At 37.5% G+C, this 60,948-nt stretch overlaps 1 protein-coding gene and 1 pseudogene across 2 annotated transcripts; both read right to left on the bottom strand.

Moving 5' to 3' along the window:
* Positions 1-24,292: 24,292 nt before the first annotated feature.
* On the bottom strand, positions 24,293-30,792 carry LOC113105550 (E3 ubiquitin-protein ligase TRIM39-like; annotated as a pseudogene).
* Positions 30,793-34,750: 3,958 nt separating this feature from the next.
* On the bottom strand, positions 34,751-40,855 carry LOC113105551 (zinc finger protein RFP-like). 2 transcript variants are annotated; one of them, XM_026266672.1, is made up of 9 exons: positions 40,763-40,855; positions 38,112-38,187; positions 37,380-37,930; positions 37,159-37,254; positions 36,836-37,069; positions 36,614-36,752; positions 36,463-36,489; positions 35,908-36,348; positions 34,751-35,512 (listed from the first exon to the last, which is right to left on the bottom strand). In XM_026266672.1, exons 2-9 carry the CDS (start codon positions 38,164-38,166, stop codon positions 35,484-35,486), a joined length of 1,572 nt encoding a protein of 523 aa, XP_026122457.1. In that variant the 5' UTR covers positions 38,167-38,187; positions 40,763-40,855; the 3' UTR covers positions 34,751-35,483. The 2 variants fall into 2 exon arrangements, with proteins under 2 accessions (XP_026122457.1, XP_026122456.1); XM_026266671.1 differs by having other exon boundaries at positions 34,751-36,348.
* Positions 40,856-60,948: the final 20,093 nt, after the last annotated feature.

The raw sequence follows: 60,948 nt of genomic DNA, 5'->3' as shown, positions 1-60,948 counted from the left end.
ACTGTAGAATTAAGTGCTCACTTTCAGAAAGCCAGGAACAAATTTCCAGTGACAGAGGAGATAGAGCCATCAGTTTCAGCCACACTGTAGAATTCACTTCATTAGGCTGATGGTGTGAGAGCTGGAAGACCTGCAAACAGATCCAAACAGGATGACACGAGCTGCCAGCAGGACAACACTGCCACCCAGAGCCCTTGTGCATGTATTCAAAGTGAGGTTAAGCGACACAGTCTGTAAATCAACGTTGGAGTTGGAAATAAGAAATTTAAATCTGGTAAACTTTTTTTTTTTTTTGTAAAACAAATGCATATCAATTCTTTGCCAAATCAATTTTACCCATGAGCGAATCATGTTGGTGGTACTGGGGTGCTGCGTGTGGTGGTCATGTGGTGAGATCACCAAATGATCCTGAATTTGAGTTCAGTCACAAACAAAAACAGAGACATTTTTCCATATGCTACCCATTCAAAACCCAAGGGATAAACATTGACAAGAGAAAGACTGTGGAACGACCACAACACAAAAATAACTCCGATGGCGAAGCACGATGAAAGGTAGAGCCGCCAATACTGCTCTGGAAAATGCTCAAAGGTTCTGGTGGATAATGTTTTGTTTTTAAGGATAGATGTGTAGACCAGACGGACCTTGATCACTGAATATCCACAACTTTTCATTTGACATGGGTTTTCAATTTAGCAATTTAAAAAAAATATATATTTGACAGAAATTAGATCCTGATTTTCCATTTATGCCAGAGAATGATTCTTGAAACCATGCAATATGCTATGTAATTACTATGAGAAAGTCCTAAGATTTGAATGTGACTCTGAGTTAGACAAGAAAAACAAAAACATTTGAACATTAATATTAAAAAATGAATGAAATAATATTTTAATTAATTAATATTTAATTTTGCTATGTATCTTAATGCATTTTTCCAAGTACAGCAATATTCTCATGATTCATGTTGCATGCTTCAAGTAGTAAAGTATGGGGGTTATTAAAGATAAAACAGACATTTTGGGTATTATTTATTAGAAATTCATGTACTGTAAAAATATATATATATATATGTGTGTGTGTGTGTGTGTGTGTGTGTGTGTGTGTGTGTGTGTGTGTGCGCGATTGGTTACTGTATCACAATTTAAACTCAACATTAAAATAAGTAATAATATGTTGTTTCAACTTAAAGCAATTGTGAATGCTTGACTTAAAATTATAATTTTAGGTAACTTTCATTTAGTTAAGTTTTATAACTTAAGTCAGTAACAAAATTTGGATTATTTGGATTCGGATTATACTATTGACAGTTCCTTAATATTGGTAATAGTCACATGACATGCAGGTAAATTTTTTTTGTGTTTTTATATAGATTTTAGTCAACTCATGAACCTCCTGCAGTTTCCTCACAAACTCCAGTTTAGGAAACCCTTGTGAGGTTTGACACTGGGGCTCTTCTGTTATATTTAATCATGAAACCATTCATCTTTTTGAATATCAATTTTGAATCAGTTGATTTTGCTCCTTTGATAGCCCTTTACTTGTATTGTTCTGTGTGTGTGGCATCTCTCTCCATCAGCAAATAAACCAAGAAGAATTGTCAGTTCTGTCCACATCACAGGCTGTTCAGACCGTAGCCTGCTGTTAGCTGAGTGCTCTATCAGTCCTGAGTAAACATAGCTTGACTTCTCCAGGCCTGTTGTTATCCACACAGGGTGCCTTCAGTTCTGTATTTCAGAGATTGTTTGGCCCCTGATGACGCTCCATTACCAATGTGGAAATATCCAACATACTCTACTCTTACTGCATGTAAAGTTTCACCTGTACATGAAGCATTTATTCAGCTTCAAAACCAATAACCACAAAACAACTGTAATAAATGATAAATGCCCTTGACAGATCTTCTGGCTAGTTCTCAAAGAAAGGTATAACCCAACAAAACGAACAGGAAATCTTTCTTCTTAAGAAAATAACCCCAAAAATCCTCCTTCCTAGTTATCTTTTTTAAGTCACTCTCTTAAAATATAATGTCATTTTAAGTCACACTCGATTCAAATTGTTGTCTTTACTAAATAGTCCAACCCACATCAATTAGCCAATTCACGAGTTCACATCTACGTATATTAATACCGTAAGTTTATGCGTATTTGGCGTGCTGTCCGGGTGGAGGGCTCCGAGCTCGGGATGTGGCCCGAACCCAGAGTACTCCCCCCCGGTTGTGGTAAGAGTAGATGGATCTATAAGTGAGGAGAAATGGGGTGGAGGAGGGATGCTGAAAACCGTCAATGAACAGAGATAGGTTCTGCTGTTATTTATACCTTGTCATGAGTTGATTACTGATTGGTCTCCACTTGTGTTAGTCAGGTTAATGAACTGCGACTGTTCCTCCCGAACTTTGTTATAAAACAGCATTTAATTGTACAGCTCTGGTAGCACCAGAAGAACGTGAAAGACCAAAAATAGGAGAAAGGGAGTAGCAACCAAACTGAAATCAACCAATGTACAATTGTACAATGAATTACATTATTTGCTCACCAGTGGATCCTCTGCGGTGAATGGCTGCCGTCAGAATGAGAGTCCACACAATATTTTCAACTTCAAACCACTGCTTCTCGCTAAAATACAAGTCCTGTACTGTATATCCATAACATTTCCTCCCTCAGTGAAAATTGCCTCTTAACTGGATCAGGAGAGATATATGCACAGATAGACCAGTTTACAGATGAAAAGTCCAAAGATTACAAAACAGTTCTAAAAACAAATCTGCATTATTATATGGATTATGAACGTATAATTTGGTCAGAAGCGACGGTTTAAAGTTAAAATGCCATAATGGTGGAATTGTTTCTTACAAACATGCATTGCATTTCACAGTATGTTAATCAATGGACTGGAGTGCATTACTGTGACTCTCATTCTGACGGCACCCATTCACCGCAGAGGATGCACTGGTGATCAAGTGATGTAATGCTAAATTTCTCCAAATCTGTTCCGATGAATAACAGACTCATCTACATTTTGGCTGGCCTGAGGGTGAGAACATTTCAGCATATTTTAGTTTTTGGGCGAACTATTCATTTTAAAATAAATGAATCAAAATATCTGCCAATGGAATTAGTCAAATAAGCGTGTTTATAATTTTTATAAAACAAGACACAAAGAGAATACTACTTCATTTTGCTTTTTGCGGTGACAGAAAAGTCACAAAGACACAAATGGAAAGGTACACAGACTCTGTCATATTCCAGATGTATCAGGTCTTTAAAGTAACAGCGCTCTGTTAGCCTCTCATCCCTGACAGGGTAATGGAACAAACTCCAGTGACCACGGCTCATGACAACAAGCACCAGTTTCGTGCTCGGCTGCCCTCCGCGGCTACGTATTACAGCTGCGGCTAAAAGTCCTGTCATGGCCGCGATTTTGAAAAAAGCAGGAGAATGAGGATGACACGAGAGGGGATGTGCACCCTCTGTCCCCTGTCATTCTGTGTTATTGAGAACTTACCGGAAAAATCACCTGAGGGAATCAAAGTCCGTCTGGCTCCCGTCACAATCCACTTAACACAAGCTGATGGCTCCAACACTGAGGCCTCTGTCTGTTTCCTTCGTCCTATCAGTTCTACTGTATCCTTTTCTTTTTGTCTTATTTACCCACTTCTATATTATTTTTACACCCTCGAGAAAGGTTTTATAGTCTGATGTGACATGTGTTTGTTGAAAGAGCAAACAATGTATTTTGAGTGCAGTTCAGGTAAACCAAGAAATCGATACGCTGAAAACAAGAACTTTATAGCATGATATAGCAGCTCAGTAATTATATGGTGAAAATTTGATCCTGAAGAGAGCGAGAGAAAAAAAGAGAAAGAATCTCTTTAATTAATATCTCAGTTTTGTCTCTTATGAGAGAACAACTTGAAAACTCTTGGTTTATTTGTCTCAAAGTTCCCAGATGTTTCCTATGTTTCCAGCAAAGACAGTAATATTGAATTTAACTTAAAAACAGTTTTCTATTTCATTATAGTTAAAAATGTAATTTCTTCCTGTGATGCAAAGCTGAGTTTTCAGCATCATTACTCCAGTCTTCAGTGTTTTTGATGAACAGCCTTTATTTGAAGTAGAAATGCATGTCTTATAAATCAATTATAGGTATGAATATAAATAAATACAAGTTTAAATAACCGTATTTACTGTAACTTTTGACCAATTTAATGCATCCTTCCTGAATAAAAGCATTAATTATATTGCAAAATAGATAAATAAATAATCTGACCTCAAATTTCTAAACTGGTGCATTTTGTTTGGCAATAGTTTGCAAATTTTGCTTAGTTAATACTAATGTTATCCACATTCATTCATAGCTCTAAAATCTTACTCTATGTCAATTATCAGCTGATTTGTAAAAGAAATATCTGAGGGAAAGTTGACAAGCTCTCTGTTAGGTCTCTTGAGTTATGAAAGCAAATTTTAAACATTTGAATTCCCATGTGGGTGTTGCAGCAATTAACTATTGAAGGACCGCAGCAGTGACATATGACTATAGTGACAGTACAGTGTATATATACAGTGACTATTCTGTTGAGAATGTGATTAGAGAGACCAAATCAAGACATTTTCTGTCAGATCTCTTGTCTGTACCTGAGCTCTATAGACTCGGGTCTGGACTCGAAGGCAATGCCAGCAGGACTGAGCTGTAAATATGATTCAACTCTCTGGGGATTATTAATTAACATGACACTCAGAGCAGAGTGTGAGTGTGTGTGGTGTTTGAGAGCAGATGTTTGCTAGAGGGCATCCTTCATCTCATATCTACACATGAAATGCTGCATCGTCCAAGAGAGAAACAGAAAGTGCCATGTTGGATGAAATGTTGCCCTATTTTTCATAATGTATATTTAGTATTTAATTGTTATTCATGTTAAAACGATTGAATGTTTATGATGTTAACTGCTCTTATTAAAGCAAAATAATAGATAGGAGAAGCATCGTTTCGGGAGAAATATGCATCTAATTATTTTAGACTCAATATTAGAAATTAAAAATGCAAAGAAGAACATAATGAGCACGTAATGTTGTATTTTAATCTATTCCATAAAATCAATTAAATGAACCATAATATCGTGCATGAAAAAAAGAGAGAGATTTAATGACCTATATTTAATGAATTTACCTTGCCTAAATTTCTTTTTCCCATCTACGTCTACCTTGTTCTGTACACAGGAAGAGATTATTATTAATTATAATTTCTTTGGGATCTCAGAAAATGTCATATTCATTAAAAAGAGCCATTATGAAGCAGAATGTAACAGGAACTTTGATCAAGGTGACCATAGACATGGAAATAAAAATGACATTTTATTGTCAACCTTCCATAATGGCTTAATTAATGCATTGGGCTTACTAACTAGGAGAACACTAAAAAACAAAGTTTCATGATATAGCTTGTTTACTATGGTAAATAATAAAATAAACAACCTGTCAGTAACATCCTGACCACAACTGTAGCATAACGCCAGTAAGATTTGCATGCACAAGGATCACTCACATTTCAGAAAAATACATTTTTGTTAAATATTACTTGTAATATGTAAATATTATTTTAATATTTTTGAAATTATTTTGTTAAGTTTGGTATTTTTATACAAAACAAATATGTTGGATTTTTGGATTTTTATTTTTATTTTATTTTTTAATTTTTGGATTTTTTTATTAAAATATTATTATTTCAGTCCTAAAGCGATTGAAAAAGAGGAGAGTCCGTTTAATTAAAATATGTCCTAATTTGCCTTTATATAGTTTAGTATTTATTATTTGTTAGCTAATATTTTGTTTAATATTTTTTTGCAATAAAGGCAGCTTATAATTCTTGAGATAGTTTCTAATTAAAAAAAAAAAAAAATTAATTTGTGTGAAACTTGATCACTTTTTCTGTCAAAAAAAATAAATAAATAAAATATATATATATATATATATATATATATATATATATATATTTTTTTTTTTTTTTTTTTTTTTTCATGTAATGTATTATTCTGTGAAGTTAAATCTTTTTAGTTTGAGTCCTAATCTCTTCCACAGGCCTGAATATCATGTCTAATACCTGGAGAAGACAGCGTTTCCGTCATTTTCCGTACTGATGAGCAGAAATGGTTTGGTTGTGCTTTGCCGTCTGGGGCCGGATTAAAGTCAGGAGACGAGTGCATAATGCTATGAGGTATTCATAAAGTCTCTACAGGAAGGTCAAGAATAACTGGATTATCTTAAAACACCTGATGCCTGAGTAGATGTAATGATGTCAGTGGAAGTAATGTTACACAATCCAAATTTGATACCTTATTTAGACAAATTGCAGACTTCTCATAAAAAAATGTTTTTAAGAATCTTACTTCGTTTTTTTTTTTTTTTTTTTTTTGAAAGCATAGGAAACAACATATTCCTTAAACAAAGACCAGAGACATTTGCTCTTGTTCTTTTTTTCCGTACATACAAAAGCGATACAAACAGACACACACATGCAGGCAGGGGCCCGTCTGCCTTTTTCACAAGCCATTAGCTCCTGGAGCTACATCAGAAAGCTGGAGGAGACGAGCAAACATTTCAGCAAGACGCAGATGTCATGATCAAAAGTCAGAGAAGTTGTTCTGAGCTGCAGGGATGGTGTGTGTGTGTGTGTGTGTGTTTGTGTGTGTGCGTGTGTGTGCGTGCGTGTCAGATACAGAGACAGAAAAATAGCCATGTTTCAACACACAGCCTTCACAGTCAAAATATCCTCATGGTCTAAAACATGTTGGACAAACATCTTTGCGTGATTCTGGTGATGTGTAAATTCTGCTGTCTAAAAATTCTCTATGAAGCCAGGATGGAAATTTTGGAAGTAAAAATATCTGTTTGATTAAAAAAATGCATGTATATTTTTTTAGTCTTACAGGAAAATGTAATAAATTGCATTTGAATTCTTAAGCCATAATGTCTGAATTCATAAACAAATCTTTGTTTTTAAGCGGCCAATTTGAATGATTAATTTGAAATGATGCACTTTTCTTAAGTCAGTGAAGCATATTACACCCACTTTATGTGGACATGTATATACTGTTAAAAAACGGCTTCACTGAAGATGTTAATCTAAATGAAGAATCTTATGTTAACACACTAGCTTATCATTATACAACATCCTCTCTGTTATCCACTCTTTTGGATGAATCTTAGCATGCGACTCTTTTTCCACAATTTATTCATTCACTGAAACAAATACTAATACATTTTCATTGAATTTACAGTGTTTTTTTTAAATGGTAGAAATTTGTATTATAAATATTCTTAGGGCCAATATAGTTAACTAAAACTAAAACGTTACTTGAAATAATTGTAAATAAAATACACTAAAACAACACAAATAACTTATAAAAACACACATAAACATAAAGTATATAAATAAAAAATATAGCTAGTTACCCACTAAAATGAACAATTAATAAAATGTTATAAAATTAACTAAAATTTAAATAAAAACAAAGTTTACAAATAAAAACAAAAACATATTAATAAAATTCATAATTGTATTTCAGTGATACTAAAATATTAAATATTAAAATATATTCTAATATATTAAAATATAAAAAAATAAAATATACATTAGAAATTATTATGTCTTGCAGGAATATATGTCCATTTATTTTTGGATGATATTCATGACTGGAGAGGTGAACGGAATCAGCTGCTGCAAATTCCCTGTTTATTCCCACATAAAATCTGTAACACACACACACACACACACACACACAGAGAGAGAGAGAGAGAGAGAGAGAGAGAGAGAGAGAGAGAGAGCAGATGGTTCATTTGGAGCTTCCAGATTCTGCAAACAGGCGCAGAGCAAACTGGGTCATGCATGCACTCACTGAGAGGAAAAAATGGCACTATTTCTTTATTAAGACACACACACACACCATCCCTGCATTTCCCACTGCTGTCATGAGATATCTGCTATCTGTCATGCACTATAAGGTGTTGAATGCCCCTAAAATTAATTTGCCCCCCACAGAGCCTCTTGATTGTAGGGAAAGCTGAGGTCAAAATGATATTCAGATTCATTTTGTTGATAGGAAGAGGATGTAAACTGTCATGGAACACTGCGCCCTTAAAGATCACTCAAAATCAAGTGTCTCCTCGTAACTGATTTCTCAGGACGTGCAGAAAGAAATGGAGACCTTTGGGCTAAAGGGGCAATGCCTTGTTTTACCCTGACTCTTTTAACTGAAGAGGTTATCTGATAGTAGTCTATAGAAGCTTTGTTCATATCCAGCTAAATGTATCTCCTGCATGTTAACTATGAACATAGGAATTGACAAGGATTGTAACCTGCCGCTGGCAACTAGTCTCTTAGCTGTGCTTTAAATTTGTAATAGCTGGGTTGTGATCGTAGGTCAAGGGTCAAGGAATCATCAAGTTAAGTGGCTCGTAAAACTTTGATCCTATTGAAAATCAAAAGCACACCTTTTCTAACCAAACTGCATGATTTGAGGTATAATTCATGTCTATAATACAAATATAATCCCATTTAACCTTTAGAAACATGCATTTACTAGACAGAATCTGAGCCCTGGTTTGAAGTATAATAATCATTTTGTTGGAATAGCCTTTCATATTCATGGCAAATCCACTGAAGTCTCACTCTGTGTTGAGTCCAGTGGATGTCACCATCATAAATGTCCTCGTGACACTGACTTTAAGAGAAGTGACCCGCTCTCACAGCGAGTGGTGCCTGAACCGCTGGACCAGAAGAATCTGCAGTGAAAGTATTGGGCAACTTTAGCGTCCTCCCTGCTGGGCCCTGCCATTTCACCCACGGGGCCAGAGCCCCGACCGGTCAGGGGCACTTTATGTGGCTGCACTCATGGGGCTGTGGACAGGGAGTCATAGCAGGCACAACAAACAAAAGCAGAGGAAGGATTTCATGGGTTGTGAAGATGTCAGATGGGTGTCAGAGGTCTGAGGACTATAATAAACACAGCCACTAGAGAAAAAGACGTTTCATACCCACACCAACAAGCACCAGAGACATCCATTCTCACATTAGGCACACATTTACTATTGTTCTGCATAAAAATCTGCTGCAATTTTGGTAATTTGATACAAATTATAAATGGATAATTGTTTTTTGAATATCACACTGTGGCTCAAAGGAATAAAAAATAAATAATCACAAAAGAGATGCACAGAAAACAAGAAATTTCAATATGAACTCAAAAATTTATTGTAAATTCTTCAATTAACTTTTAAAAAAATTCTCAACTTATTTTAAAAGAAACATCTTAGACATAAAAGCATAGGTCAGAATGTCTCAAACTACAAAATCCCAGCTTATCATATAAAAAATTATTTTAAATATACCTTGCATCTCCCTAATGTATATTTGCGTTACACTAAAATATTTTGAGCCTATTAAAATGTTGTTTTTTCTTCTTTTTTTTGTCAGTAGAGAACGGCATGAATATTTAAGCAGAGCTATGAATGCACCTATATCCCTGCTGATTATAAATGAACTGTCTGGACTCTTGGTGTGTGCACTGAGGGGAACATTAAAATGCATGTTAATTAAATCAAGGCACGAGAGCAGAAATATTAGTGTGGGACAATATATCGAATCTGTTTTATTGCTCATTTATTTTAGTACATACAAAAGGTGGTACAGACTAATGTAATGATGTTACTGAAAGACAAAAAAAAAATCTTTATTTATTAATTCATCTATAATTTTCACAGGCTGCTGTCATTTTTCTCGTAGCACACAGTGAACAGTCCTCTAGCGCCTTCTAGTGACCAAAACTGTCATAGCAGCGTCACTATGCGCTCGACGCTCAGAGAATAAAAGAGCAATTTCAAGCATTTAAAAGAGAGAAATCACTGTTTTTCAGTCTTCATCCTTGATCTTGACTTTGAAACGAGAAGAAATCGCTCTTCTTGGTGCGTTTATGACAGAATTAGCAATATACGGGTTGTGAATGAATCGTTCGTGTGAGTCGGCTTCATTTGAGTGAATCGTACATGGTCGTGCGTCTAATAATATGATAGTACAAATAAAATAATATTGTTTTAAAATTTATAGCAGATGAGTCTTACAAAGCAAGTAAAATACGGTTTAAAATGGCTACAAAACTGCCAAGTTTCTCTCTTACATATGCTACCCCTTACGAAAAAATCAAGTTCAAATCCACATTCAGCCTCTCTCTGATCCAGTCTTGCTGTTTTGAGATGGAAACATGGTTCAGCGTGACCCATCTGTGACACTTGTCATGTATAGGATGGTTTGACTTCCCCTGCGTCTCTGATCCTGAGTGAAAGGAGCTGGAGAAGGGGGAATGTCTGCTCAGTCAGAAAATGTGTTGTGATAACACGGATCTAGTATCCTCTCTCTGATGTGTCCTAAAGACGCCTAACATTTCTTGCAGCAGATTGTTGACATTGAATTCACATGTCTGTGGTCTGTTTGAATAGTGTATAAAATAGAAAAGAATATCTATAAGAAGTAGCATTTAATATTAGAAATTAAAGGCATAGTCCTTCCAAAAATAACAATTATGTCATTATTAACTCACCTTCATGTCATTTCGAACCTGTATTACTGTCTTTATTCATAAAAGAAGATATTTTGAGTGATGTTGCCTATCAAACAGTTTCTGTTCCCACTGACTTTCATTATATGTACAAAAACACAATGAACATCAATGGGTTTCACAACAATCCTAAAGATATCCTTTTTTATGTTCTGCAGAAGCAGTATCTCTTTAAAATTGTTATTTCCTCCCCCCAAACCCCTTTGTAATAAAAAAAAAAAAGAAAAGCTAGTTTGGTTTTTGACATTTTTTCCTTTTAGTTTCCACAGGTTAGGAGTAACATACATGTGAGCAAGTTGTGTTTTTAAAAGGTTTACAGTTGTAAAACTGGTATTTTGACAGAAATTATGATTACTTCTGCATTTGTTTAGAGTTGCAATACCAGATTAGAACTGATACTGTACACAGGACCTCTAGGAAACACATCTCTGACTGGCAGGTTAGCATGGCAAATGCGATTAATGTTAATATCTCTGACTGATTACCCTCTCCGTGAACTGCGCTAACTCAGACTGTCCTTGTGCAATCAACAGCCAGCGTGAATGAAAGATCAGTCATTAGCATTAGCAGGCCGGGTGTGAAGCGTGATTACGGGACTTCTCTCAGCCCATTGAGTGGCCTAGTCTAGTGTAGTCGACTGTGTGAGATCAGGGCAAGACTCCTCACTGGTGCATATGCATGCGTTTAACGCTCCAACCTGCTTCCACATGGTGAGTTTACACATCTCCTGCAGTGAAGGTGCTGTGTGTCTGTGTGGGTATTGAATGTGTGTTTGATGATGTGTGTTCGGAGTTAATATCAGTAATCAGTCTAGTGCAAACAGTCAGGGTATAACTAGGCCTGACGTGTGGGACTGTGTTAGGTATACTCTGGTGCTGTTTTACCAGCTGGTTCTGTGGAAGTATCTGCTGATGTTTGGGGAGACGTTGATTCAAAACATGCAGCAGAAGTCTTCATGAAATCAGGTAAAAACTTTAAGAGACTTTATGCAACAATTTTCTTAGTAAGAATCAAAACGAGAGAAAAAAAGCATTCTGCATCTATGTAATTATGGATGCATATGAACATATGAATGCATACTTGTTTGAGCTTAAAAGTTAACACATCATTAAATATAGTTTAGTATAGTGTTGAGAAACTGTCCTCCTTAAAAAATGCATAATACTGTATTTGAACTGCTGGATATTATATTTCTTTCAAAATAGTTGTACTGTAAAATGTAACCTTTTTAAATGTTGAAGTGCAATGCTTAGTGTTAAGTTCATTACCTTTGACCTTGTCATCTGCATGAAAATTGAACTCAACACCGATAACGATGTGTGTTTGTGCTTTTGTGTGTGTGTGTGTGTGTGTGTGTGTGTGTGTCTTAATCCATACAGTGAAAGTCAATGGTAACAAACTATTGTGTAATTGACATTCTTCAAAATATCTTCTTTTGTGTTTGATAAAAAAAAGACAATCATACAGGTCCAGAATTACATGAAGGTGAATAAATTATTATATAAATTAATTAATTTATATTTATATAAATTAATAAGTTAATTTTTTATGTGAAATATCCCTTATTTGCTACTACTTTAAAAACTTTTTAAACTTTGCATCCTTAAACTTGTTTTTTTTTTCCAAAGAGGATCTGCCCCTGATCAACTCAAGTGCACACTTTTCCGTCTTTTTTCCATCTGTGCACAAAAGCGCATGTAAAAAGGCTCATTGGACTTATTGTATTACCCTTAGTGGACGAACAGACATACCACAGGGTTCAGATTACAGATTTTACAAAACCATGCACTGCTGTATTAATGCTGGATGAATTTTCATGCTCCTCTATCTGATTTTCACAGTAATTTGGACACGTAATGGCTGCACCTTAACTTCTTGCATGTTGAGCTCATATTGGTGGCCATTCCAGCGGTGCGTTCATCATTCACACATAACAACTGTGTCCTCATTACTGTCTATACACCGGAGAGCTGTGCCGCATGGAAATCCTAGGAAACATTCACACTTTGGTTGACTTTCAATTCCACCCACTGGATTTAGCTTTCAGCATCTGTGACAGGAAATCATTTGAACCCCGGCTTGTTCATTTATGTGAAGTTATTATCGAATCACTTTGCCATGTGATTTTCCTAATGTGACACAAATTATATTGCAGGAGATATAATTGACAGTTAGCGCTGCCAAGGCCCCGGTGCAGAAGGCGATCTTCAAATTGAGTTGCTTACAGTTTGAGGAGCATTTGCACAAGCCAAGTGTGAAATCCATAAACACTGCGCCTTGGAGACTGTACAACTCACACACACTGGGTGCGATATGAGCGCGCTTGTGTTCAGTCTTCTCGAGTGTGTTAATGCTCTTCCTGGCCAGTGCACGGCCTAAGGGTCCATAATCAAATCTGAGACTGTAACGCAAGAGGTGGATTATTCGTCTTGTTTGTGTCGAGTGGTAAATTTCCATAATATGATCCTCCACTGAACAAGACATGCTTGTTGGTTTTGGGTGGCTGAATGTGTGCTTGTTTGTTAATGGGAACTTTTATGGTTGTGCACAACAACTCCAAGCCCTAATCCAAGGCGTTATATTTGACAAGAGTTGAAGAATATAAAAAGATATGTGTGCATGGGGGCAAGAAGAAAAACGGAATGCCAAACTTATTGTGTATTCAATATTCTGTCAGTTAGTGTTTATGCATGAGGTTTGTGTATATTCTGTGAATATAAGACAAACTATGAAATCAGTAGTTGAAGTGTGACATTTCACTTTCTGAACAGGATTGGATTAAATTGATTCATTCATTATGACCTTCGTATTATCCTTATCCTGTTTATTTTTTTCTGCTTCGCTTCACTCACCCTTGCCTCGATCCTGAAGTTTCCTCATTGCCGCCCAAAACAGCCACCGCCCACTGTCTTTGACTTCCAGCAATGCAGAACATATAGATGCCACATTTGTTGTGACTGTGTATATTTACATGTATGTTCTAGGTTGCAAGTTCAAAAGGATTACCTCAGACTGTAATTTTGATTTGCAATTTGTAAAGTTTGTTGTAATTTTTTTATGCTTACAGCAGATAGATAGATAGATAGATAGATAGATATATTCAAGAGGTAAATATACTTTTCAATAAACTTTCCTATTTTTCTTTTCTCTACATACCAGTTGTCAATATAAAACTTTTTTTTTTTGTTAATTTATTAATTTATTTAGCAACCTAAGGAACAACAACAGCAAAAGTATTCAATAAAATTCTTACAATTATTTTCTATGGTAGTTTTTAATTTTTTCACTCAGAAACTGCTAGTAAATAATTGCAAAGAAATTGCAAGTAACACAATGAATCAAAGATGCAATTAAAAAGATTGAGATTAAAGATTGAATATTGTATTCATGACAATTCTGACAAAATTGAACACTTTTGTCAAGTAATGTAAATGCCAAATAAAAATCCACCAATATAAGACTCCCTCCCCTTCACACATTGAGTTGTCCTGGAAATGCTGAAGAGAAGAGCAGCTGTGCAAGTGTGTGTGTGAGAGTCTCATGATAAGACTGAGAGGCCAAACACACCCTAGGCTCCTGCTCTGAGGTTTGTCGTTGACAGGAGAGAGTTATTGCTCAATGACATTAGATGTTTTCCTTCAGTTTCATGTTGGATTGATTTCTCGGATGTTTCTGAAATACCTCCAGAGCCCCTGAGCACTGTGACTGCCATTACTAAAACAAAACAGTGACAAGGACAGAAAGATGGGGGATGAAGATGACAGAACGGAGGGGAAGATAAGGTAACAGACATATAGAAGAATTTACAGTGCCTATAGCAATGCCCTGGCATCATTTACGTTCACATTTTCTTCAGAAAATGTAAAATTCTAGTACACAGTTTACCATAGTTCTTATAGTGCTCCATTTCTTGTTTATTTTTAAAAACTGAGCCCAACCGCTGTTTGCCGCTGTATTACTCAATTATCCTTTTGCATCTCCTGGCGTTTAATGCAATTTCACAATAACACTCACTCTACGACTCATTAACAGCTCGTGTTAAATCACAAGGTTCAAGTTGCAATGTGACACAAAGTCCCAGATTCCAACCTCTTACTCCAGATGTGCTCCAGAATAATCGCTTAACAATGTGCATTGTGTGAATGCACACCTTGACTAACACACCCTGTTCTCAGATCAGAAATGTATTCTGCACAGCTGAAGCAAATCACGTTGAGTTTAATCGGAGGATCTCGGCCTGATTTGCATGCTCTGCTTGTAATGTGTTGTGGCGTGAAAGTAAAAAAAAATAAACAACAAACAATTAATTTATGTGAGAGCAAACAATACATGAGCTCTGAGACAAAGATAAATTTACAAGTGCTTAAAAAAAAAAAAAAAAAACTGTTTGCATTCTTGATGTTGTTTTGGGTATTAATGTCAAATAAATGGGGTATGCGTTTTTCCCCTATGGTTATTTTGTTCAGTAATTAATAATACCAATAAAACAAATTCAAATGGCTTTGTTTTAGCACTTTTATATAGAGTTTCTTCAACTAAAATAAATCCTAAGACACGTTTCACACTCACTAGTTTCTCTATTTGTCTACTAACAGTGTCCAACACATACGTGCATCACAGGATGTTTGAATTTCCACCACAGTGTCATTTGTGACAAATAATATAGTTGTTATTATGTCTGTAAAGGTGTTTAACAGCATTTTGTGGTGAAAATGACAGAGGTGGAAATAACTTTTTCTTGCAATTTATTAATGTATTTATTCATATAGTTCAATAAAATTATAAATAATGTGTAGATACATATAGAGAGATGCATCTAAAAAATAGTTTGTAACATCAATAGGTGAAACTTTCATATATTCTGGATTCTATAATCAAACATTTCAAAACTATTAATTTTGATGATTAGAGCTTACAGCTCAATAGTCAAAAATCCAGTATCTCAAAATATTAAAATATTTCCTAAGATCAATCAATCAAAAAAAAAATAAATAAATAAAACAAGGATTTGCAAACACAGAAACGTAAAAAAGCTCTTTAAAGTATGTTCACTGCACTCAGTACTTGGTAGGGGCTCCTTAAGCACAAACTCCAGCATCAGTGAGGTGTGTGGCATTGAAGCGATCAGTCTGTGGCACTGCTGAGGCACTAATGAGCCTTCAGCTCGTCTGTTTTGTTAAATCGACTGTTTCTCTTTCTCTTAAAAATATCCCATAGAATCCATTAGGGGTTCAGGTCAGCCATGTTGGCTGGCCAATCAAGTACAGTAATATCATGGACAGCAAACCTTGGAAGTGGTTTTGGCACTGTGGGCAGGTGCTGAGTCCTGCTGGAAAAGGAAATCAGCATCTAAATAAAGCTTTCCAGCAGACGGAAGGATAAAGTGCTCCAAAATCTCCTGGTAGATGGCTGCATTGACTTTCTGACTTGATAAAACACAATGGACCAACACCAGTAGATGCCACGGCACCCAAAATCATCATTGACTTCAGAAACTTCACAATGCACTTCAAGCAGTTTAAATCGGCTTTGTTTGACAGTATTCTCAAGATTTTGGTCATCCCTGTTGATAGGGACCTTTTCCTACCCAAATTCTTCCTTTCAGTCAACTTTGCATTTAATATGCTTTGATACAGCACTCTGTGAGCAGCCATCCCTTTCAGTAATGACCTTCTGTGACTTATTCTCTTTGTGGAGGGTGTCAATGATTGTTTTCAGTCTGCAGTCTTCCCCATTATTCTGGTTTCAAAGAACAAGAGAACCCCAGAATTTATACTGTAGGGATGGTCATTTAATGGCACTCAAATGTAGATATTCCAATATTTTGAGATAATGGATTTTTGACTTCCATGAGCTGTGATAATCCAAATTAAAACAAAATAATTAAATATATGAAAGTTTCACTCTTTGAAATGTTACCAAAAAAAATAATAAACTTTGTGTTATTGTGGTGGAAATGACAGAATGTGTAATTTAGTGCAGTACTCATACAATAAATATCCCAAAAAAGTTATAATTGAAATTTATATGTGATATGATTGACAGTCTGAGTTTACATAAAAACAATACAGAAAGAAAGAAAGAAAGCAGGACTGGACACCTCTGCTGTAATCTAAATATGGATCAAAACAGGTATATTAGATTGTTAAACAGGATATTAGATTGTTAACGTAAATCAGACTCAAAAAGGTTGAATTAGTTCTGAGTGTCTTGACTGTAGTTGTGTGTGTCACTGTGTTTTAGACATCTTTTGACATTTGTGATTGAAAACAGTTTGTGACAGTGATATTAGGAGGACAATATGTTGTTTTAATGCAGGCGGGTGACGGTCTTACAGTTAGGTGGGGTGTATGTGTGATGCCCTGGGGTGGCTCAGCCCAGCGGTGTGCAGTGACCTGGCTTGTCGTTCACTGACCTGTGAGACAGACATAATGAAGTGTGAGTGGCCGTCACCTTAACCGTCTGTGACAAGCCATCCCAGCCTGAAGCACATCTGTGTCAGTCAGCTCCGCCATCAGAGCCGGGCCTCACTGGCGACTCTGCATCCGTCCACACTGTGCTCCTGGGATGGCCCCAGCACCCCACTGCTGCAATATGGCCCTGTTATCCAGCGAGGTCACAGGGGAAGAAGGAGGCAGAGCCAAAGACCAGCTGTCACACACCAGAGCCAGAGGTCCAGATCATTGTTTTATATATATATATATATATATATATATATATATATATATATATATATTCATTTTTGACTACTTCTACTCAACTACTGTAACAACCTACACTTGTAAGCCACTTGTACACTCTTAAAAATAAATGTTTCAAATGGTGGATGATGCGATATATATAATGTACAAAAATATGTACAAATGAAAGCTATAATAAGATCAGGACTGATTAACTGATTCTGTGTTTAAAAAATACATTCTCTGAACCGATCTGTAGATTCCATATTCTCATACTTTTGGATTGCTTACAATGTCTGGAAAATATAAAATAAAAAATGATACATATATAAATGTAAAAACAATAGCGAGGGGAAAAAATCAAAAATTTTGACATTTTAGGCAATTTAGAAAACTTCAGCCAAAACATGTACAGGAAACCAGTATGTAGAGTTGCTCTACTGTGCCTACAATTATTGTGTGGTTTCATTTGGCTTTAAAAGGCTTGAATCAATGGTAATGGGAAGATGGAAGTGTTACTGTCACATGTGTACACTTAAGAATAGCATAAAGCGTTTTACAGCGATGAACAAAGACAAAAGTAGAGAAACACACACAGTTTTCCCTGTCCTCCCAGCAGTGAGTTGCCATGGAATTCAGCAAAACCAATGAAGCACATCACATGCTCAGTGGCATTTTCTCAAGTCAGAGCTTCTCTGGATGTCCACCTGCACGCCATTCATGTCGAGGCTTTGACCTCATGTACCTCAACACACAAAGAGATTAATCCACACTTCCACCTCATCTTTAATTGAAAATAAAGACAAGACAAGGTTGGCTGTTCTATTTATGTTCAGTCAGCATTGGATCTCTCTTCTTCACCAAATCTGTCTCTGGGTATGTTTGAAGGCACATTATCAAATTATTACTATAATTTACCCAAAGGATTTTTTTATTTATTATTACTACAGCCACATAAATTAGTACAAAGTAGAACAAAAGTCACAAAGTATTGTACCACTCAGATGAACACTCAATAAAACACTCAAAAAAATAATAATAATAATTTGGGTCAAAATGACCTGAGGAAATTATGAAGATTGAAGTTGGTTTAATAGATTTTTTTAGCATTACTTTTCAAAATAATTATATAAGTAAAATAACTGCACAGATATTAACTACTGTACATCTGAAAACGGAATAATTTGGAAAGCTGATATAAAATATTTTTCATTTTTCAATAAGTTCCAAGTTTCCAAGCCTATATGAATAAATATGTATTTTATATTTATAATTTAGCATTTAACATTCAAAAATAGTGATTTCAATACATGAAAGGTTTATGTCTAATGGTTTTCTATTTAGCATGCACACAGCTGTATAACAATAATTCTTGTGTCAGGAACAGTCTGTTAGAGATTTGTCTGTCTCTCTCACTCAGTGTCAGCATGGCTGGACCTTCTGTGTTGCCTACAGAGACAGAGCCTTCCTCTCCTGTCATAAGATATGTTGCTTTGTGGTGTCTGTGTGTGTGTGTTGGACAGGACCCTGGGGCAGGACAGCCTCATCTTTGTTTGTCAATAGCCCGAACGGAGAAGACACAGTGACAGAGGCTGAGATGAGTCAAGCTGATGGTGCTCTTAACCTGCACATAGATACTGTATTTAGGAAAAAAGGTTATATAGCAGTGAAGTGCCCACATTATAACCTACTTAGATATTACAGAACTGCATAGTGAAAGCTTAACATAGATTAAATTTTGAGATTCATAAAAAAATCTTAAACACATAAATTGACTTCACATAAGCATTAAGCAATCATTTAGGCAGCATCAGTAGTAAGCGCTTTTCTTAATGATTTCAGAAAGTGTTTGAAATAAGATCATCACGGCCGTAAGGCACATATACGTTAGTCCTTTAAGTGTTACTTTTTCCTTTTAATATTTATTAATGGAAAAATACCTTTTATGGATAATTTATTCCTAATTCAAAGACACATTTTTATTCTGCATTCAGTCTCCATATGGCAGAATTTCACCAAATTATCAAACAGATAATTAAACCTAAACATGTTTAAATATATATTTGCAATTCGAAACATTTTTTTTTAAATGTCCTGCTAAATTTGCCATTTGTAAGAATGCCTGATTTGCAAAAAAAAAAAAATTTTCAATATTCCAGACATGCTCTATGGGTGACATGTCCAGTGAGTATGCTGGCCATGCAAGAACAGGGATGTTTTCAGCTTCCAGAAACTGTGTACCAGTCCTTGCAACATGGGACATTATCATGCTGCAACATGAGGTGATTGTCCTGGATAAATGGCACAACTATGGGCCTCAGGATCTTGTCACGGTATCTCTGTGCATTCAAAATGTCATCAATAAAATGCCCCTGTGTTCGCTGTCCATATCATATGCCTGCCCATACCATAACCCCACTGCCACCATGGGCACTTAATCCACAACACTTGACATCAGCATACCGTTAACCCACACGACACCATACATGCTGTCTGCCATCTGCCCTTTACAGTAAAAACCAGGATTCATCCATGAAGAGAACACCTCTCCAAAGTGCCAGACACCATCGAATGTGAGCATTTGCCCACTCAAGTTGGTTACGATGATGAACTGCAGTCAGGTCGAGACCCTGATGAGGACGCAGAAATTCTTTGGTTATGCAAACCAATTTCAATTGGTTCAATTCAAGGGCAACAGCTCTGGTGGACACTCCTGCAGTCAGCATGCCAAATCCCTTAAAACTTGCATCTGTGGCATTGTGCTGAGTGATAAAACTACACATTTTAGAGTGGACTTTTATTGTGGCCAGCCTAAGGCACACCTGTGCAATAATCATGCTGTCTAATCAGCATCTTGATATGCCACACTTGTGAGGTGGATTGATTATCTCAGCAAAGGAGAAGTGCTCACTTACACAGATTTAGACAGATTTGTGAACAATATTTGAGAGAAATAAGCCTTTTGTGTACATAGAATAACTCTTAGATCTTTGAGCTCAGATCATGAAAAATGGGGGCAAAAACAAAAGTGTTGTGTTTATAATTTTTTTCAGTGTAAATAATATATACTCATAATGAAACAAACCAAAAGAGTATTTTTTCTCTAAAATAATTGTTATGATTACTGCTATTTACTTTATTAATTCATTTGGAAATGGACTTGAAGGTATGTTATCATTACTCTGTCTCCTTTATTATCTTTTTAAAGAAGTCTATTGTTTATTATTTTTAACATGACAGTAATTAGGAGTCTAAATCAACTAGCTATAGTCAAAAATAAATAAATAAAATAAAATAAATAAAATAGCAATAAACTGGTAGACCACCAACATCCTTGCAACCAAACAAATCACATACTTTTTCTAAAATTGACAATGAATTAAGCTTTAAATTGTTTTGCCCATCTCATTATAGTTAAACCCTGGTACAACCACAAGAATGAACTAGCATAGCTTTTGTAGCTGCTGAAGCTTCAATATTTAGAATGTTGTCTCCATCTTGTGGACAAAGATTTTCAATATATATAACATTGAAAATTATAAAGGTACTACTCTGTAACTTATCCAAAATAAAAGTACTTTATTTTATAATATATTATTAAATAAATTACCAAACCATCCTTGTTGCTAAGTCATGTGTTTAAGTTCAGCTGATATGATATATCCATCCATCCATCCATCATCTTCCGCTTATCCAGGGCCGGGTCGCGGGGGCAACAGTCTAAGCAGAGATGCCCAGACTTCCTTCTCCCTAGCCACTTCTTCCAGCTCTTCCGGGGGAACCTCGAGGCATTCTCAGGCCAGCCGGGAGAAATAGTCCCTCCAGCGTGTCCTAAGTCTTCCCCGGGGCCTTCTCCCGGTGAGACGTGCCTGGAACACCTCCCTGGGAAGGCGCCAGAAGGCATCCGAAATAGATGCCCGAGCCACCTCAGCTGGCTCCTCTCGATGTGGAGGAGCAACGGCTCTACTCTGAGCTCCTCCCGAGTGACCGGGCTTCTCACCCTATCTCTAAGGGAGCGCCCAGCCACCCTACGGAGAAAGCTCATTTCGGCCGCCTGTATCCGGGATCTTGTCCTTTCGGTCATGACCCACAGCTCATGACCATAGGTGAGAGTAGGAACGTAGATTGACCGGTAAATCGAGAGCTTTGCCTTACAGCTCAGCTCCTTCTTCATCACGACAGACTGGTAAAGAGACCGCATTACTGCAGAAGCTGCACCGATCCATCTGTCAATCTCCTGTTCCATCCTTCCCTCAGTCATGAACAAGACCCCAGAATACCTGAACTCCTCCACTTGAGGCAGGAACTCTCCACCAACCTGAAGTGGGCAATCCACCCTTTTCCGACTGAGAACCATGGCCTCGGACTATGTGATATTAGTGATAAGGCTATTCTGAAGAAATTTAAAGGACATTCTCAAACTGTGCAAATGTTTACATAATTAGATTTTATGCTGAACAAACAGAGGTGTTATACTAACATTTTTACATTTGCTTTTCAGATTCTATCTATAATGCTTCACATATCTGGGTTCTATATTCATTTATTGCATTTACCAGGTGAGATGATCAGCGGTGCTGAAATTTGACCACTATCATCAGGTAATGGATCAGGAGAAAAACAAAACTAGAGGTATTTCAAAACACACATACACACGTGTCTGATCATCTCTACAGAACAGCTCCAGAAGTCTCTCATGTTTCTGACATAATCTCAAAGTCCGAGTCCATAGATTTTTTTTTTTTTTTTTTCCGTTTTTTTTTTGAAACCAGGTTCTGATTAAATGTGTGTACAAAGTAGACAGTTACAGTCCCCATTCTTTTCCCCGTACTGGTTCAAGCAGCTCTTACAGAAGTTGTGTCCACATTGAACAACAGGTCTACGAAAAAGGGTGAAAAATGTATCACCTGCAGTTAATGTTTACAATTATTAAATAATTAAGCTATATAACATATAGTTATATAATATAGTATTGTTCTTCCGAATATCTGTCAGCCAAATCACAGCTGTGTGCATGACAATGAGTATGATATTGCTTTAATAGAACAGACAAATATACTGTAAATTAACAGTACCAGGAAATAAGTCGCATTTTAGATATAATATAGACAGTTAAATTATCTCTTTCGAATAGTTCTAAATAAAGTCACAGCAGAGGGCGCTCAAACAGAATGTGCTCATTTGACTACGCTGCTATTCCCTTTATTTTAAGCATGCGCCAGGAATTCGTTATCTCCGTTGTCTTGGTGATGTTGGTGAATATTCTGCCACTACTTCTACTCTTTATGTCTGCTCAAACGTCACAAAATGTTTAAAAGCATGAAATCTGTTCATCACTTTGTTGCCTAATAATTATTATTTATTTTTTTTAAACCAAGACAACGTAATATTTTAAAGCTGGATCAATTGAATGAAAGCCAAATTCGTGTATTTTGGTTCCAGACAGACTCCATATAACACGTATAAGAGTATTTAATTCACTGTGGATTAAGCCTGATAATAATCACATTTTAAATGTGAAAACTCTCGAATACAGCAGAGTTAAATGGTCTTATTAAATGTTTACACTAAAGTTAGTTTTGCAGCCCAACAGCACAACCATTTGATAAAATTCTGACATCTTTTTTAAATCTACACGACTGAACTAGCTGAGTGCTTAACTCATGCTTCAACCTGGTTTTAGCATAGTTTATTTTAGTTAGGTAGCAATCCACTCTGCTGAATGTGTTTAAAATAAATGTATCTGACATCGCGTAGGCTACATGTGAGTGCATCAGCTGTTTTCACATATGTCTTTGAATGTCTAAAGAATTAGGCTATGCTATATTATTTATTAAAAAGTCTAAAAGCTTTTAGATTATTGTGCATCAGTTTAGTTTCACTCAACTCTCCCTCACCTGCATTGCAGTCACACAGTAAGTAGCTCCTCCTATGTACAGCCAAATTTCACATTTATACATCCAGCTCATGCTTGAAAATTACCTTACCACATACACAAAACCTAAGCCAGAAGTGTTGCCATGCCATTTAATAGCTTGCTTACCAGTCTTGGATCTCTTTTATCGTGACATCGCAAACAAATTTGATGTCAGAAAAGCAACACAGCTGGTTGTGTAATGCAAACATTAACATGTTTACAAATCAGGCACTATGGAAAAAGTATTTATTTATTTACAAATATTTTGATGCTACCTGTAATTATAATTTGTAAAAAGTCTTTTTTTTTTTTTTTTTTTACTGCCACTAGCATTAATTTGAGTTGGAAAGTGTAGTGAATTGTATACATTTTGCCAATTATGTTACATAATTACACTAATATAGCTACAATATATATTATTATTTCAGTTTGAATCATTTTACTCAAGTGATCTGGTTCTTCCTGTCACAAACGAGACAGGAGGCAGACAGGATGGACCGTTTGAGAGTTTTATTAGCAGAATGCACCGAACCAGACGGGAATATCAGAGTGAGAGCGAGTATGGACCAATATCAATACAACTGAACGATCTCTGATCACAGTAAGTGGAAGTGGAATCACCGAAGGAGGACTGAAGGCAGAAGAAGACTGGCCGATCGTTGAGGGTTCTCAGAAGATTCGTGGATTCTCAGGCGAGTGTTGAGATAGAGTCTGTAAGCCATGTAATGACGAGATCAGACGGAGACTGAAGGTTGAGAGTGGGTATATAAGGGTGAGCAGTGATGAAGGATAGCAGGTGACGGTGATGAGGATGAAGAGATACAGGTGATGACAATTAATCAGGGGATGACGAGCGAGTGGGTGGAGGGAGTGATGATGATGGTGGTGGAATCCTGACACTTCCATGGGTATTCATATGATATTCTCAATCTGTGCAAATGTTTACATTTTATTTGATGTAAACTTGTACAGATTATGAATAATTAAGGCAAATTAAAATAAATATTAATTAATAAAATAAAATAAATTAATAAATTGACAGACAGCAGCTGCGTACAGTATATTTTACATACAGATGTCTTAAGATGATTCATTTTCAATGTTTATTTCATATCTGGGTTGCATATTCATTCATTGTATTTAACAGGTGAGATGATCATTGGTGCTGAATTTTTACCAGTATCCTTTGAAAAGGGGCAAAAATACGGATATAATCTATTAGTGAAAGACTGCCCAGTGAAAGAGTAGATATGAGATATGGACTCTACATCATAGAAGGAGACCACACCTTCCTCATAATCCACAAACACCCCCACCTTCTGTGGCTTCACTCTCAGAGACAGAAGGACATAGGAATCAGTACAAGCCCAATATTCATCACCATTCCATAGACCCACAGTCCAGAATCCATTCTCAGGACACACTCTGATCTTTCCCTTCCTGTTAATAGATTCTCTGGCCACTCCTAAATCCCACTTATTCTTTCCCTTCACCAGCACTTCAAAATAAAATCTTCCTGATAAGAATCCCTCTTTTGCCAGGACAGAGGCACACTTATCAAACCGCTCTGGGTAATCTGCGACTCCATGCTCAGCGTCTCCATGTCGCACTTGTTTCCCATCATTAGACAGAATGAGAATTGGATGAGCTGTATCAGGATCCAGAGTCACATCCACTGAGAGAGAAATCAGATAATAGGAATCACATTTTACCAATTCAAAGATTTGCACACGTTGACATGTTTGGTAAAATAAAAACACATTTTCAAATATATATATATATATATATATATATATATATATATATATATATATATATATATATATATATATATATATATATATATATATATATATATATTATGAGTGAAAAATCACAGATTGTACCTGCATACTGTTGCATCCTCCTCAACACTGCAAGTCAAACAATCATAAAACAAAAAATAATTTCTATATTTTTCATAAAAAAATAACGTATGTGCCACATAGTCCAATAATAACATATCATTTGATGTGCATGCTATATTTGATATTGACCTACCAGTTTGACTGAGTTTCTGGTCTAGAGTTTCCTGCAGCTCAGTCAGAGCTCTCCTCAGAGTCTCCACACTCACATCAGTGTTCATACTGATCTCAGGCCGGTTCCTGGTGTGTGGAGGACTGCACAGGGATGGATCAATCTACAGCAGGAGAGAGGAGAAATCCCTCAGCTTGAGGAGTGTGAGTGTTGTCCTGTGATGTGAGCAGACAGAGAGACACTGACCTGTAGGAGCTGGAGGTGATCCTCAGTGTGTAAGAGATGATCCAGCTCAGTGTTACTCAACGTGAGCTCAGTGATTTCCTGCTGCAGCTCTTGAATGAGCTCTTCATCTTGTTTCTCTGCTGCTTTCTTCTTCTCCTCCATCATCTCCAGCAGCTCAGTCTGACATCTCTCAATGGAGTCTATCAGATCACTGAAGAGCTCAACACTGGCTGCTTTTTCTCGCTCTGTGCTGTTCTGAAATATATATATATATATATATATATATATATATATAAATATAGTGAGGTTGTGCATCCGTGCGCTTGCGCGTGCCTCAAAAGAGGACTTAACAATGCAAAGATCTATATTGGATAAATCACTAAACAGGATTTATCCTATTAAACTTTATTGATACGAATTGATAGGTGGGCCTGTTGGTTAGAGATTCGGACTTGTAATCCAAAGGTTGCGAGTTCAAGTCTTGGCCTGGCAGGAATTGTAGGTGGGGGGAATGAATGCACAGTGCTCTCTGCACCCTCAATACCACGACTGAGGTGCCCTTGAGCACTGAAGGCACTGAACCCCCAACTGCTCCCCGGGCACCGCAGCATAAATGGCTACACACTGCTCCGGGTGTGTGTTCACGATGTGTGTGTGCTCACTGCTGTGTGTGCACTTTGGATGGGTTAAATGCAGCGCACAAATTCCGAGTATGGGTCTCTATACTTGGAAGTATTTCAAGTCATTTCACACTTTAGTATGTACACAAAAGGCCTATTTCTCTCAAATATTGTTCACAAATCTGTCTAAATCTGTGGTAGTGAGCACTTCTCCTTTGCTAAGATAATCCATCTACCTCACAGGTGTGGTATATCAAGATGCTGATTAGACAGCATGATTATTGCACAGGATTGACTTCGGCTGGCCACAATTAAAGGCCACTCTAAAATGTGCATTTTTACTGTACTGAGGGTCCAGGGGGTGGAGTTGTGGGGGGTCCAAAAACCAGTCAGTATCTGGTGTAACCACATACAGTGCATCACATCTCCTTCACATAGAGTTGACCAGGTTGTTGATTGTGACCTGTGGAATGTTGGTCCACTCCTCTTCAATGGCTGTGCTAAGTTGCTAGATATTGGCGTAAACGCCGATCCAGAGCATCCCAAACATGTTCAATGGTTGACATATCCGGTGAGTATGCTGGCCATGCAAGAACTGGGATGTTTTCAGCTTCCAGGAAGTGTGTACAGATCCTTGCAACATGGGGCCTTGCATTATCATAGTGCAACTTGAGGTGATTGTCATGGATGAATGGCAAAACAATGGACCTCAGGATCTCACCACAGTAGCTCTGTGCAATCAAAATGCCATCAATAAAATGCACCTGTGTTCGTTGTCCATACCATACGCCTGCCTATACCATAACCCCACCACCATCATGGGCCAATCGATCCACAATGTTGACATCAGCAAACCGTTCACCCACACAACACCATACACGCTGTCTGCCATCTGCTCTTTACAGTGAAAACCAGGATTTATCCATGAAGAGAACACCTCTCCAAAGTGCCAGATGCAATCGAATGTGATCATTTGCCCACTCAAGTTGGTTACGATGATAAACTGCAGTCAGATCGAGACCCCGATGAGGACGAAGAGCATGCAGATGAGCTTCCTTGAGACTGTTTCTGACAGTTTGTGCAGAAATTCTTTGGTTATGCAAACCAATTGTTGCAGAAGCTGTCTGTGTGGCTGGTCTCAGAAGATCTTGGAGGATGATGCTGAATGTGAAATTCCTGGGCTGGTGTTGTTACAATTTACAGGCAACAGCTCTGGTGGACATTCCTGCAGTCAACATGCAAATTGCACGCTCCTAATCAGCATCTTGATATGCCACACTTGTGAGGTGGATTGATTATCTCAGCAAAGGAGAAGTGCTCACTTACACAGATTTAGACAGATTTGTGAACAATATTTGAGAGAAACAGGCCTTTTGTGTACATAGAAGAAGTCAGCTCAGCTCATGAAAAAATGGGGGCAAAAACAAAAGTGTTACGTTTATAATTTTGTTCAGTGTATATACAGAGTTCTGGCATGAAACACTGATGACGCGGTCCGATAGGTCTAACTCGATCTGATGTTATGACATCATTATCAGATGGCACAGCTGATTGGTTCTCTCCTCTACTGGTAGCCAATGAGCTCGCTGCTCAACATTCAAATATATGACTAGCGCTTGCCATAGTAGTACAGCTAGCTTCAGAAACCCTCCACCTTCCCCAGCTCCACCTGTATAGATCCGAGGTGATTCATTTATGCAATGGGGTTAATTCGTGTATGTTATATCTGCAACAGCAATATTTCAGACCCACTTTATATTAAGTGGCCTTAACTACTATGTACTTACATTTTAATTAATAATTTAGTACAATGTACTTATTTTGTACATACATGTTTTTACATTGTACTTACATTTAAAAAACAACAACATGTAATTACATCTGTATTTAATTTATGTAATTGCATTTATAATTACACTGTTGACCTATACTTTACACCTTAACCCACCCTTAAACTTACCCATACCTCCAACCCTCTCCCTAATCTTACCCCTTTCCCACCTCAATAGCAGCAAAAGTGTTTTACAATACAATATGAACATAATAAGTACATTGTACTTATTTTTCATGTAAATACATAGTAGTTAAGGCCACCTAATATAAAGTGGGACCAATATTTCTTACATGCTTACAGCAGCATGTTATGGATGTATTGGCATTAGCAAGTCTTGGTACTTGCTCTGCCGCAGCAGCATAGCAGATCTATTCTGCCAAGACAAATACATTAACATTGTCATGTACAATTCCTTTCGAGAATTGTCATGACAGAAATGTATGTATGATTAATTAAGTGATACCATCCATTTAAAAAGAAAAAACAGCTACAGATTCCCTTCCATGTGTACCCCTGCTAAGCTGCGGTTAATGTCTATCTGTGTCTATTCTTTATCTGTGTGCCAAATTTCATAGCTTAACCCACAAATAGTTCTATGAACAGCCATAGACTTCAAGAGAGGCGGAGGAAGAAGAAGATGATGATGATGATGAAGGTGGTGCTTGACCCCCTAATTAATTGACTTCATTTACAGTATCAAACAATATCATTAATGGATACTGTATTTATCAAACTCACTTTCCTGTGTTCTGTGAAATGCTTAATGTCTTGAATCTTCTTGTTTTTGTCCTGGATCATCTGCTGGACATCTTTCTGTATCTTCATTAGCTGACTCTACAGACAAGCAGGAACACACAAATACATTTTATCACTAAATTCCCCATGTTTTGACCAAATATGTAGTTGGAATATTTAAAAAGTAAAAGGTTATTAAAATATTTTTTTTATATATTGTTAGGAACTCATACCTTCTTCTCTTTACTCTCCTCCTCTAGAGGAACAGTGTTGTGAGTCTTGTGGTCTCCGTCAGTGCAAAACACACACACACGTGTCTGATCGTCTCTACAGAACAGCTCCAGAGGTCTCTCATGTTTTTGGCATATATAGTCCTTCATATTCTCCACAGGGTCCATCAGTTTGTGTTTCTTTAAGCTCGGGACTTAAGCTTTAGGCTCCAGGTGAGTTTCACAGTAAGAGGTCTGACACACTAGACAGGACTTCAGGGCTTTCAGCTTTCTTTCATCACAGATGTCACAGAGAACTTCAGATTTACTCAAACTAAACTTTTTCTGAAAGAGCTGCACAACCTCTCGAAGTGCAGTGTTGATATTGATGTCAGGTCTTTTACTGAATGTTTCTTTACAGAATGGACAGTAGCAGTTCTGACTGTTCTCCCAGCACTGGTTCAAACAGCTCTTACAGAAGTTGTGTCCACATGGAGTGCTGACTGGATCAGTAAACACATCCAGACACACTGAACATTTAAGCTCCTTAGCTAGAAGACCACTGGAGGTTGACATAGCTGATAAGAAGAGGAATAATTAAAATGTATCACCTATAGCTCATGTCTGCAAATATTGGATAATATACAGTACAAATAACATTTTTACTTGTACGGCAACCAAAACAGGAATTAATTATCATTGTAAGTGATGTCTAGATTGTACAGTTCTTAGTTACTTTATTCAATAATATTTTTAGTAGCTGACTTACATGGAGGGTTTTCCCTACTGCGTCTGGATTTTCGTGATCGAATTCGTTCTGCCATTGCTGCTCTTTTCTTTAAGCCTTGTCAGAAATAAAGTCACAGGACATATTTAATTTCATAACATTTTAGGGCTTTATAATTTCCACAATGTGAAACCCAGTCCTAAAAGTAAAATTTACTGTACATGGAGTGTCATAACATTTAGGATGAATAAATTAAAATCGGGGGTATCAAATCATGGAACAAACTAGTGTCTGTCAGTTTTTAATCATTTTTTTATATGAATAAATACATTCTAATAAAAATTTAATGATTTATAAATTTAATTAGACATGCATTTTCATTAATAAAAAAAATCATTTAAAAATGGAATTCAGAAAATGTAAACTATAAGCACTGAGTCTGGGAACAATACAGAAATCAAGAATAAATAAAAATTATTTCATTGAGCCCTAAAATTAAATTATTGTTAAACTTGTTAAATCAAGTTTTTTTGTATTACAATTTATTCTGAGAGAGAGAGAGAGAGAGAGAGAGAGAGAGAGGAACTAATTCCAGAAAATTAAAATGAAAGTTCCAGTGTCGGTAAAAATTATAAGAGGGTCCTTGGTAAATTGACCTTAAAAAGTTTGAGAGCCCCTGTAAAAATAAATAAACAATAAAATAAAACAAAACTATACTTAAAAAAATAATTAATAGCTTAGAGCCAAACAGATCAGTTTTTGATAATGTTTTAATGACAATCAGTATCACTGTACAATGCAAACATTCTATTTGTATCATTTGACTGTTAATATTGATAATGATGATACATACTAATTCCAGAACTTGAATTTGAAACGAATTGAATTTATGGATGTAAAACAGATCATAATCATTCTTGTATGCAGATCTAAACATATTAACAGAGAGCTGAGTATATGATTCCAAATAAGGTTTTGCATTTCGAAAAATCAGATCACATCTTCAAGACATTCAGTTAATGGATCTTTCTTATCTAACCCACAAAGTGTGGTTTTCAGTGTGTTCAGTTTGTCTAATGTATACTCAACAAACATTAGAAAAATTAAAAACATTTAATATATATCCATAACTTACCTGTGAGTGAATATCATGTATTAGAATGCTTCAATTAGGATTTTGTTGTTGTTGTTGTTTTGTAAAGTGAAAGTCGAAGTTTGCTCCCGTCAGACTTTGACCCTGTATCATGTGTCTTTGTGCACAGTTTTATAGAGTGTAGGCCTATTACATAAGGTGCACATACAACTTCAATGTCATTTATAAAGTACCTGAATTTTGACTGTTGCTATGGCATTAGCATTAAAACCTTTATTCAAAAAAGGTCACTCCAAATCTTCTTGTTGATATAAACAGCATTTCACTCAATTTGGAGCCCCACGACTCCCAAAAGGCTCCTTACACAATAGCTGGTGAAGCTCCGATGTTTAGTATGTTGTCAGTGAGGTGTTGCTAGCTAGATCACAATTCCACCTGAAATGTTCTTTATGACACGTTCACACTAGTTCAAATCTACTAACATTATATTTACTTTATTTCTTGTCTATTTACTGACATATCACATGATACTTAATGATATAAAACTAATTAATCTTTATTTGGATTACTACTTGTGCACGATGCACATTTCTCCATATTAAGCCAAAAATGTGTTTTAATGTCACTATAGATGTAATCTATAGATGACATGTTAAGTGTAAATTAAGTATACTTGCAATAGTGCCAATTTAGAACAATCATATGTACTTCAATATATCTTTAGTTAGTGGGAAAAAAAAGTGAAAGTCATGACATTTGCCAAGACTATGGTGCTCTGCATTTAACCCATCCAAGTGCACACACACAGCAGTGAGAAGTGAACACACCATGAACACACACCCGGAGCAGTGGGCAGCTGTATATCCAGCACCCGGGGAGCAACTGGACGTTCAGTGCCTTGCTCAAGGGCACTTCAGCCATGGGTATCGAGGGTGGAAGAGAGCGCTGTTCATTCACTCCCTCCCACCTACTGTACAACTCCTGCCAGCACCGAGACTCAAACCTGTGACCGTCGGGCCACAGATGCCCTAGTTAAAGAGCCAGTAAGATGACAATTCTAAGCTTCCTATCACTGTTTATAAGTCCTGTACATTAGGTTTAAATCCATCCAAGGTTAAAAAACATTGTCATTTTGTCAAAATATCATTTTAAAATTACCTCAATTCTCAGAGATCCCCAAACGGTTCGCGCGAAGCTGTTCAAAAGATTCAGTTTCCTTAAACCCCTCCTTTCGGTAGCATACTGTGTTCTGATTGGTCAACTAACATAGTCAGGTTTGATTGGTTGTTCCGCACACACCTCCACGGTAAACTATGCATTAGCATCTGTTTGGGGTGAATTATGTCTTATTCCTCTCATCGCAAACAGTAAAATAAAAAACTTGAACAGGCTCGCTGCTTTTTCTTCTGTGTGGGCGTATTCAAGCCGCGCACTTCAGTTTGAATCTGAATAGCGCGTTCAGCGCGGGGGCGTGGTCACATTAGAATGAAGGGAGACATGAAAAACAGACATCGCGTTGTTTTCATATGGATTACTTTATCACAGAATATCTGTTAGCAGCACTTGTTTAGTTTTAAAGTAGACATGTCAAGCTTTCTATAGATATCTCTCTCATGTCTCTTCGTTGAGTATTCACGGAGTTACACTTCATTTTAATGACGTGTTTGTACATGACGATCAGCGCAGACAGGCTGCAGACAGCACACATACTGATAAGACGCTCGGGAGAAAACAGACACATAACTTCATAATCATATTTCGCGTTGTGATTGTACATAGAGATGGGCAAAAGATTTGAAATCTATAATGACTCGTTTCAGCGATTCAGAGTCGACTCCTTACTTTAGAAGCCAATAACTTTATAAATCGTGTACTTTTTGGTTTAATTACTTTGCACATTGTTTACACTGATGGACAGCTACATCATACACTGTAATACAGGTCATTTTTGATTTCCCATCTGTGTGGCTCTTTAAGGAATCTTTAACTTCAGCTCTACTTCTGCACAATTAAAAGTGCATTAAGTGCAAAATTAGTTGTTACAATTTAGCAGACTTTGAGTATATCAGTTTAGTGATAGGTATGTATTTAGTGACATATATTTTCAAGTTGATGCAAAGGCTTTTTATATGATATTTTATTTCAATGTATTGTTATTTATTTTAAACTCATTAATTTCATGTTTTGTTGCTAGCAGATGCATCCATGTTTTTATACACCAAATAAAACTGAATAAAACGTCAAAAAGTTGCATACAACTTTTTAAAAATAATAATAATAAGGTCAAAATAGAGTTCAATACTGTCATCAATGTTTGCAATAATTTTTATTAAAGATTCAAATCAGTACAGAAAATCAGATGCGAAAATATTACTGATGATTGTGCCCGTGGCTGCTCCATCCTCCGCCCCAGTCAGGCCAACTGTGACAGAGATGAGATGCTGCCTCTTCTTCTTCTCTCTTCTTAGAACCACTTCCAATGAAGATGTAAACCAAAGTGAGCACATTTTAAAGGGGTCATCAGAGCTGAATTTACACATAGGCATTCTAGGCACTGTCACAATATACAGGAGCAAGAAGCAAGGAGACGCAAGAAACGCAGGAGATTTCTTCAACATGCAATTTTAATTACAATTAATGTGGAATTACATGGAGTACGGGGGAGATGACGTTTACAGCTGCCGACTGGTAACAGGGATCACTTTTAATACACAGAACAAGATAATGGGATAACGAGACACACATAGGACCAATGGAAACACATAGAAAACACCTGGAATCAAATTAATCAACATGAAGATGAAAACTGGGTCACAGGGAGAAAAACAAACACAACACACGGAACAGAGTCTGACACCACGCCCCCCTCTGGAAGGCGTGTCCTCACGCCATACAACATCCAACGGGGAGGGGGGGTGGGTGCTCTGGAGGTCCTTCAGGAAAGACACGGAACAGTGGCCTCTAGAGCGAAATGCGTTTGGGACACCATGGTGGATCAGGAGACTTTGGAGGCTATGGTGGAGCAGGGAGTTCGGGAAGCCATGGCAGAGCTGCCTCTGAGGCCCCAGCCCTACTACCCCCCACCAAAATAAAAATAAAAAATACTTGGAGGAACTTACGGGGCTTATCAGGGATCAGGAGCCCTCCCTGGGCTTAACGGGGAAACAGGAGCCCTTCATGGGATATACTACAGAACAGGAGCCCTTCCTGGTCTGAACTGAGGGTCAGGAGCCCTTCCTGGGCTTAACTCGGGATCAGGAGCCCTCCGTGGGCTAAACTAGGGAACAGGAGCACTTCCTGGGCTGAAATGGGGATCAGGATAGTGCTTTCGTGGTTCTGGCACTGGAGGGCACTCTGGAGGAGCAGGCAGAGCATGGCACTTTCAAGGAGCTGGCACTAGAGTGAATATTGGGGCTGGAACTGACTGACACTGGAGCGAGCTCTGGGGCTACAGCCGACACTAGATCGAGCTCGGGAGGAGCGGACACTTGAGGACACTCTGGAAGGCGCTTTCAAGGAGCAGGCACTGGAGTGAGCATTGGGGCTGGCAGGCTTGCCACATTAACGTCCTTTGGGCTTGCCACATTAACATCCCTTGGGCTTTTCACATTAACATCCTTTGGGCTTGCCACATTAATCTTCATTGGGTTTGCCATATGAATGGTTGGTGAACTAGAGAGGGCCTTGGACGGCAGCAGGCTTTGGTGAGCTGCCGACAGCAGTGGGCTGGTTCTGGCTCGGGACCAGACACTCCCCAGACACCAGAAGAAACCTTTCCTCCAACTTAGCCTAGTGGTGTCTGGGAGGTCCAAGGGGCGATGGTAGTGGGCCCCGAGCCAGAACAGCTGATTAAGGATGACATCATCCAACGCCATCACCGTGGCAAGCTTGCAGAATTCCCCTTCATTCTCATAGAAGGAGAGATCTTGACGGGATATGCTGTTTCTATGCTGCGGCGGAAAAACCAGGAAACAAAAATTGGGAAAAAGAAAAACGAGGAGAAGTAGGTTCTGGTTACTTTTTTCAGGATGGCTGTTCTGCCATGATACACAGGAGCGAGGAGCAAGAAGATGCAGGAGATTTCTTCAACATTATTATTTTTTTTAATTCGAAGATGGGGAATTACAAGGAGTATGGAGGAGATGACATTTACAACAGCCGACAGAGAACTGTGAACAGGGAACACTTTAAATACACATAAGAGGATAATGGGATAACGAGACACACATGGAATGGAAACACATAGAAAACACTTGGAATCAAATTAATCAACATGAGGAAGAAAACTGAGTCACAGGGAGAAAAACATACACAATACACGGGAAGTGTCTGACAGGCCAGTGCCTATGCTCGCTCGTCCAGGGTGGCCCAAACACAATAAAGAGATATATATTTTTGTTATTCTATGCGCTACCCACAACAGTAAAATTACATGCGCAAATTACATACAATTACATGCGCATAACTCGTACGTTGTTGTATTTCATCGTTAATGAAATACAACTACGTACGAATTATGCGCATGTAATTGTTCTGCCCTGCTTTTAATTATACACTCTGCTGTACCATAAAATTTTAAAATACATTTCTCTCACAAGTCTGTCACATAGGCATATGTTCACATACTGTGTGTCTTAAAAAGAGTCTCAGAAAAAAAATTGTTTATTAAAAAGTTAAAAAGCTTTCAGACTGTTGTTTATCAGTTCAGATTAACTTTCACAGAAAAACAGAAGCCCTCACCAGCAGTGCTCTCCAAGTGTGCCGCACAAGCACTGAAAGGGAAGCCACAACGATTGCCCCCAGGTGGCTGGACCCAGCAGGTCATATATCCCTAACCCTCTCCATGTAATCTAATGGGATGTGAGAAGAAAAAATATTATGGATATTATAGCCTATGTGTGAAAAGGATACAGGATGGTGTTTTACTGCCATTAACGTTAATTCGAGCTGTAAAGTGCAATTTTACAGATAACAATAATAACAGATTTTCAAAGTTAAAACATCAGATAGAAAATATTATGATATTAACATTTTATCATTTGACTAATAGCAGCTGCATACAACATATCCGACTTTCAGATAAAAATGTATTACATTTCTTTGTTTTCATTGTTTATTTCACTATCTCGGTTGTAAATTCATCCATTGTAATTGAAAGGTGAGATGATCATTGGTGCTGAATCTTTACCAGTATCGTCAGGAAAGGGGCAAAAATATGAACATAGTCGATTAGTGAAAGACTGACCAGTGAAAGAGTAGATATGAGATCTGGACTCTACATCACAGAAGGAGACAAGACCTTCCTCATAATCCACAAACACCCCCACCTTCTGTGGCTTTACTCTCAGAGACAGAAGGACATAGGAATCAGTACAAGCCCAATATTCATCACCATTCCTCAGAGCCACAGTCCAGAATCCATTCTCTGGACACACTCTGATCTTTCCCTTCCTGTTAATAGATTCTCTGGCTACTCCTAAATCCCACATATTCTTTCCCTTCACCTGCACTTCAAAATAAAATCTTCCTGACAAGAATCCCTCTTTTCCCAGGACAGAGGCACACTTATCAAACCGCTCTGGGTAATCTGGCAGTTTGTGCTCAATGTCTCCATGTCGCACTTGTTTTCCATCATTAGGCAGAATGAGTTTTGGATGAGCTGTGTCAGGATCCAGAGTCACATCCACTGAGAGAGAAATCAGATAATACATTTTAACAAAGATCTCCATAAGTGTTTGGCAGAATAAATGTTAATTATAACTACAATATTTATGTGAAGATGAAAAATCACACATGGTACCTGCATACTGCTGCATCTTCCTCAATACTGTGAAGTGAAAGAATCATATTTTCAAATTTTTGCATAAAGAACTATTGTTTGGTCTCAAAAGTAATTTTATACAGTAAATTAGCATCTAATGAAACGTGTTCTGTATTTGATATTGACCTACCAGTTTGACTGAGTTTCTGGTCTAGAGTTTCCTGCAGCTGAGTCAGAGCTCTCCTCAGAGTCTCCACACTCACATCAGTGTTCATACTGATCTCAGGCCGGTTCCTGGTGTGTGGAGGACTGCACAGGGATGGATCAATCTACAGCAGGAGAGAGGAGAAATCCCTCAGCTTGAGGAGTGTGAGTGTTGTCCTGTGATGTGAGCTGACAGAGAGACACTGACCTGTAGGAGCTGGAGGTGATTCTCAGTGTGTAAGAGATGATCCAGCTCAGTCTTTCTTAGCTTGAGCTCAGTGATTTCCTGCTGCAGCTCTTGAATGAGCTCTTCATCCTGTTTCTCTGCTGCTTTCTGCATCTCCTCCATCATCTCCAGCAGCTCAGTCTGAGATCTCTCAATGGAGTGTATCAGATCACTGAAGAGCTCAACACTGGCTGCTTTCTCTCGCTCTGTGCTTTTCTGAAATAGTTATATTTTTAAATAATTGGCTTCATTTACAGTATCAAACTAAAACATTATTCATTAAAGATTTAACATCTTTAGCTCACTTTTCTGAGTTTTGCAAAGTATTTAATCCCTTGAATCTTCTCGATTCTGTCCTGGATATTCTGCTGCGTGGCTTTCTGTGTCCTCATTAGCTGAGTCTATAGAGAGATAGAAACATAGAAACATTTGATCAAATCAGCATTTTCCATTTTCTGACAAAAGATCTAGCTGCATAATTTAAAATGAGGTTATTGGAATAAGTTTTGATGTTAGTAACTCTTGCCTTCTTCACTTTACACTCCTCCTCTAGAGGAACAGTGTTGTGAGTCTTGTGGTCTCCATCAGTGCAAAACACACACACACGTGTCTGATCGTCTCTACAGAACAGCTCCAGAGGTCTCTCGTGTTTCTGACATATATAGTCATTTATATTCTCCACAGGGTCCATCAGTTTGTGTTTCTTTAAATAGATTTTGTGATGAAACTCCAGGTGAGTTTCACAGTAAGATGCCTGACACAGCAGGCAGGATTTCAGGGCTTTCTTTTTTCTTTCATCACAGACGTCACAGAGAACTTCAGATTTACTCAAACTGGGCTTTTTTTGAAAGAGCTGTGCAACCTCCCTAAGAGCTGTGTTGATCTTGATGTCAGGTCTTTTACTGAATGTTTCTTTACACAATGGACATCTGCACTGTTGACTTTTCTCCCAGCACTGGTTCAAGCAGCTCTTACAGAAGTTGTGTCCACATGGAGTGCTGACTGGATCAGTAAACACATCCAGACACACTGAACACTGAAGCTCCTCAGCCAGAGAACCACTGGAGTATGAAATATCTTAAAAAAATAGAAATAATAAAAATATCTCACCTCAAGTGTCTACGCATGTTAGATCGTATTTAAATTATATTATTACTTGTACAGTTAAAAAAAAAAAAAAGAAGAAGAAGCTGTGATGCTAAGACAAGGTTTTTTTTTCGTTTGATTTATCCAATTAAACTTTTAGTGATTAACTTACTTGGAGGGATATCCATACTCTCTCTGAATTTTTGTGATTGAAAAAAATCTGCCATTGCTCTGCTTTTCTTTAGGCCCTGTCATGAAAAAAAAAAAAGTCAAAGCACATATTTCTTTTCACAGCATAGAACCCCCCCCCCCCCCCCCCCCCCCCCAAAAAAGAAAAGAAAAGTAAAATCCCCCTTTTTTTCCCCCATAGTCAATCATAGTACTAAGACTGCTTTCCTTGTAGTTACTAATGACCTGCTCTTATCATCTGATTATGGTTGACTGCCATCAGTTCCTAGCAGTGAATGAAGAGGTTTCATATCGATCACAAGTGCAGTATGGAGTACCTCAAGGCTCAGTACTAGTGCCATTACTCTTCACGCTTTACATATTACTTCGAAGATATCATCAGGAAACACGGTGTTAGCTTTCACTGTTATGCTGATGATACTCAGCTCTATATTTCTTTGTGGCCCATTGAAACATACCAGTTTGATAAACAAAATGCATAGTCGATATAAAAAACTGGATGACGAGTAATTTCTTACTGCTAAATTCTAAAAAAACAGAGGTGTTAATTATAGGACCTAAAAACTCTGCATTGTAATAACCTAGAACGCTGTCTAAGACTTGATGGCTGCTATGTCAATTCTTTGACATCAGTTAGGAACCTAGGTGTGCTATTTGATCGCAATCTTTCCTTAGAAAGCCACATTTCTAGCATTTGTAAAACTGCATTTTTCCATCTCTCTCAATGTCAAATACAGAAATGTTAACCCATGCGTTTAAGACCTCAAGGTTAGATTATTGTAATGCTTTATTGGGTGGTTGTTCTGCATGTTTAATAAACAAACTACAGCTAGTCCAAAATGCAGCAGCTAGAGCTCTTACTAGAACCAGAAAGTATGACCATATTAGCCCTGTTCTGTCAAAACTGCACTGGCTCCCTATCAAACATTGTATAGATTTTAAAATCTTGCTTATTAAGTATAAAGCCCTGAATGGTTTAACACTTCAGTATTTGAACGAGCTTGTTACATTATGATCCTCCACATCCGCTGCATTCTCAAATTTCAGGAAATTTCATAATACCTGGAATATCAAAATCAACTAATATTCCTAAACTCTGGAATATTCTACCTAACATTGTTCGGGAGGCAGACACACTCTTGAAGTTTAAATATAAATTAAAGACCTACAGGTATCTCTTTAACCTGGCTTACACATAACACACTAATACGCTTCTTATATCCAAATCCGTTGAAGGATTTTTAGGCTGCATTAATTAGGTAAACCAGAACCGGGAACACTTCCCATAACATCCGATGTACTTGCTACACCATTAGATGAATGGCATCTACGCTAATATTAGTCTGTTTTATTTCCGAAGTCAACGTAGCCACCAGATCCAGTATGTATCCAGATCAGAGGGTCACTGCAGTCACCCAGATCCATTACATATCCAGACCAGATGGTGGATCAGCACCTAGAACAGCTCTCTACAGCCCTGAAAGACAGCGGAGACCAGGATAACTAGAGCCCCAGATACAGATCTCCTGTAAAGACTTTGTTTCAGACGACCACCAGGACAAGGCCACAGGAAACAGTTGATTCTTCTGCACAATCTGATTTTGCTGCAACCTGAGAACTGGCCCCCCAACTGAGCCTGGTTTCTCCCAAGGTTTTTTTCTCCATTCTGTCACTGATGGAGTTTTGGTTCCTTGCTGCTGTCTCCTCTGGCTTTTTTAGTTGGGGAAACTTAATTTCCAGTGATATCGTTGACTTGATTTAAACTGAACTGAAATGATGACATCACTGAATTCAATGATGAACTGCCTTTAACTGTCATTTTGCATTATTGACACACTGTTTTCCTAATTAATGTTGTTCAGTTGCTTTGACACAATCTGTTTTCAACTGTATTTATTACCACTGTTCTTGCATTGCTAATTTTCATTATATACATATATAACCCTACATTGCACTCCTGTTTATAATCTGTACATACAGTACTCTGCTTAATATTGTTTATAGCAACTCCACTGTACATACTGCAAATCATAGCTTCACTTACTCTGCACTATGTATATAAAACACTGTATTTTTGCACTTCTGGTTAGATGCTAAGTGCATTTCGTCAGCTCTGTACTTGAACTCTGCATAATGACAATAAAGTTGGACCTAATCTAATCTAAACTAAACATGACTTGAAATGACCCCAGAGGAAGAAGTACAGCAATGTCAGTGAAGGTGATTTTTTATTTATTTTTTACAAGAGATACTAGTTTACTGGCAAGGTCAAGTTTCACAAAGTCTCAGTGTTACACTAAAACTCTATTTGTAACATTTCACTATTTTTTTTAAAGAAATGACATATTAATGCCAGCATTTCACAAATTAAATGCATGGATGCAAAAAAAAATTAAATTCACTCTTGTGTACAGCTCTTGCCTTTTATTAACATAAAGCTAAATTAAATGATTCCAAATAAGTGTTTTATTTTTTATAAGTCAGACGAATTCAAGACCACATCAAAATGCTATATTAATTGAATTTTCTCATCTAATGCACAAAGTGCAGTTTTCAATGTGTTCAGTCTGTCTAAACTAGACTCAGTAGTGAACATTAGAAAAATAAGACATTTCATATAATTCTGTAACTTACCTGTGAGTGAATATCGCATAAGTCTTAGAATGCTTCAATTAGGATTTTCTTTTTTAAGAGAGAGAGAGAGAAAAGTCTGTTGTCTATATATGCTACCATACTTTCTGAAGCAAATCAGACTTTGACCCTGTCATCATGTGTCTTTTATGGAGGTGTTTCCTTTTATTAATGAATGTAGTACATAAACTGTATACAACTCCAATGTCCAATGCTTCCACAGGACTTTGTTGAAACTGTGGTGCGTGGTCTATGATGCCTCTTGGCGGGGTCTGGGGGCATGCCCCCCCAGGAGAAAAACTTGAACATTTTAAAGTTAAAGGTTAAAAGAGCTGAGTCTGGCCAGTTGCATAAACTTAGCCACCATGTTAAGACTGTCTTAAGAACTAGTTTGACCAACTAACAGTTACCAAAGGGTAATCAGTCTTTTCTCATTCAAATAAGACCAATCTACCTTTTCATAACCGGCCCCTGGTGAATGTACTTGTTCTTGAAATTTAAAGTGGACTCAACCCTCTCTTGTGATAGTGTCTAAGACAGAACAGTGGAAGCCAAACAAATGTGAATAAAATAATAATAAAAAAATATATTTTATATTATCATTCCTATGACAGTAATAGCCATATATTGTACTGCACTGCACTGTGAAATAAATGCCAGTGGGTGGTGACTTGAGAAAATGTACCGGCCATAAATATTTTTCTTTGCCATGAAACAGTTTTTGCAAAAAAAGATGAGCAGTTGCTACTACTACAACAACTAAACATATTTGATTTAAAAAAAGCCATTTGAAATTAGAACAAACCACTGAATTTTGATACAAACAAAGATACAAAGATAAAACCTGCATGAAAAAAAAAACAGTCTGAATAAGAACACAAATTCACTCTGACAGCAGGTGGTGGTTATGGATCAGCTGTGATAAGAGGGGAAAATGCCATTGAAACTTTTGTGAAGTCAGATCCCTTCCGAAATACATTCATATAATAATGTCAGCTCCTCGGTTCTTGAATTGGATGCATCCAAGAGAAACGGTTCTCGGTTCAGTGTACTGCTGATCCGAAAACCGATGCAACGGATCTTGACTCGAGACCGAGTCAATCTTTCATTCGTCATCTGGCTTGGCTCCGTGTCCTTGTTCAGTTCTCTCTTCACAGCAGTTCAGTCAGTGTACTGTTTGAGTAAATGAATTACTCCGGGATATTGGTTTGTTTTAACTCAGAGGGAGTATCAGCCACATTAAAAAAGTTAACAGTGTAAGTCATTTGTGGATTAATGCGTATTGGAGACGTGAACCGTTTAAAACGGTTCAGCTCGATTTGGTGAACTGGTTCAAAAAGATCCGGTTACATCGAGTGATTCGTTCTAGAACCGGATATCACTAAACTGCAGTGTTGTGAACGCACTCGGAAGAGAAGACAATGGTGAATAAAGTCGTAAATTTTGCTATATTTGGACCAAAATGTATTTTCGATGCTTAAAAATATTCTAACTGACCCTCTGATGTCACATGGACTACTTTGATGATGTTTTTTCTCATCTTTCTGGACATGGACAGTAGACCGTTCACACGGCTTCAATGGAGGGACTGAGAGCTCTCGGACTAAATCTAAAATATCTTAAACTGTGTTCTGAAGATGAACGGATGCCTCGCAGATTTTTGGGTGAACTAACTTGGGTGGTTTCTCTACCTTCGGAAACGCTTAATTTTTTCAAAGCTCATTGTTCCGAAAAGCAGGTGTACTCTGATTGACCAGCTATCCAGTGTGTTGCGATTGGATGATTCCTTCAAACATGATGAAAATGTTACACCCCTTAACATTTTGTGATGACGTGTGTCCTGGCAAGACAAGACACAAACAATAAAACCCATTACAAACGAGGCATTTGTTGCATCCAGTAGGTACTTAAATACTGATTATAATGACGTCTTTTTGCCCATTGCTGTATAAACATAATATTGTATTTGTATACAATAATATCTGTATTTGTGATCTGCTTAAAACTCGTGTTTGAATCACTGTTGAATCGTGTTCATCATCAGTGACAAATCCTTTACAAATGTAAACATACATACTGTGAGTCAGAAGTGCCAGACTGTCCTTGTAAATATGGAACTGCCTCACTTTATAGAAACAGACTCAGGTTTAATGAGTTTGCCTTGCAGATAATAAAGCAAGAAGAATAGCATGCATATTTGGTGTGCTGTCCAGTGATAGGGCTCTGAGCTCGGCATTGGCCCAAACGCTGATTACACATTTTTTGTGGTTTGGCTACATTTGTTCTTTTAGGTACCTTCATGTTTCTTGATCTACCTGTAAAGACCTTTTATTGAGGGCCTGCAGTTCTTTCATCAGGCACACTATCTGACTGTCAGCATACCAGCTTAATGTCTTTTCTTGGGCCTGGCCAGAATAAATTATTAATGCCATTGCGATGCATGCAGTTGACCTGTATGTTTTCATCCTCTTCATTCATGATTATGCCAGAGAAGTGGTCATTATCATATTTCACCATACACCACCTGCCAACATGGTCGATGGTAATGACCTCTGGACGCCATGAAGTTGTTTGAACCTTTGATTTTAAATTCAATCCCACATAAACAATGGCATTCCTGTTATACAGTGATTTTTATGTCTCAATATTTTATTTACTCATATTTAAAGGAGTGATAACCCCAAACCCAGGCCATGTTTGGCCCACATGCTGTATGCCAGTGCTGGATGAATGCCAGCTTGGCCAGCTGCATGCCAAATCAGGGCCAAATTTGTTTTCTGACTAACACGGCTCTTCCCTTTGCATAAAGTGTTGTATAAATGTGTGTGCTGTCATTATAAAACTCTCCTTTCACTCAGCAACTGTAAAGTGGAGCAGGACAACTTCCCAGCAGTCCTTGTTCTGGATTCTCACCACAAGCAACCCGTTCTGGTTGTGGGAAGGGGAATTTTTTTGTGTGATAAATATGAGCAGCATGGCACAGCAGTCTATAGGCCTATGACATTTTCCATAAATGGCTAAATATTAATTCTGCTGTTAAAATAAAGAAACCATCTAGGAGAGTGGTTATTATGTGCAAACCATGAGAAACTCTATATGGCGGGCCGACTCACCGCCTAGTTAATGTGAAACACCGTATGTCATTGTATAAAGCATATGAATACTGATTGTTACTATAGGGCATTAGAATTAAAATGCTCAAAGTACAGTACATTAGGTATCTGCGTGTGGTTATGCGCATCACTTACAGTCACAGAACAATGTGGATGCCCATGTCTTTCCAGCACAGCATCCATGTACAGAAGCTGATCAAGTTTAGCATGTTGTCTCCATCTTGTGGACAAAGAATTTCAAATTACAAACTACACTACTGGTATTAATGAACAAAAGTGACTTTTATTTACTTCATTCAGTTATAAATTGTGAACAAATTGTATTATTATATAAAAAGTGAAAAGTGCATTTCAGACTTGTTGAAGTGATGTGTAGCCAAAACATTAAATCTACATCCCATACCATTTAAAAAATCAGGACCAAACCAGGATGTGTCATATTTACATGTGTTTGGTCTTCACACAAGGTGCTTCTTGCCTGATGATTACTGCACACTCATATGTGACACTGGACCACAAAACCAGTCATAAGTGTAAATGTTTTGAAATGTAGATGAACACATTTTCTGAAAGCTGCATAAATAAGCTTTCCATTGATGAATTAGGATAAGATTGGACAATATTGGGCCGAGATACAACTATTTGAAAGTCTAAATAAATTTACAAAATATCTTCATAGAACATCATCTTTACTTAATATCCTAGTGATTTTTGACACTAAAGAAAACATGTTTTATTTTTTTTTATTTTTTTTTTTGGCTACTGCTACAAATATACCCATGCTACTTATGACTGGTTTTGTGGTCTAGGGTCCCATATATGACTGGATATTTGAGAGCTTTGGCTAACCCAGAGTTTCACTGGTATTCATGTATTTATGGTGGAGCTAGAAACACTTGACATTAGGCAGTGTCCCACTTTAGGGTAATCTACCTACTCAGTGTTAAGATTGCACTGCTGAATGTGTATTTATTTTATATGAGCACACTCAGTCAGTTTATACCAACAACAACTGAATGGATCTAAAATATAAGGGCCGTTCACACCTACATAAATTAGTAAGGCACATTTATAAAGGCTTTGCTCTGAATAGTCTTGGTGAAATAAACTCATGCAGAGCAGTGGTAACAACATGATAGAAATGTTCAGAACAGCAGTTGGAAAGAGAAAAGGCAAGTCGTGAATAAAATGGATTTAAGTTGGATTTTTCCCAGTCCACTTTCTTTCCATCTCTGAATTTCTTTCTTTTCTTTTGTCAGTTTGAATGGCTCCTCAGAATGCACAATATCTGATTACTGAGGCAAAACATAACACATCACGTAATAAAGAAAATATCCTGAATTTTCTAACATTGGAATAATTGCGATAAACAACATATGAGCTCTAACCTTACCCATATAATTATATGATCGCATTACTGCTTAAAATCATTGTGTAGTGAAAACAGACTTTGTGAGAGGGGTTTCGGTTCCTCTGTTTGGAGGCAATACATGTTGCACATGCGCACCACACACTAATGATGGAAAATTAGAAATTGTATGGCCTAAGGAAGGATGATGGTGTAACTCAGTTTGCCCTCTACAGGTGTAATGATTCACCATGCTGCGGTTCCCACATAATCATCTATTAAATACCAATTTGCATCCACTTCAGTTCATGTAGACTAGTGACTAGGATCTCATGATAACTGCACAACTTCTGTGAACCTTTGTGAGTACTGAGATTTTTCTTTTGTTTTAGGTTTTAATGCTTTTAAAGCAGAAACTATTTGTAATAATTTCCATGCTACTAGAAACTAGAACAGACAGGCATATTGGATGACTTTGTGCTTGGCTTTTGACTTATGAGTATTGTACAATTAAGCCACTATATAAAATATAGTGCAACTACATCTTCGACAGCAGGTGGCGCTGAAGAATGTCTTTCATATAATGTATGCTGAACTGCAAACTGACTTTTAAAGTGAAAACAAGTCCTGTCTTACAGAAAAAGTAATTGCAGACATGTTTACATCTCTTTCACCCACATCATTGATTTTCTTTAATTTGTACTTTTAATTAACAAAATATCTAAGATAGAATGTGTGAAATTTAAATCTGTAATTTTTTTAAAATGCCATGCATTTCAGAGATGTGAGATGCTGTCAGTTGTGCTACTGCAGATATAAAAGCATTTTTATATTCATTGTAATCCTACATGAAAACATACTGTGTCACAGTTGATGCTCTTGTTATCTTGACAGTGTACGACTACATGGCCATTTCAAACATTCTCAGACAAGAATGTCTGCATTTGTGTCAGGGTATCAAGTGCTTCAATACTATTGGCTGTTTAATAATGCGGTGTTAAATATGTTGGCAGCATGTGCTTGTCTCTTGTCTCTGTAAGGCTCCAGTAAGCCTACTTCAAATGAAGAGCACTACGCTTAATTTACCTGAGAGTTCATCTACTATTAGAACTGAAAAACCCTGCAACAACACACTTGCACAAACAGCTATAGCAGCAGCTCACACACACGGATGCTCTTGAAGTGAATTAAAATAGTGAGGATGCAGCATTATGTAAATGCAGGCCCATTCCCCTCTCCAGCCCTCGGAAAATTGGATGATGTGTTACAATGATGCCAGAGTGAATGGAAGGGCACGGTCTCAGGTTCCCATCAGCAGCATTTCCCCATCTTCTGACATCACACTATCCTCGTTTCTCTTGCCCTGCCTATTAACTAATCTTAATAAAGTGAAAAAAAATACTGAGATTTCTCAGATGCTTTTTTACGTTTCACAGTACAGGGTTGCAATGATAGGAGGGTGAGTAAATTACTTTCAATTTTCATTTTGAGGTGAACTATTTTTATAAGAGGTGGGCTGTTACTCTAAGTGATCAAGTGACTTATTTTCACTTGGCAGATGATCAAACAGGTAAAAAATAAAATAGACTTAGGGTACAGACAACAATGTTATCAAAATGATCCCCGTTTACATGGATCTGTGACAAAATGCTATATTATGCATGCCAGTGTATAGATGGGGGTGTCAGTTTGTAAAGAAACTCCATGTGCATAAACATAGAAATTCACACTTTTGTAGATGATAATGGTATGTTTCAAAAACTTGCATTTGAGACCCGTTTTCAAAAAACCCGTTTTTGAGACCTTCGTTTGATGGAGTGTTTTGAGCTGTATCTAGTGACCAGATTATTGTGGGGACTTTGTGGTGGGATATGATTGCTTGGGCAAGTAAGCCTTTCTGCATCCTTCCAGAAGACCTGAGCAACCATCATCCAACTCCCTAAGAAGCACCCATAAACGTGTTGGCAGTGAGTATTGCATAGGGAAGCACCACTCAAATTTTCTTCAATTTCTCATTTCCTCAAATTCAATTTTTCTCTCATTTCTAGACCCTTTATTTCAAAGCCCCTTGAGTTCAGTACCGGCATCCCCCTTTGATCAGCCATTCAGATGCACTGAGAGCGAATGTGAGAGGAGAGTTTCTCCATGCGTGTGCCTCACAGCAAAATCCTATTGTTCCGAATTGGCCGCCTTGCTATCGCGCTACACTGGGAAGGCAGTGCAATGAAGTTATGAGAGTAAGTGAGGTCAAAATCCTGGCAATAAACAAGAACTTAATCCGGTTATCTATAAAGGGCAGGGTTAGAGAAAGAGTGGTAAAATATAGTAGAAAGGGAGCTGCTTACTTATATACAAACACACACATACACACACCTGGGCTTTGTTCTGCGGTGGCCGGTCATACATCTAACAGCCCCCAGTTTCCATTTACCTCCAGACTGCTGGCGACCGCTGACCCGGCGACCCCAATCCACAGAGGGCCCTGAGGAGGGCCCATCAATACTTGCAGCAGCTTGTTTTTGTCTGCCCTGTTGGATAAATGATGCCATTGGCTGGCACACACACTCACACACATCATCTCGACTCGCAGACTTGATAGAGTGGGGCCTTGTGGTAAAGAGGCCTTGCATTTGGGATGTCGGCCAATTTTGCAGACCTTGGTCGAGTGCGGCGAGATGCCACAGGGGGCTCTGGAGGACAAACCCCCTCCCTCTCTGCTTCTTTACATGCACCGTACCCTCTTCTCCCTCGGCCCTTCCTGTTACAGATGCTGCAGATTTAGTTAAGGGCGCCCTGGATCTCGAACTGTAGTGACCCAGGTCCCTCGTCGCTGTCAGAGTAATGTATTCATCTCATCCTCCGGCCGGCCCTTAGGTCGCAGCCTTATCTATCCAGCGTTTGTACCGCTGTCATCTTGCTGGCCGGAACCCATAAGTTCTCACTCCGCCAAGGGAAAGCAAGAAGATGTTGTTCATGTAAGCTCCACTAGAGGTCGATTTTTCTTAATACCAGGAATGATCTTGTTGAAGGTTAGGATATTATTTGATATATCCCACTAACATACCGGCCTTACTATTTCTGCAGTTCTACAAATGGTCCTTGTTTAGTGTCATGCACTAACTGACTTTTATTTTTGTTATTTTTGTTGTGAAGTCTTTCCCTTCAATTATGTGACTTACCTGTTCTAAAAAAATATATAACTTCAGTAAATAACCTTGCAGAGGTTTGATTGAAATAAGTGTCTTAATTTCTTCCGTTTTAGGATTAGGTCAGGGCTATTTTATTTAGACGTTGTTGTTGTTTTTTTGTTTTTTTAAGGAGTCACAATAATTGTTTTATCATTTAATTAATTATTTGCTTTTATCAGCTCACAGAGTTTGGGAAACTCTGGTTTAGAAAATCTCATTATATGAATTCAAGCAAAAATTTTAATTTGCTAAAAATGTATTTACCCTCAGGCCATCTAAGTTATAGATGAGTTTGTTTCTTCTTCGGAACAGATTTATTTAATTTTTTTATTTAACATTACATGACCTATGGATCATCTGAATGATTGCCATCAGATTGAGAGTCCGAAAAACTGATAAAAACATCACAATAATCCACAAGTAATCCACACCACTCCAATCCATCAATTGTCTTGTGAAATGATAAAGAGGTGTTTGTAATAAACAAATCCATCAAAACACGTTATTTTATCCTCAACCCGTTGCTCCCAGATAAAATGTGAGTCCTCTGTCCATAATATTGCTTTCCAAAGTAAAAAAAAAATAGTCTTGTCTGAATAAGGAAAGAAATATGCACAGAACAACAACGTTTAAAAGAGAAATCCATCCAAAACAGGATTTGATGTGAGAGGAGAACAGTGAATGGACTTTTTCACTGGACTAAGTGTTATTATGGATTTGTATTTTGGGCAGAAGCATTGGTTTAAAGTTAAATGGCCTGATGATGGATTTGTTTCTTACAAACATGCAGCTTTTCACTTCACAAGATGTTTATTGATGGACTGGAATGGTGTGGAATACTTGTTTTTCTATCAGCTGTTTGAACTCTCATTCTGACGGCACCCATTCACTGCAGAGGATCCATTGGTGAGCAAGTGATATAATGCTTCATTTCTCTGATGAACAAACAAACTCATCTACATCTTGGTTCATTTTCAGGTGACCTCTTTAAATTTCATCAACCTCTTTAAAGTTCTTACCCTTCTTTGGTAATGACCTCTTTTTTTACTACAGTGAGCACAAGATACCTAAAAGTGATTATTGTGTTTTGAATATGGATCATTTACAAAAAAGAAATGATTCGCCACAGGATTCACAACCCCCCCAAAGGGGGGATGGGCGGTTTTTATTTAACTTCTTTTGGCCTGATGCATGTAACACCCGCATTAAACAGCTTGAAAGATCCAAAACAATTTCACTCACACAAATCACTCCAGAAATGCAATATTTAACATTGTGATAACCATAGTAACTATGTAGCTGTAAACAAGAAACATTTTAACTTTAACCAGTGTGGTATCTGCTATGGTTGACCAAAGTTACTTTTTGACAAAAGACATATAATCTTTGTCAACTGTGAGTAAACAACTATTAACAGAGACACTGTTTTGTTTGTGCTCATAAAGCTCCTTTTTTACCTACACATTCTCTCTGCTTTGTTGTCATTTCTACTAGAAAGTAGGGGTTCTTTTAGCCATACTGTTGCATGAAACCTGCATATTCAGACAAACACCTTTTAGTCCTAGTCCTTTTATTATGTACTAGTAGGGATGTATGCATATTTGGATGAAAACTGTCAAAATGTGTGAACCAATTTAAGACTTATTACTCCCTCCTTCCCCCTGATGTGTTCAGTTTTGTACACACTACATGAATTGATTCCACTTGTTTGTAAGATTTGGCTCTGGCAGTTTGTAAAGTAACTTCTAGCATGAATCGTCATATGTAGTCAAATGTCACTTTCAGTCTTGCTCTGAGAAAACAGGCTCAAAGCAAAGGTGAAAGAAGTCAAAAAGTGTCAATGCTTATAGATGCTATATCTCTCTGCCCTCCTCCTTATGCCCTCACCTTTCCACGGTCAGGTGTACTACAATGCCTCTGTCAGTTGTAGCAGAATGGACTGCAGTTAATTAAGCACATGAGTCCCTTAATATAATCAATTTTAATTAAACTGAATTTTAATCGGAGTGGGGGGAGACGGAGTGCGTCTGGCAAGGGAGGTTGTTAGCGCAGTGTAATCCATGTGCTGTCAGTGCAGCTTCTCTCCTTTTTCTCCCCATCCCCCCCATCCGTTCTCTCTATCCTTTTTCTTTTTCAGTTCAGATTTGCTAGTGCCTAATTAATATGGATAGGGCATTAAGCCTTTTGGACTCTGGCGACTCTCATTTCATGACTATTAATGATTTTAATGAACTGCACTAATAAGACAGTTTTTCTCGGCCATGCTTTCAAGAGCAATCCGCTGTGAATTCTGAGAGGAATTGGGTTTATTGGAATGAAATGATCAGTATAAATCATTTTGTACACATACAGGGACATACTTGCGCATAAATACACAGCCTCCAGACAAAAAAGAAAAAGAAAAGGAAGAAAGAAAGAAATTAAATTGGTAATAAATAGTAATTTGATGAGATTCTACATAAGGAGAATTTAAATAGCTTATTATGGGGAAGACAAGGATTTGTTGTCACATGGGAAGTTTTCAGAAGGGATGTGGTCAAGAAACTCTTAGATTGAAGAAGTTGTGTGGATTCTGCCTCCTAAATTAATCATATTTTTGTTATAGCTGCTGGGTAAAAAAGTTAATTCAGTAAATTCAACAATGTTGTTGTCAAATCTTTATAATTTTGTACCGTTTATTCTATCTTAACATGTCAGGAAAAAATCATGTCCTTTGACGCGTTTTTAAATACAAATTGTAATAAATTTCCTCTCTCAAAATGAAGGTCAACAAGTTGTACTGAAGCCAACTGATGGTGGTAATGAAAAGGAAGTCCTTACCACAGAAGACCTTGATTTGAATAGCTTTAATAACCAAACTGAAGAAGCGAAGGCTCTTGATAATTTTGAGAATAAACCTTTGCACCCTCATGCATGCATGCCTGTTCATGGGGCAGTGAATACATGTAGTAGGCGACTGCTGTTCTTCTGTTTCTTTAACTGGGAAAATCATTAGGCAAATAATTTGAATAAACAGAATAGCTAGGCAAAGCTTCCTGACCTGGGATCGGAGCACTCTCATTTATCATTACACACGCTTCTTTGAACGATTACAAAACACATATATTGGGAAGAAATGGCAAGGCACTAAGCTGAGTCAGGAAATGTTTAAGTCTGTTTTATTATTATTATTATTATTATTATTATTATTATTATTATTATTATTATTATTTACCCTTTTTAAATTCCACATTGAATTTGAATTAAATGCTCTGGGTTTTCTTAATTTAGCGGTTAACAAAACCAAACATCTACACAGAGCCGGAGGGTTGCAGCCCAGAGTTATAGACCAAGGGCATTCATGAGTGGCTAACTCAAGGATGTGATGGGGTTATAACTTCTTCTGAAATATTCATAGTAACATTTGGCATGGGTTAAATGATTTATTGAAGGAAACACAACTTAATTGTACTTAAATTGTGTTTGTGGAAAAAACTTTCACCGGGAGGTTAAGGGTTGATGATAAGTGAAAAGAGTTGTTTCTGCGTCACTTTGAAAAAGCACATCATAGGTGAATCGAGTGCTTTTATACTGTCAATACTTTTCCACTCTTGGCAACCTCTCCTCAAAAATGAGATGTAATGTTTTTTATGGTTTACTTACCTACAGTACGTGACAAAGCTGAGCTCTATGCTGAACGTAGTACCTCTCAGATGTATTTACAAAAACAGAGACAATATTATGATGAGAAAATGTTGAAACGGGCAAAATAACTAAAAAAATAATAACATTAAAATAACATTTAATATTTATATAAACATTCAAATGTCTCGGCTGTCATGGAGATTTACATTTTTGAAACTGCATTTATTTAAACAAATCAAAAATACAAAACCCCCCCGTAATTTTCTGAAATATAATATTTTAAAATAACTGTTTGTCATGCTACGGTAAGATAAACTCATGAAGAAGGTGAAGGCGAATAGTTTTTAATAAACCACAAGAAGGTAAATATAGGCAAGATGAATATATAGGGATGTCCAAGACTGAACACAACTTAAATACATGGGTAAATGAGGATAATTAATAAGACACACCTGAACCAAATGACAATCAGACAGACGGAAAACTGGCTCATACAGAGCACATGGGGGATGAAAAGACACACACACACACAAACAGTCCTAAGGCGTGTGACAGTTTTCTATTTGAATATATTTAAAAATGTCTAATTGTTATTAATGTTTAACACAGCTTGATATTTATATGGGATTATTTAATCAATAGAATCATTAAATCATTTGTAACAGTGTAAAAGTCATTAGCTTCAATGTAATGCATCCTTGCTGAATAAAGTTATGAATTACATTTAAAAATGCATCAATAGCTGATTTCAAACTATTGCATTGCCTGAAATATCTGATGCAGATTTATTGACTACACTGTTTGAACAACCAGGTCCAATTTCATAGACAGTATGAATATTCATTCCTGAATAGTAAGTAAATGGACTTGTAAAGCACAAAACTGTCAATGGGACAGTATGTTATGTGAGGACAAAGACCATGACATAATCTGCATCTTGACTGCAACATCAAAGTTGTCTCAGCAACTGGAAGAAAGATGGGAATAAAACTGCAACTGTTTGCTCATCCATGACTCCTACATCTCCTTACCAATATTCTCTGTGCCACACCACTGTTGGCCTTGTGGAAAATGTATTGCTGTGTTGCATCTGTTGCATTAAATAGACATTGTTAAGCTGAATCACTTATCAGTATCAGTGTAAGCATGTAGAAAGCAGAAACATGACAGCCCCAGATGTAGTATTCATGAAGCATGCATGCATAATAGCATTAGCATGGCATTCAGAATTTATCACATGCATTCAGATGAGGGACATTGCAGAGTAAACACAGTGTAATGGAAACTTATGCTAAACTATGTATATAAACAACTAATATTTGTTTCTCAGCTTGCCATGTTTAAGCATCCGAATGATTAATGTTATATTTTCTATGTCACAGTAGAATTTTCATGTAACGTTCAATGTTGAGGCTGCTTTGGGGATTCAAGGTTCTGCGCCAAGTTTTCAGTTGGAGAGAACATATGGTGGGTATTTCTTTTCACATTGTCAAACTAAGCAGTGTCTTGTGACTTTGTCAGGCAGTGCAAATATGTTCCACTTTATAGTATAATTTTCACCGATATTTAGTTTTTGTACCCGAGGAGCTTTTATAATTTATTTTCAGTGAAACTTAAATGGCCAGCTAGTGTTACACTGTGGAAATATTTTCTACCTTTTGGAGTCATTGAATGTTCTTCTGTCTGAGGCTAGAATTACATATTATACTTCTCTGTTGAATAAGTGGTCAAGTGGAGGTAAGCATTTCCGAACATGGACATTTAACACAATGAGTACCTGTTACAGTAACTATATAGTGCTTTGTATATGTATATATATATATATATATATATATATATATATATATATATATATATATATATATATATATATATATATATGTATATATATATATATATATAGGACTTCAGTTGATGTTATAATGCTACCGTGCATAAAGTATTATTTGTTTCCGCTTGGCCTTTCATTAATTTTAATATCCACATTTTTAAGTTACCTGTGCCTGCTTGTGGTTGTGATGGAACTTAAAGGAGAATTATGTGTGTTATGTTGCACATGATTTATTATAAAACTATTGAAGGTGTAATGAAAACTGATAAAGGAACATAGAAAAGGCACAGTTCCCTTTCAAGGGAACTTCCAACTGTATCCTCTAGGGGTCGCTTTGGGGAACACCTCGTTGTGACCCATCTCTGAAGCATACATTTAAAAAAATAAAAATAAAATTTGGCCGGCGACAGAATTCTGACGTCACTACCGGCGCGACTATAAACAGGCACTGGGAGAACACATCATTCTCTACTTCATCTTCACTGACTGTTCTGTTTGAAGCGTGCATCTGAAGGAACTGGTAAGAGCGATCTTTCTTTGTCTACCATGGCGACTACTAGCAAGCGTTTAGACAATGTGTGTATCCGTGTCAGTGTTATTTGACACCCGATGACACAAACAATCTTTGCGTCACTTGTTTGGGTGAAGAGCACTCACGCGATGTCTTTGAGGAGGCAACCTGCATGCGTTGTGAGCGTTTTTTCAATGAAAAAGCGTGTTCTCGTTAGTCCCTCCTACAGAGGAAAACATTTTTTAAAAAGGCTTCGCGCGGCTCAGGACCCGCCGCTGCTGAGGCACGGAGGAGAATGAGCTTGTGAGAATTTCAGGTGGATCTGTCTGAATGGTTTAAAGAGGGACCTTCCCTTTCGCGCTCGTTAAGGCGGCAGACGAGAGAGAGCCTCAGGAGGATGATGTTTTATCTTTAACACTGTCTGATATTGAGGTTAGTGCTCTGCTGGGTTTTTAGCCAGGACAAGCAGGAGATATTTGAGGATGGTGAAGAAGCTGAGGCTGAGCCTTCTCTATTCTCCTGCCCTGCATATGTAGAGCTGTTGGAGGTTATGGATCACGCCATGGCAAAGTTGGACTTTCCATGAAAGTGTGCTAACAAGGTGATGCTGTGAGGCCACAAACAAAAAAAAAACCTTGATAAGCATTATCTATCTGACCATAGCCCTCCAGCTCAGGTGAGCCTTCCATTTCTGCATGATCTCCATAGAGAGATCAAAAAGAAATGAAAGAGGCCGTTTTCTTCTCTCATCCATCGGTTTCGGCATAAGACATCATGGCGATGCGCGAAAACGGCTATGAGAGGAGGCCACCTGTATAAATCCTTGCCATCTAAGCACCTTCAAGAAATAAATCTCGCTTAAATGGCAAGGCATACGCAATGGCAGGTCAGGCTGTGGCTTCTCATGATGGTGGTGCTTCAAGCATATCAGACTGATCTGCTAAGAGACCTGGATAGAGGCGAGAGCCTTTCTCCTGATCAGGTAGCTGAGCTGCACCGCACCATAGATCTCTCTCTAGGTTACCAAGCAGGCCGCCTCTGCCATGGGCAGGACTATGGCGGCCATGGTGGTAGCGGAGAGACATCTGTTGAAGAACCTGGCAGACATCGGGAAGAAAGAAAAGGCTTTCTTCTTGATGCTCAGGTTTCGCCTTCAGAAATTTTCGGTATTTCCTTTGAGGCGGTGATCAAGAAGTTCGGGGAGACGAAGGAGCACTCCGCTGTTTTCAGATCCTTCATTCCAATAAGGTCCAGGTCTGATCCCGAACAACACTGGGGTCCTGGCCTGTCTCGATCTGAGGGTCGAAGATGAGAAAAGAAGGCTAGTGTCATGACTCACGCTCCTCCCCCACCTCCAGGCAGGGGTAAGAGGAATCATGGGTCACGAGGAGGTAAGCAGATCCTAAGGGATCCAGACGAGGCAGCATTCTCTTCTGAATCAGAGCGATACCGAGGTGTCTACTCATTCACTTTAGGGATTTTTAACTTCTGCTTTTATCCTTCCCTTCTTAATTCCCCTGTAACCACCAACTCTCCACCTGATCGAGTTTAGGTGGAAACCTATCGCATAACAGTCTCCTATGCTGGACCTATATGTTTTTGACTTGTTGTATTTTCATAGCAACCACCTTACTTATGGTCCGGACTAAAAGTGGCTCCAGCGCAGGAGGGTGGGTATGTAATCCTTTCTGTATATACTGTATATTCGCACGCTAGTATTCTGCGTTCTTTCTAAAATACTATATGGTGAGGGCTTCGTGCAGTTACATAATGCCCTTTCTTGAGTTGGTAAAAGCCCTTTTCATCTTGGGTGCCACTCCACCTATGTATCCTCGGATACCTATCTAAACAGGGTGTTGCTATTAGAGATCTGTTGAGACAGCTCCTTCAGCAAGCTTATGCGAAAGCTAGTGGTAGCCCCTGTGTGAAAGGCAAGACTTGGTAGAAAATGCTAGGTTCTTAGCCGTATCCCTTTAAAGGAATCTTTCCTGATTCCAAGCCTTCAGTTCTACCCCAGGCTGAGCCCCTAACAATTAAGTTGGGTATATAGCTTAAGCTTTTGACTGTAAGGGGTACTGTCACAGACAGCCATCTAAATGTCCCAGGGGCAACTCCCATGGAAATGGTAGAGTTGGTACTTAGTGTTCGCCATGATTCTGGCCTGCACTTCCCTCAGCATGGCGGCATGGGTATACTGTTCCCCATAGCGACCTAGAGGACACAGTTCGAAGTTCCCTTGAAAGGGAATGTCTCAGTTTACGAATGTAACCATGGTTCCCTGAGTAGGGAACAAGACACTGTGTCCTCTGGCTCCCTGCCATGCTTCGGACGCAAGCTTCAGATGAAGAAGTGAATGATGTGTTCTCCCGGTGCCTGTTTATATTCACGCCGGTAGTGACGGTCAATAAGTTGGTGTTTTTTCAATGTATACTTCAGACACACGTCACGACTAGGTGTTCCCTATAGCAACCCCTAGAGGACACAGTGTCTCGTTCCCTAATCAGGGAACCATGGTTACATTCATAACCTGAGACATTTTCTAATACGTTTGATTTTTAGGGAAAACAAATCTGGATTAAAATCAAATAAAAAAAAAGAAAGAAAAGAAACCAAACTATGATTTTCTGTTCATGCTTGAAAAATCAAGGTTTGTATACCTGGTCACCGTCAGAGGTTGTGCTATAAGTATGCATTGTTTCTATAAAAACCTATTTGCACTGATTTGCGTGTGTGTGTTTTAGTAGGCATGTATTCTACTAATCTGAATCAATTTGAACATCACTGGAATATCTGGAATATATCTCCTAAAATGCATGCAGTCTAAGAGCAATTTATAAAATGCTTATTTTGAGCATTTCCTCTCATTTCTTAAGGAAGGTTTTTTTTTTTTTTTTTTTTTTTACAAAGCAGCTTAAACTGATAATAAATAACCCCTTCCCCAACTGAACCACAATAATGCCTTATGGGAAGACAGTTATTCAGTTGAATGGAGATGTTGCATTGTTACTTCTGTCAATTTTCATTCAATGTGACATTCGGTTCTTGAATTGCAAAGACATCAAAGCTTAATGTGATGCAGCCTTGGGGTTAAGTGCCTTATTCAAGGGCGTACAGTAATTTTAACTTTCCTAGTTCATGAGTCTGTCATTGAGGGACCAAATCTGAAATCAGCCCAGAGTATTAACTGCTATACCACCATCCCCAAGTTTACTTGTATCATTCAGCATGTAATTCGGTTGCTTGTCAGTACAAAAAAAAAAAAAAAAATAATAATAATAATAAAAATGTAATATAAATTTTCAAGATTGGAGACTGATACAACAATACAAACAAGATGGAAAAAGTGTTGTCTGCTTACACAAATAGTATTGTGCCTGCTAAAACCATGTAGAAACCACATTTTGCTCTTAGCGAATATCAATTCATTATGTTTTAATGAAGCAATACAGCTCTTGACAAACACACAAAATACATCATGCAAATGAAAACAAAAACTGAAACTGTTCTAGCAGACTGTAACAACTGTAAATCGTGGATTTAGAAGGATTGAGGGCTGCATTTAAATGCATATCATGGCAAAACTGCACTTGAAAGCTTTTAATGTAAAAAAAAAAAAAGCAACAAATATGCTTGCAAAATTCATTTTTACATAATAAACTAGTTGATCCAAAGGTTTGAAACCAATCCAGGATTCTAAATCTAAATTAGGAAACTACTAAAACATTCTGACATTTATGTACATTTTCAAAAATAAAAATAAAAATTATGTTGACAATATAATTCATAGTTGGAAAATAACATGAATGAATGAATGAATAAATATTTAATGGACCTTTCCCAATTTATTTTAAATGTTAATGTCAAATAATCCCCAGCAAACCTGCTTTAGGGATGCAGAACAGGCTTTGAGGACTTAAAATGCTGCCCAACAGGTAAGCTCATGGAATGGTATTAAATCCATTTGCGATCCATCCAAGCTATAAGCCCACTCAACCAATCTCCAGTGCTCTTTGTGTGCTGAATTAGTGACGGCTGTGTTCAGGCCTTAATACAGGCCAAACGGCATTTAGCTGAAAATGGAATGGAAATAGAAAATGCCAATGAGGTAAGACAGGGAAAAGCAGGGAAATCGCTAACCTGCCTCCCATGCTACAGGGGAGAAAGCTAGCCTATCGATTTGCTTTAAATTGTCTCCTGCCCAAGGAAAGAGTGTCAAGGGAGACAGCTGGAGGTGATGAGGTGCCATGTGTGACTGCTGACACTTTGAATGCTGCCTGAGGTATAGGACATTGGGTTTGTTTGAAATGATATACTACCATACTACCTCTGCTTGGAATGCAGTATGCATAAAATGCACTATGTATATATATATATATATATATATATATATATATATATATATATATATATATATATATATATATATATATATATATATATATATATATATATATATATATATATATATATTATGTGGGAAGTGGTCTATTTGTTTTAACACTTATTCAAATAAAAAAATAGCCTCAATAACTGACATATTCCCTCAAAAGATCAGAATTTTTATGAATAATGGAATTAACTGTGGAACAGTTAAGTTCGCTGGCCTTCTGTAACCAAGTGTTTAAGGTTTATGCATTTATATAAAATTACTTTCAAAAATTAATCCACCATGAGAAGTTTTCTCTGTAGTAAAAAGTGTGACAACTAGCCCTGGGCTGTTAGTATTCCATTCCATTCCATATCTTCTGTCTCAACGGCACAGCACTTCTCACATAAACACCATTGTTAGTCTGAAATTGTCCAGGATGTCATCTGGAACAGGCGTGTTGCAAATATATCTATCCATATGATACTGGTCTAAACATAATATTGAGCATCATCAAATGCATGATGTGACTTTCTTGCATCCTTGCTCTTCTGCCCTTAGGGTTCTCAGATGTGCTTCATTTGTGAGCGGACTATCAGTAACAGCCTTGTGGACACCATCTCATCATCTGTGTCCATCCTATTTCCCATTTCTGCCATCAGCATGACGCCAGAGATGCCTGCAGGACCCCCATCTGCCAGCTGTTCCTGGGCCTGCAAAAGAGACCCTTTACCAGGTAATCTTCTCCACCATCCCCCTTTGATCCAGCTGATAGAGCAGAATGAGGACTGCAGCAGTGCTGGAAAATGAAGAGGACCTGAGATTGAGCCTTGGGGGTTTCCGGTAAGCTTGACGGTCACGGTACACACAAGAGGTCAAATGATTTATCGTTTCTTGCTGATTAATTGGCACTGATAACAGCTTTTGTTACTCTTCGATACTAGCTAAAAGAACAGCCATAGTTTACACTTGAATAGAACTGCTAAATCACTGGCTATATCTAGTGTCAAAACAAATTTCATAGTCATTTCATGTTATAGTTACAATCAATCAATCAATCATTTTAAATAGTCAGAATTTAATAATACTGTAGGTGGTTTGCCAATTCACAATTGTAATTTTGCAGTCTTGACTGAACACAGTTTTTTATTTCCTTACATTTGTTATTAAATTTATACAATTTATTTGCAGTCAACTTCTAGTGCTTTACATCTGCCTATTAGGCCCTTTCTTAATACAGTGGCTGAAGGTTGACTGAGACATTCAACTTGAGATATACATGCAGGGGTGTTGCGCAAGATCTATGCATATAATGCAAAATATATTCCAGATTTTTCAAGGGCCCCAAACGAAGAGAGGGCCCTTGAAAAATCTGGAATATATTTTTCAAAAAAGGGAGTAATTTTATCTTTGCTTTTCATTGTACATGGACTGTACAATGAAAAGCAAAGATAAAATTACTCCCTTTTTTGATGGCAAACATTATAAACTTCAGTGCAGTGATATTCTGAGGAAATGAAAGTGGGATTATGTTTTCTATTTGCTCGCTCAAAGGGAAATATTCATTAGTACTGCTTTGGAAGTAGGCTTGCAGGATGGCGAATGTAGGTCATGAAAATTCTGAAATATTTCCAGCAGTGTCTCAATTTCTGCCACCTAAAGCAGGTCTTGATAAAACCAGCATATACAGTACATCTGACATTAATAGCATTGATAGTGTTTATTTATTTTAATATTAAACAACAATATTTATTAGTTTATTTAAATTTGCAGTTGAATTTATATTTTTTGTGTCAACGTTTCAGTTCCTGAATTTGACTTGAGTTTGCACACAGGATGCAGAATTAAAATTTTAATGTAAGGAAGTTTAATTATTTTGATTTTTAATTTTTTAATAATCTTTTAATATATTTGCAATTTAAGATTTGTGATCCTGGACCACAAAACCAGTCCTATTTTGCATGAGGGTATAATAATAAAAAATACATTGTATGGGTCAAAATGATAGATTTTCCTTTTATGCCAAAAAATCATTAGTATATTAAGTAAAGATCATGTTCTATGAAAATATTTTGTAAATTTCCCATAAATTTATACAATTTTTGTTTTTGACAATATTCATTGCGTATTCATTTGGAGCAATTTAAAGGCGATTTTCTCAGTATTTGATTTTTTTTTTTTTTGCACCCTCAGATTCAGATCTGGTTT

This window comes from Carassius auratus, chromosome 7 (assembly GCF_003368295.1).
Source record: "Carassius auratus strain Wakin chromosome 7, ASM336829v1, whole genome shotgun sequence".
NCBI classification, from domain to species: Eukaryota; Metazoa; Chordata; class Actinopteri; order Cypriniformes; family Cyprinidae; genus Carassius; species Carassius auratus.
The sequence above is the reverse complement of the archived record's forward strand: the minus strand, read 5'-3'. Positions and strand labels throughout refer to the sequence as shown.

Excerpts from the sequence above, each read along its gene's own strand:
- LOC113105551 (XM_026266671.1), bottom strand. The coding sequence starts at position 38,166 with ATGGCAGATTTTTTTCAATCACAAAAATTCAGAGAGAGTATGGATATC. Across the intron at positions 36,490-36,613 it reads CCAGAAACTCAGTCAAACTG|TATTGAGGAAGATGCAGCAG; the intron begins GTAGGTCAATAT and ends TTCACTTCACAG. Across the intron at positions 36,349-36,462 it reads GAAGATGCAGCAGTATGCAG|TGGATGTGACTCTGGATCCT; the intron begins GTACCATGTGTG and ends TTTCTCTCTCAG.